This window comes from Podarcis gaigeae (assembly GCF_964106915.1).
Source record: "Podarcis gaigeae genome assembly, chromosome: 12".
Classification (NCBI taxonomy): Eukaryota; Metazoa; Chordata; class Lepidosauria; order Squamata; family Lacertidae; genus Podarcis; species Podarcis gaigeae.
Genome location: NC_139688.1, coordinates 36568980 through 36627847, shown reverse-complemented (window position 1 = coordinate 36627847; position 58868 = coordinate 36568980). Strand labels below are relative to the sequence as shown.

The 58868-nt window shown below is 42.5% G+C and overlaps 3 protein-coding genes across 17 annotated transcripts; 1 reads left to right on the top strand and 2 right to left on the bottom strand.

Moving 5' to 3' along the window:
* Positions 1–8624: 8624 nt before the first annotated feature.
* On the bottom strand, positions 8625–22913 carry CBX3 (chromobox 3). Of its 4 annotated transcripts, XM_083706123.1 has the most exons (7): positions 22779–22913; positions 21048–21098; positions 20815–20877; positions 14895–15037; positions 13370–13535; positions 12905–12999; positions 8625–11823 (listed from the first exon to the last, which is right to left on the bottom strand). In XM_083706123.1, exons 4-7 carry the CDS (start codon positions 15029–15031, stop codon positions 11697–11699), a joined length of 525 nt encoding a protein of 174 aa, XP_083562249.1. In that variant the 5' UTR covers positions 15032–15037; positions 20815–20877; positions 21048–21098; positions 22779–22913; the 3' UTR covers positions 8625–11696. The 4 variants fall into 4 exon arrangements, with proteins under 4 accessions (XP_083562249.1, XP_083562247.1, XP_083562248.1 ...); XM_083706121.1 differs by lacking the exon at positions 20815–20877; XM_083706122.1 differs by lacking the exons at positions 20815–20877; positions 22779–22913 and adding an exon at positions 22556–22706.
* A 240-nt stretch (positions 22914–23153) lies between these two features.
* HNRNPA2B1 (heterogeneous nuclear ribonucleoprotein A2/B1) lies at positions 23154–37975 on the top strand. Of its 12 annotated transcripts, none has more exons than XR_014556839.1 (13): positions 23154–23287; positions 29279–29389; positions 30818–30964; positions 31878–32088; positions 32955–33056; positions 33140–33220; positions 33434–33496; positions 34195–34314; positions 34706–34828; positions 35566–35648; positions 35807–36717; positions 36975–37079; positions 37685–37975. XR_014556839.1 is itself a non-coding variant. In XM_083706035.1 (11 exons), exons 1-10 carry the CDS (start codon positions 23258–23260, stop codon positions 35625–35627), a joined length of 1050 nt encoding a protein of 349 aa, XP_083562161.1. In that variant the 5' UTR covers positions 23154–23257; the 3' UTR covers positions 35628–35648; positions 36975–37975. The 12 variants fall into 12 exon arrangements, 4 of the variants coding, with proteins under 4 accessions (XP_083562161.1, XP_083562164.1, XP_083562163.1 ...); XR_014556842.1 differs by having other exon boundaries at positions 23163–23296; XR_014556838.1 differs by lacking the exon at positions 35807–36717.
* Positions 34418–57492, bottom strand: NFE2L3 (NFE2 like bZIP transcription factor 3; the record flags this gene model as incomplete). The annotated part of the gene is made up of 5 exons (XM_083706210.1): positions 34418–42216; positions 44106–44189; positions 45779–45922; positions 55241–55877; positions 57470–57492. The coding sequence occupies 5 exons, from the start codon at positions 57490–57492 to the stop codon at positions 41068–41070; spliced, it is 2037 nt and encodes a 678-aa protein (XP_083562336.1). The 3' UTR covers positions 34418–41067.
* Between the last annotated feature and the right edge of the window lie 1376 nt (positions 57493–58868).

The following is a 58868-nucleotide window of genomic DNA, read 5'->3' as shown; positions in this document are numbered from 1 at the left end:
GGACTACAACTCCCATCACCCCTAGCTAGCAAAACCAGGGCTCAGGGATGGAGCAAGCTTGTTTTCTCCTGCTCTGGAGGGTAGGACTTGAACCAACAGCTTCAAGTTACAAGATTCTGATTAAATATCGAAAAAAATTCTGACTGTAAGAGCTGTTCGACAGTGGAATGGTCTCCCTTGGCAGGCGATGGAGTCTCCTTCCTTGGAGATTTTAAAGCAGAGGTTAGATGGCCATCTGTCATGGATGCTTTAGCTGAGATTCTTGCAATGCAGGGGTTTCAACTAGATAACCCTTGGGGTCCCAAAGGCACTGTCCAATAGGCACTTGTCTCATTCCAGAAAGCATCCCCAAATCACAGGGATCACTGCTAGCTGTGATGGTGGTGGAATACACATGATAAACAACAATATATTGCTGTTCGACTATAACATTTCTGATATCAGGAACGTGCTGTGCTGTAAGATTTCCTGTAAAGGCCACAAGAACTTTTAAACATGATTGTAAAATAAACACATAATTTCAATATGTCTACTAAGTCTTCAACTCATTCATTAAGCATAATTATCATCTGGCATTTCTTCATAATTCCGTGTGGCCTCCATATGAATGTGGTCTGCTAGCTTGTGACATTTTCATTAAATTAAACGTGCTAGGGTTAAACTTTGAAATAATAGTTCAGAGTGAGGGTTTTTACCTCAAATTCATGTTTGGTTTGATTAATCCAACCTTTAACCAAAAAATCCACGGATTGTATGTTTAGCATTCTTGATCCAGAACATCTAGATTGATTTGACTCCCTGGTTATTTCCAATGCAACCCTAAGATTTATGTAAATGACAAGGAAGTGTCATGCTGATGGCCCCAACGAATGAGTTTCACAGAGAAAAGATAAAGTATATTTGCAGCCCCTAACATTGAAATACTTTCAGAAGCAAAGTGGGCCAGTGTAGTGTAGTGGTTATGAGCGGTAGACTCATAATCTGGTGAACCAGGTTCGCGTCTCCGCTCCTCCACATGCAGCTGCTGGGTGACCTTGGGCCAGTCACACTTCTTTTAAGTCTCTCAGCCCCACTCACCTCACAAAGTGTTTGTTGTGGGGGAGGAAGGGAAAGGAGAATGTTAGTTGCTTTGAGACTCCTTAGGGTAGTGATAAAGCGGGATATCAAATTCAAACTCCTCCTCCTCCTCCTCCTCCTCCTCTTCTTCTTCTTCTTCTTCTTCTTCTTCTTCTTCTTCTTCTTCTTCTTCTTCTTCTTCTTCTTCTTCTTCTTCTTGCAGTTCCAACTTACAATGCCATCCAGGAGATCAAAGGAGCTGCAAACATTTTTGGCCTGTTCACCAGGTAGTTGATGCAGGTAGTTATTTGTCTCGAAGGGGATTAAACTCAGTGTCCCATGCAGTCTAACTTTGCTGAGGAATGCATCTAATGACTAGGTACAGTACTGGAACAATCAGATCCAAGTTCCTCTGTTGCAATAGTAAGAAACTGTCTAACCTTTTCTTACATGCTGGTTGGAGAAAGAGCAACTAAAAGAGAGTTGAGGGTCCTGGACTCTTCAGACCTGAGGTCCTCTAGATATTGTTGGACTACAGTTCACATCATACCTAATTTAGTTGCATTGTAGACAAATGGAAGTATGATGAGAAATAATTAAAGAATTACTTTTGGAAGTATGATGAGTCTTCTGTTTCTCTGATTGTACAGGGAAAACTATTAATGGTGTATCCTCAGAACAACACTTTCCTGACTATTTACAACCAAACCCTGGCTTCTGCAATATGTAGGTCAGAGTGACGGACTATGGTGGAACCCAGGTTCAAATTCCCATGTAGTCATGATGAACCTCACTGGGTGATTGTGGACAACTCATTGTATCTCAGCTGCACCTACTTCACAGGTGTGCTGTGAACATTAAGATTATGAGGAAGAGGGGACGGTGCTCATTGCTGGAAAGGTGGGGTGTAAATGCAACATATACGCAAAGGAGGAAGCCTTCAAATGTTTCTGCCCCAAAGGTCTCTAGAACAAAAACATCAGAATAAAAGTAATAAAATATTGGCCCACCGACTGACTTTGAAAAAAGAATTTTAGAACAGTTCTGTCCAGAAGTATATCAACCCTGGGACAGGTAGCTGAACTTCTCTCCTGAAATCTCCACTGAGTCTTCCTCTTCATCAGCACAAAGTATACCTAGGCCTCTGTTGAAGAACAACTGGGGTGTCAATGGATGGCAAGACCTGACTCTAATGAAGAGTGCCACCTGCTGTCACTGCCTACCATGAATGAATCTGCTATCATGCGGCTGAATAGCTCGTTGCAAAGGATAACAAGCAAAGCGTTCCAGGCAGCTTTCCAACGTTGACAGCAAACAAGACACATCTGGATGACAATGCAGACCTCATCCTCAAAGTGTCAGGTTTTTCTGTTGAGCAAGCCTGCTTTATTGTGGATGGCGCTGTGGTCTAAACCACTGAGCCTCTTGGGCTTGCTGATCGGAAGGCTGGCAGTTCAAATCCCCGCGATAGGGTGAGCTCCTGCTGCTCTGTCCCACCTCCTGCCAACCTAGCAGTTTGAAAGCACACCAGTGCAAGTAGATAAATAGGTATCGCTGCGGCGGGAAGGTAAACAGGGTTTCTGTGCACTCTGGCTCCTATCATGGTGTCCCTTCGTGTCAGAAGCAGTTTAGTCATGCTGGCCACATGACCCAGAAAGCTGTCTGTGGACAAACGCCAGCCCCCTTGGCCTGAAAGCGAGATGAGCACCACAACCCCAGTCACCTTTGATTGGACTTGACCGTCCAGGGGTCCTTTACCTTTCTTTACCTATTGCTGCAGTAGTAAAGCTCTGAGGCTTTTGCCTATAATCAAGTGATATAGAAATTTTATGAAATAAATAAATATCCTCCACCTCTCTGGGCTCCAGTTGCTGAGTCACAATAGTCCAGCATAGATTTCTGAATTAAAATTGTAAATGGAGTTTTAGAGGATTTTGTATGAAGCATTTTGGGTCTGAACTAATGCGGTGACCATGTTGGTACTGGAAATATATTTTTTTTAAATGTCCAGTAGCACCTTAAAAAGGTAAAGGTACCCCTGCCCGTATGGGCCAGTCTTGCCAGACTCTAGGGTTGTGCGCTCATCTCACTCTATAGGCCAGGGGGCAGCGCTGTCCGCAGACACTTCTGGGTCACATGGCCAGCGTGACAAGCTGCATCTGGCGAGCTAGCGCAGCACACGGAAACGCCGTTTACCTTCCCGCTGGTAAGCGGTCCCAATTTATCTACTTGCACCCGGGGGTGCTTTCGAACTGCTAGGTTGGCAGGCGCTGGGACCGAACGATGGGAGCGCACCCCGCCGTGGGGATTCGAACCGCCGACCATGCGATCGGCAAGTCCTAGGCGCTGAGGTTTTACCCACAGCGCTACCCGCATCCCTTAGTAGCAGCTTAGAGACCAACTAAATTTGTTCTGGCTATAAGCTTTCATGTGTATGTACACTTGTTCAGATACACTGAAACAGAAGTCACCAGACCCTTATATAAAGTGGGAGGGTGGGGTGGGGTTTTTCTCAGAAGGGTAGTAGGAGATGGGTGATTGACTCAATGGGTATGGTAAACCTGTTGACGACTGGTTGGTACTGTGTAAGACTCCAGACCTCACTTTCATCTTATTGGGATCTGTAGCAATAAAAATTTTATTGTCTCTCATCCAGTGGGATACCCTGGCTGCCCACTGAGGAAAGGTGAGGGGGAGAAACACAAAACCTTCCCCTATAGGAAAGTTCGCCATGTTTCTTGGGTGTCCACACTATTCATCACTGTCCTTCAGAAGAGGACCATTCCTTATCAGCGAAACACTAAGCCAAGGCAGCTGCTCTCATAAGTGCCTGCCCTTTCAAATCCACATAAAAGTAAAACAGATATGCTCCTTGCCTGTAAGTTGCAATTAACACTGCTGAGTCAACTGTCTTTAAAACTGTCCAAAATGAAAACAAACAAATTAGAGCAAAAAAATGCTTGCATTAGCAACTAGTGTAGTGTAGACTTCTTAGCCGGCCTTTCCCTTGCTGCACTGTAAATAATTATCTGTAAACTCCAAGCTTACAGACTCTGAAAGCACAAACGTTGATTCAACAAATGGGTCACCAACCTTTTGTAGAATCGGTGGGCATATTTTCAATTTCGAGAAAGTACTATGAGCGACAGTCAGAAAATGGCTGCTGGGGGTGTGGGTGTGCGGCATGGCACAAAGAGCAGGCAGAGGGACATAGCATGATACTCTATCAGGGAGAGGGCTCTCATTGCTGTCCCCCCAGTACGAGGGAAAATATACAAAACTACGCCAATATACAAGGTGGCAACAGCACAGACACTCTCTATCACACACATAGCACACTCTCACTGGACACAAACCAACGCTTCAAGTTAAAAGAAAGGAGTTTCCCACTAAAGCTGACCCAGAAACTCCAGTGGGTGCAGAATGCCACGGCGAGGCTCCTTACGGGGTCCTTGCCGCGGGATTACATTCATCCAGTGATTTGCCAGCTGTACTGGCTCCAGGTGGAGTACAGGGTCAAGTTTAAGGTGCTGGTTTTGATCTTTAAAGCCCTATGCAGCCTAGGACCCTCATACCTATGGGACCACCTCTCCTGGTATACCCCGCGGTCCACAAATAACAACACTTTGGAGGTCCCAAGCCACAAGGTGGTTAGATTGGTCTCAACTAGGGCCAGGGCCTTTTCAGTACTGGCCCCAACTAGGTGGAACGCACTGTCACAAGAGACCAGGGCCCTGCGGGACTTGACATCTTTCCGCAGGGCCTGCAAGAGAGAGCTGTTCCTCCTGGCCTTTGGTTTGGACTCAGTCTGACCCTTATGTTTCCCTCCCCTTAAGGTTTTGATTTTTGGGCTACTATTAAAATGAGGCTGCATTTTAAATTGTATTTTAACCCGTATAAATAGGTTTTTTTTTGTTTTTTGTTTGTTTCCCCCCTATTATGTTTTATTGTAATTTTATTGGTGTTAGCCGCCCTGAACCCAGCTCAGGCTGGGGAGGGCGGGGTATAAATAAAAAATTATTATTATTATTATTAAACATAAGGAAGAATTTTCTGATAGTTATAGCTGTTCCAAACAGACTTCTTTGGGATGTTGTGGGCTCTCCTGCATTTGAGGTTTTTAAGCAGAGTTGGGATGACCATCTGTTATGGAAGCGTTAGTTGAGATTTCTGCATTACAGAGGGTTGGCCTAGATGGCCCTTCCAAGTCTTATGATTCTATGACCTTGGGTTATAAACTAAAATATGCATGTTAGGCATACCTGATCCTATAGAATACAACTTGACTCAAATGCTTAAGGTAAAGGTAAAGGTACCCCTGCCCGTACGGGCCAGTCTTGACAGACTCTGGGGTTGTGCGCCCATCTCACTCAAGAGGCCAGGGGCCAGCGCTGTCCGGAGACACTTCCGGGTCACGTGGCCAGCGTGACATTGCTGCTCTGGCGAGCCAGAGCCGCACACGGAAACGCCGTTTACCTTCCCGCTGGTAAGCGGTCCCTATTTATCTACTTGCACCCGGAGGTGCTTTCGAACTGCTAGGTTGGCAGGCGCTGGGACCGAGCAGCGGGAGCGCACCCCGCCGCGGGGATTCGAACCGCCGATCGACCTTTCGATCGGCAAGTCCTAGGCACTGAGGCTTTAACCCACAGCGCCACCTGCGTCCCAAATGCTTAACTGTGCTTAAAACCACGAATTTCACAAGAGACACATATTCATAGCGGAGCGCATGCAACTCTTCTGAATCCTTGTTTTTGACATGGAGCTACTTATGTTATTTACAAGCTTAACCAACCGAGGAATAGGCAAATGTCACACAGCCCATCTTAACCCTTTCCGGACCGGGTGGGCGGGGCTTCCCAATGCGTTAGTACCGTATTTTCTTGCTGATGTTTCTGCAGCATGAGCAAAAATAGATAAAAAGTCATTATTTCGAGTCATTGGTTTGCCAAGATTAAACTGCCGTCCCCTGAGTCCCGTTCTGCCTTTGCTTGGTGCAACATTAAAAATAAAATAAAAATCTAGCCAACTAAGGCTTCTTCTTGCTCCCCTATGTATATTTACTTGGGAGTAGGCGCCACAGACGTCGGTGTCTTTCACCGCTGAGCAAACGTGCATGGGACCGGGTTGCACGTGAATTCAGGCTCCGGCAGTAGATCTAGCAAAAGAATCCGGAGCTGGAAGGGACCTACTTCCTGTCATTGCAGGCGATCTCTTATTGGTCGGGCTTGCGATGGAGCAGCCGCAGAGGAAGGAGCGGTAAGAGTAGATCGCTCATGCGGAAATGCCGGTGCTGCAAAGAGCAATAGGAGCGGGTAGGGGGGAGGGGAGAGGTGCTGGAAATATGATCGTTGGTCCTTGAACTTGTCAGATCAACAGATCGTATCTCCATAATAAGATAACAATGCATCTTTTACAGCATGCAGTCTTTCCAGGACTGCGGGGGGGGGGGGTGCGGTCAGAAGTGAAGATTACGCTGGTTTGCCTTCAGCCTATCTCATAGTCATTATAAAATCAGCCCTTGACGTCCAGATGTCAGGATGGGAGATTATTAGTAACGTCACACAAATACCGCTCCCTGCTCCCAAATCTGAAGTGTGCAACATTTTAAAGGATTTGGGCTATCTGTAATGAAGGCGCAATAACACGAAAGGGCTATTAACAGCTTCCATTTATTTTGCATGATGAATACTGTACGTATAATGCAGTACCATGGGCAGATCCTAACTTTACAAAGAACAAAGCTGAACAAAAATGAACCATCTTAACAAGGAGGGGGCAGGGATTCAGATGCCATGAAATATTTTGGTTTAAACCAGGGTTTCCCAAACTTGGGTCTCCAGCTGTTCTTTGACTACAACTCCCATCATTCCTAGCTATCAGGACCAGTGGTCAGGGATGATGGGAACTGTAGTCCAATAACTGGAGACCCAAGTTTGGGAAACCCTGGTTTAAACCATATATATATATATATATATATATATATGCAGGTTTTGGTGTCCTCGGGTGTCTTCCCGTGTAAAAGTTGGGGTGTCTAGGCGACGTTTCGACGAGGTCTCACTCGTCATCTTCAGGCTGGTGCTTTCGGCTTCTTGTTACTGGAACAGAGCGGGATCTCAATGTTTGAGTTCCTATAAATACTGTAGAGGGGGTGTGGTGTCTAGCCTCCAATGTTCTGGGCAGAGAGGAAGTTCCCAGGCTAGTGTGCCTTTTCTTCTTTTGTTCCTTAATTACTTGAGAGATACCTTGAGTGATTTCTTGAGTGATATCCTGAGTACCACTTAGGTGGGTCATTAGGTGTGGATTAGTTGCTAAAGTCTTTGTGTCTTGACCTCTGTTCAAGACACAAAGACTTTAGCAACTAATCCACACCTAATGACCCACCTAAGTGGTACTCAGGATATCACTCAAGAAATCACTCAAGGTATCTCTCAAGTAATTAAGGAACAAAAGAAGAAAAGGCACACTAGCCTGGGAACTTCCTCTCTGCCCAGAACATTGGAGGCTAGACACCACACCCCCTCTACAGTATTTATAGGAACTCAAACATTGAGATCCCGCTCTGTTCCAGTAACAAGAAGCCGAAAGCACCAGCCTGAAGATGACGAGTGAGACCTCGTCGAAACGTCGCCTAGACACCCCAACTTTTACACGGGAAGACACCAGAGGACACCAAAACCTGCATTCCTGTACCCGTGAAAATCTACGAAAGCATATATATATATATATATATATATATATATATATGTGTGTGTGTATATTAATTATTTTATAAAAATAAAATATTGGTAATGTAATTTAACAAATAAGGCTATGTTCTTGGATCTTATTCTGCAAACCACATTCTTGTTGGTTGCCTGTTCGTATCCTACAAGGTACTATTTGATAAATCACCATAAAGTTCCCCAAACCTGCATGATCAAATGCACGTAGCAGAGTAACATGCACAAACGAGAGCTTGTCTGCATGTGCAGAAAGCAGCAACTGTGTAGCAATTACCATTTAATTCAAAGGCTGGAGGGGAAGAACTGTAAATTATCTGGTGTTGCAGAATTAAGTCTTTACCAATATGGCCCAAGCCTATCTCTGCAATAACCACTCACCTGCGTAACTTTCAGCAAAAAATGAATTATCATCCAGAGATTGAAAACTATACAGATGCCATGGCCAAGGTAGCTTTTCCTTTCCATGTTCACAAAAAGAATGTGATTTTTATTCATGCACCCTGCCATCTAGAAATGTGAAGCCTTCCCTGTCCGTCCACCCTCCCCCCCCCCCCCAACTAGCCAGGTTTGAAACTGCAGCTGCTGAAGTGGAGAAGGACTTTTGCATGACACTAAAATATGGGAGATGGTGTTTTAGGAAGCTATCCTGTCCCAAGATGGGTGGAATTAATCTTTGTGCACACAGCAAGCAGGTTACTTGCACACAACTTTCACCTACTCACTTGTAAAACCAATTCATTCATACACTCTTAAGGTTTGGGTCCCAAAGCATATGTATCTGCAACACGAACACTGTTGGGCAGCACCAAAAGACAGGGAAAAATAAGGATGGGAGCAACAACAGGAGCAAGGAAATGTTTTATTGAAATGTAGGGAGTCAATTCCACATATGAAAACCTTATTTTTTCCAATACCATATTTAGAAGACTCAATTGTCTCATAAATGAAATGTTCCATTCTAGCCATTTTATCACTTCGGAGCTACTTGAAGCATTGTAGCTCACTTTGACCAGTTTTGAGAATTTTGTTAAAACCAGCTCATGTACTGACCCGACAAGGGAAAGCACAATAATACTTAAGTCAGTAAAAAAAAGCTCACATTTACCACCTTGTATTCCAAGGGGCTTCAGACTGTTAAATTTACTACATCTCCAGTTACAGTAATCTTCCCATCAAGCAGTAACACATTGAATCAATATAAAGTTTTTCTAAAGATAAGGAACTGGGTGCATCCTTTCCTTTTCTGACTGTAGCAATGCAGATGAAAATGTCTACTAGGAAGCTGGAATTTAATGGCAGTCCAGGTATCTCAAAAGCTTTTCACTGCCCTGTGCACAACTTGTTTTAAATTTAGTTGCTATTGTAAAGTTGGCATCTTGAAATTTAAACACTCTCATTTCAGCACTAGTGGGGTTTGTTTTTGTTTACATGAATTTATTTGTTGCTTATTCTATCCTTACCAAGAAAATTCTGTGCATACTAGCAGGTAAATCCCTGACACCCTAGTATGCATTTTGGTCCTAATATGCTACAGTATTATTAAAAAAGAAAATAAAGTTGTTTTCTCAAATGATCATGTTGATTGAATATTATCAAGATTGAGACTGGAACAAGTTTTATTTCAAAACCTGCCATTTAAATACCAATCCTAAAAATAGGTGAAACCCCATTTCTATGGCTAATGGTTTTGCTGCATTTTATGGAATGCCATTTTTAAAATAGGACTAGTACAACTCCTGTAACACCAGTGCATTGGGGAACCTGCTTAGTAAAGACAGCTTATGATGAATAATCACCTGCAGAAGAGGAATACATAACAGCTTTATGATGGCGATTATCCCCATTTTAAAAAATATTTTATTACCTAAAAAATAATAATTTAGTTTTATCAGTTGCATTCATCCCATAATACAATTATAATCATGTAAAGAAAAGGACTGCAATTGTGCTGCTTCAGCACATCTCTGCCATATTCCACACTGGTGGGGTCTGAAGAGAGGTCAGTATGATTAAGAAGCATAAGAATACAGGGTTCAAAATTATACCAGAAATCCACATGTATACAACAGGTTCCCCTCTTCAGACCTTTCCCTCTGCTGTGGCCTATGTCAAAGTTTCAATACAGTTCTGCCTGCATGAGTGCAATCCAGCTCTCTTCTTCACACCATTATAATCATAATATTGGAAGAGTACCCTTATATGGACAAGACAGACTGGCAGGGGATATGATTCAGCCATGTGTGCAGCCCCTTTGTTGTGATTACAATTCAATGAATTAGAAAGCATAAAGCTACTGTATCAGTGGCTTGAATGGACAAATTATATATTTATATACATGTGTGTATACACATTGCTAGTATTTCCATGTGCGTGTAAAGGAGGGAACGATTCAAAATTGCTATTCACATATACAGACGTACCTTGGAAATCGAACGAAATCTGTTTCGGAAGTCTGTTCGACTTCCAAAACATTCAGGAACCAAGGCGCGGCTTCTGATTGGCCGCAAGAAGCTCCTGCAGCCAATCACTGCAGAAGCCCCACTGGACGTTCAGCTTCCAAAAGAACGTATGAACACCGAACAATCATTTCCGGTTTTCAATCATCGGGGAGCCAAAACGCTCAGCAACAAAGCTGTTCGAATTCCAAAGTGTGACTGTACTGTGTAAAGGCCATGTGTGAACTTAGGTATACACTTCTTCTGTAATGCAAGGCAAAAGTGCACCCAGAAATTTGCTCCACCTGCAGTTAAATCAGCAGCGAGAGACAGTGAGTTTAGCTCACTTTAGAAAAAAGTTATTTTCACAGCACTATTATACATACTGGGTAGTTTCTCATGAAGTCACTGAACAAAATCAACAATTGGTATGTTTTTAGGAACTAGCCCATATTGCATAGAATCATAGAGTTGGAAGGACCCCTGAGGGTCATCTAGTCCAACCCCCTGCAATGCAGGTACGGGGATCAAGCCTGCAACCTTGGTGTTATCAGCACCATGCTCTAACTAGCTGAGCTATGCTGTTGTGTTGCACACATCATGCCAGAGCAGTCTGTAGTATGGCCCTAGGTAAAAACATGGCTTTGTATCCTCTCACACACTTCTGCCAAACTCATCTCAATCCGGAGTATACACCTTAGAAACCAAATTGCTTTGACTGGAGAAATGGCAACCAAGTCTGGACATTGACCTCCTAGAAACTGAGAAATGTAATATTGCTCATGATCCAGTTAGGTCAAACTTAAAAGCATGCTACTGGAGATTTGTATGGCCACCTGAAACAAAAGTTAGTTTATTCTAAGACACAAGCCAAGGAAAGTTGTGGGCAAAACAGTAGGGGCCATGCAAAATCTCATTGCAGTAATTCTGCTTGGTGAAAAGCCAGTGCTTTTATTGGAGGATGCTATTTTTCTGAAGATTCTTAAGCTTATCACTGTTTGGAAAACAAGGAACAATAATATAAAACTATTTTATTGATAAGTGTTCACCAGTATTTACAATAAAGTAAATAATATACAGCCTGCACCTTCCACTTACTAAAAAGTTTTTACCTGGTCCCTTAAGAACCAAGTAGCCACAAATACTAAAGACTTGAAAGGACTAAACTGGGGGAAAGATGCATGCACAAGTCGTATAGAACTACAAAAACACTTGTGAATTTGATCAATCTGCCATTAGGGTTCACTATTAACTATCAAGTTTTATAAAACACTTTGCCTAAAATGAAGAAAGCAGTACCAAATGTTCTCCTGTAATAAAACAAAGCAAATAGCACAAACTCTTTTTTTTCTTTCTGTTTATGCAAAACACATTACTTCAAAAATAATCAAACTTGTCTCATTAAAACGTAGCTTTCAACGTTTCTGGTAAGTTATAACCATACATATATAAAAAAAGGGGGGAAGGGGGATAACTCAAACAATTATTGCGCTTCATCCTCTGGGCATGAGTGCCAGGTTAGTCGTTCTTCATAAAAAGCAATTACAATCTGAGGGCATTTAACATTTGCTTCTTTGGCGAGCACCAGGTCTGCTTCATCAGAATCTTTCCTGTTTTAAAAAAAGAACATGCATTCAGGATTTCGTGAGCCTGTCTGAAGTACCGCTACTCGACCTTTTCAGTAGTAGTTATGCACATAACCCAATCCTTGACACATTTATGCAAAAGTTTGTCTGATTTAATGCAGCAGACCTTTATTCCCAGGCAAGCACGTACATGATTATCATAGACCAGGGGTCTATGCGGCCCAATCGCCTTCTCAATCCGGCCCACGGGCGGTCCGGGAATCAACATGTTTTTACATGAGTAGAATGTGTCCTTTTATTTAAAATGCATGTCTGGGTTATTTGTGGGGCATAGGCATTCATTCACCCCCCCCAAAAAAATATAGTCCGGCCCACCACATGGTCTTAGGGACAGTGGACCGGCCCACAGCTGAAAAAGGCTGCTGACCCGTTATAGACTTATCATTAAAAGGGCCAAAGGAATTCAGAATTCCTGCTCTAATTATTCAAAGTTTGCTTAACTGAGAATCTTGGGCAGTAGCAGCTCTTCAAAGGGGGAGGGCATACTAGGTATCTCTTCCCATTTGTAACAAAACCTAAGTTGCTGTTCACTGGATATCTTATGCCATCAGTAAAGCAGTCAATAGTAACTGTTGGGGGAGATTTCTGAATGTAGCTGCTAATGCCGCAGGAGTAAGTAGGCCTTTGTTTCAAGAACACATGAATAAAACTGAGCTGCAAGTGTGTAGCTATGGTCTTTGGAGTAGAAATTCAGTCTTACGCTGTAACAATTTAAATAATCATTCATAAAAGTACAGTAAAAACTAAATACCAGCAATAGTGGTTTAAGTTTGATAGAGGTGGTAACAAAATAGGCTAGGGCTCTCTTCAGTTTAAAGCCTAGTACTAGTTTGGTACTAAACAGCAACAAGAGTGCCCTTAAGTTTTCTAAACTCCTTAAGTGGTAAAGGACCAAAATTACCAATGCTCAGAGGGAGGACCAACCCAACCACCAATAGTCTTTACATCCTATCAGTCAGTTTATAACAGGAAAATTATATTCTTTATAAAGGTCAGTCTAAGATACACTTTGCACTGCTGCTGAAATTTCCATTCTACCACTTACCATTTCATAAGAAACATAAGTTCCCCACTACTGTCTGTGGCTCCAATTATTCGCTCAGGATCAAGACCTCTTGCAAATCCCCTGGGTTTATCAACCTGTTTGATTAAATATGGAGTAACATTAAAATACGTTCCAACTATTGTAGAAAAGCTGCCATAGAACACACAAATCCCCTCAAAGGTATTCCAGAATGTCAGCAAAAAATTTTTTTAAAAAAAATTACACCAAGCTTTCAGTTCTTTTACCCATCAACTGTTTCATTTCACTTTCCATGAACATACTGATAACTTCACAGTACTAAAGAATTAATTTTCTGCAGATCAGAAGACATTTTTAGAAACTTTTCAGACTGATTGTTAAAGAGGTTAACAAGATGTAACCTAGTACAAGCAGTTTGCAAAACTGGGCTATAACAGCTCTTAGGAGATACTTTTTAGGAGAAATCCAAACACCAAACCAACTTACAGACTCTCTTTTTTTCTTTGATTTGCTGTCATCAGACTCACTATCGGAAAGAGATTTTCTTTTGGCGCCCTCTGTTTTTTCTTTACCAGCTTTCTGGGAACTCAGAAAAGCTTCTATTAACTCTGGACAATCCAAGTTTTCTTCTGGTTCCCATGTGTTATCAGCACTGAAACAAAATTCATGAAAAAAAAGAATGGAAGTAATTAGAAATCTGGATCAGATGGCGAAACTCTATAACGTCAAACCACCCACCCTAACAAAATGCTAAATTGTGGTCAGTTATTAAAGACACTGAAGTCATAGTTCTCTGCAATTTAATTTTATGTGGGCCAACTTGAGTCACAACAAATTCTGTAAAAATATTTCAAACCTACTTGTGTACAATCATTTAGACTTAAGATTATGGGGAAATGGTCATGGGTTACCCAGTGTAGACAGTAAGGTTTGTTAAATAAGCTGAATTATTATTTCGAAGTCCACAAATAGTAACATAAGGAACACTATATAAGTCAATTGAGCCCTATAATAATGTTCAGTTTGCAAACATGCAGAATTGCACACAAGGACAAAGAATTTTTTGGATGTTTCTATACTTAGGCTGAGTTTCTAGTCTTTCACAAGTGCCAGAGAAAAATGAATCAATATTCTTCTGTTCCTGGTAAACTGGATTTTACTTTTTAAAAACCTTGGAATGCTTACTTTGGTCTATGCTGCTATATTGCTATTTATAGTAAAGAAGTAGCATGTTTAGCAAGGTTCTAGAAAAACATATGCTTGTTAATTATGCATAACTGGGAGAGACTATGTTGCACTTTATAAAACCTTGCAAACTAGATGGGGTGAGAGGAGAGGTCTTGCACTCCACAAGGACCAGTACACTAAGAAACATTTTCAGCAAGATGTATAGAATTGACTGAGAAGAAAAAAGCAGATTATTTTTGTAGTTAAGATTGGTAACCTTTTCTAAAGTGACTAATGTGTGTTAACAAAGATGGCAATATGGTTCTTGATCATATTAATTCAGTTTTAATTTCTAGTTCAATCAGCAGCTTTTGGATTACAGTGGTACCTCTGGTTAAGAATTTAATTCGTTCTGGAGGTCCGCTGTTAACCTGAGGTACCACTTTAGCTAATAGGGCCTCCCACTGCCACCGTGCAATTTCTGTTCTTATCCTGAAGCAAAGTTCTTAACCCGAGGTACTATTTCTGGGTTAGTGGAATCTGTAACCAGAGGTACCACTGTAGTTACAGTCGGGTGTCAAATGACACATACTGCCAATAGTGTAAGGAGGTATTGCCATCGGTAGCATGGGCTGAAGAGGCATCCACACAGCCAGAGCTGTTTTTATTTTTTACTGCAGCCCACCACATTATTAATTTAAATCATTTCTAAACAGGTCAGTCAGAGTTTTACAGGAAGTGATTATTTTTGGCTATGTGAGTATTTCAAAATGTTTTCAGCTCTACGCCTACACCCCCAACCAACCAAGCACTGAAAATAGTAGTTCTGGATGAAGCTCCTTACTCAGTAAATCCTTTCCATTTCAAGAAGTACTCAACCTTGCCATTAACTACACGCCTGTCCAGGACTTTCTCCACAACGAATTCTTCAGGTTCTGTTTCTTCAACTTTTTTGCCTTTGCCATTCTGCTTTTTCCCCATTTTATGCTACAAAACAAAATCATTTGAAGAGATGTATTTTAACAGTTATACTGCTATTCAATTCTAGGTCTACAGGACTTAAGATTCTCATGGAAAATTTCGTATTTTGCTCAGTGAGAGAACAAATTATTGTAAAAAGAACCCTTTTGGGTCAATGAAGTTAATTCCAAATCTCTTTTGCAATGAATTCTAAATCCTTTTGTTTGAAATAATTGTTTGCTATTTTGTTCCAAATAGCTTATTGCCATTCGCTTTGTACAGATGGGTATTAAAATATATTGTATAAAAAGTAAGCTTTAAAAAGGAATTTTGGGAAGGCACACAGAAGATAGAAGGATGAGCTTCTTTAGCTTTTTTAATTACTTGCATACATGTTATACCAATAGTCTTCAACTTTTTCAGACCTGGGACCTACCTTCAACTGAAACATGCATTTGGGAACCCATTTCTTAAATTTTACTACAAATGGCAAAATTTTCACTTTATATTGTGGTAGTGCTGCTGCTGCACCTTCGATCAGTTAGCAACCCAGTAGTGGGTCCTGAGCCATTAGTTGAAGACCAGTGAGTTATATATGCCTTGTTAATAGCAATTCAACAACAGTTAATAGAAGCTTGAGCATTTTTCAGATGCTAAATCTGAAACATTTATTTAACAATTACATCCATGCATGATTTTGACTTTCATTATGGACAGCAGAACATACATGTGCAAAAACATACTTGTGCAAAAGTTTCAGAGTTGCTCTTGATAAAGCTAGGTTGAAACTTTGTTTACTGTTCACTAATACAAATGCCTATCGCATTGCTGGAACTTTATAAATCAAGCACAGCACACTTTAAGTAAGACTGAAAATCACTTTAATTTAAGCTCCACTTAACAGCCAAACATTCAGATAACAAAGTACTACATCCACATCATCCTCAAAGCATTCCAACTTCAGTAATGCACAATTTAGTGTAACAGGATTATTATTTTTTCCAAATTTTCCCTATGCATTGGCTTGAAACCAGTATATTAGTGTCATGCTAAAAGTGCTGCAGTTCAAGAGTCAAGTGTAGAATTGCAGACAGAGTTTTGGAAGCACTCCTTAGGCAGTGTTCGAAACTCACATTGTTCAGGTGCATTTTGTGACAGGTAATTTCATTAGTGCAAGCAGTTTCTGAGCTCTGGGCACAATAATGCACCTAGGACTTCACATTGAAACTACAGAGTAGAAGAAAGACCTTTTTCTGTCTTTCCACTTCCAATTACTCTCTGAAGATTGGAGAAGAGACCCTCTGAAGAGTATTAGGTGGTGGGCAGGGGAAGGACTAGATCAGGGGTGTCCAACTGGTCGACCGTGATCGACAGATCGATCCCCGGATGATTGTTGTCGATCGATCGCAGGATCCCTATTGCTCACGTTGTTTAGAATTATGTTTCCGCCCCCTCCCCCATGGTCTTTCCCTGCATCGTGTTTAGTTGTCTGCTGTAGCACTGCATTCGTCTCTTAGCAGCTGTTATTGGTGAGCAATTTATTTTAATTTTGCACTTAGAAGTCTGACCTACTCCTCTAAAAAAAGCTCTTAACAACTTTGACCTGCCCCCCTAAAATGGGTAGATCACTGCTAGCCCCTCCCCCGAGTAGATCACAGTCTCTTGGGAGTTGGACATCCCTGGTCTAGACCATTTGAAAAATGAATGTAATATTTTAGCTGCAGTTCATTCATTTCCAGCTTTGTATTCTTGTTATAAAACGCGCACAGAGATATTCTGTTGTTGTGCCAATAACTTAGGTTTAAGGTGCCCTTTAGCTCCTAGCTCTCATATCTCAGTTTCTAACACTGTCCTTAGGCATTCAAAATAGCAAACATCAGGAAATCATGTTGTATACTGATCACCAAACAATCCTTTGGAGAAAACTAGATTGAAGGCAGAAATGGCCATGATTCAGAAATCCCATGTTCTGTCAGCTCCATAATAATGTACTTGCTTTTCTTGAGTGCCAGATGGCAAATGTCTTTTGATACTCAGTTAAATATCAAAAACAGCTTGACAGAGGTATGATATAGGAAACCACCTATTCAAAATGGGTATGGCAGAAATGAAAAAAAAAAAACATATGTACAAGAACATTGCACGTAATATGCCCAAAGAGGCAATGTTAATGTCTCTTGCCCTCCAAGTGCTACCAAGATTACCAAGGGAATGTGAATATGTGGAGATAGTTTCCAGCAATTAAGACTGCCAGTGTGTGGGGATTGTTTCCTCTCTAACTATGGGAATTTCGGAGCTAATACAAAACAAGCAACCTACTTGTGCAGTTATACTGTCATATCCCTGAAAACATTTGGAATAAAGCACAAAAGAAATCAAAAGTTTACGAATATATGCATGCCATATTACTAATTAAGTCTCTGCATTGACACTCCCCGCATCCAAGTGAGTATTTCCCACCCACCATTTGAAATTCAGCTTTATGTAGCTTTATACAGCTGATCATTCATGTCCAATCTTGCAGGTGAGGAGGGGGCACACACCAGTCTGTCAAACAGACCTACAGTATTTTAAGCTCTTGGCAGAGTGGAGGGATATGCAATTCATGTTATCCCTTCCTTAGAAACCATGCACTGATACGAGTTATCAATTTTCAAATTGCACCCTCAGTTAAAAGCTCAACTGCTGATCTAGATTTATTTTTTAAAAAATATTCCCAGCGTATTTTTAAGCAACTGATGCATAATTAAAATTTATGCATACTAATAATGGCATAGCATTGTACAATGTAATAATATATTACGTAAGACCTATAATGTAGATAGATACATGAAAGCAAATGGAAAAAAGCTGAGAATTATTGAATGGGGACATTATCTGTCTCCTGTGGAGCTTCCCCCCTCCCAAAGGAAAATTTTGGGGGATCACTGAAAAAATCTATCACCTACTCTTTGAAATTAGTTAAATGCACCAATACTTTTAGAGATGCAATCCTATGTGTGAGCAGGAAGCACCATGATGAGCCAGAAAAAGCACACAAGACCCAGTGCTTACTGGGCAATAGTATGCATTGTTAGGAGTTAAGCACTCCTTTAGGAGATGCAAACACTTGCAAATTTTTAGGTTCCCCAAAAGCATTGTTCTGTGAAACTCCCAGAATTTTCTTTCTGTATGGAATACTGCTATCAGGAATGATGGGAGTATCATGCGGAGACACAGAAAGAAATTTCTGTTAAATTACAACCTTCACAGCCTGTTTAAAACTGTTGGTTTTTTTTAAAAGCTTAAGTTCACAATTCAATGTTTTGATCCAATTTTTTTACAGTTCCTGAAGGAGTTTTAAACTCTGAAATGTGAGGAGCAATAACAAAATAAATAGCGCCAGAACATGTCTCTTCCATTTCCTGTCTCCTAACCTGGGAGTAAAACCAAATGGGTGTGTTTTCTGCACACCCATTTGCCTTGGATTGATATGTAATTTAATAAATACACTAAAAAGGACAACTGATAGATCAATGATGAATTTTATGGTCTTAAAACAGTAAAATAAGCTTAGGTTTGACAGGAAAGCCAGTATTGTGTTCATATTTAACCCGTCCCCACTGAATTCCATTTTTCCAAACAAAAATGAGTATTTTTCCTCTATCGCTTCAAATTTCTAGAAATGCTACATCTCTAAATTTACTTACTGAATCTTACAGACACAACTAATTTTTACTATTGAATTGCCATTGCCACCTGTCTTACGATATCACTTTTCTCTCTCAGGAACTATTTGATAATACTCCTAGTTCAGCACCTTCTAAATTGCATGCCAAGGGCCAATACTGCTCCAGGAGAGGGGCTGAAGTGTTCCTTGAAAAATGAAGCTACTATGTTGGCTGCATCCTCTTCCATACTTGGTGGAATGAGGAGGGGCATAAGCATCACTGATTCTCTCCTCTCTTTAGTAATATATGTGCAGCAAAACATTATCCCAGGGAAAAAAGAATCATGCATCGGATTGCATGATCACAAGTCCCTAAGTGTTGGCTGGCTTGGCCTGAGTTATCTAGTAGTGCCTCATCTAAGTCAGTGGGACTTACCAGAGTAGATCTGTACAGAACTGAGCTGTTGATACCTCACCTTGCACTGTATTTCTGCTTGAGGCTAGAAATTATCCCTAGTGCTGCTTCCCCAGCTCCAAAAAGTGATGGGGACAAGATACCCGAAAGTGCTTCAATCACTCAGTGCTACTCGGGGATGCTGACTTACTTTCTTCCCTTCCACGTTTGCAGCTGGAAGGGAAGGTAAGAATTCATTTGGGTGCTAGAAAGCCAAGGTACTCAGTGTACATTTGTTACCATGTAAATCATTCTAGCTTCTTTCTCCAGCTCCAGAGGTAAAAGGGAATAATTTGTGCAGTTGGTGACACACGCTACATCTTGGAGGACCATAGGCATTCTAACGATCACCTTCAACTAGGAACTAGAGAAGCACATGGAACTTCCCTCAAGTTGTATTAAGCTTGCAAGAGGGAGGATGTCAGTGCTTCTCAAACTATCTGATGTGGTGGATGGGCAACATTTCCCAATTCCATGTGCCAGGGACCAATATCTTCCTTGGTCCCTGAAGCATCCCAACCTGGACTATGGTGGAGTTGCCTTGGACCAGCAGCTGATCAAGGACCACCACTTTGAATAGTACTGCATTATGCTACAGAGTTAACTAAAGCATGGGAATTTCCAAAAATATTCCTATTGCTTAGAAACGCAGCTTCATCCTTGACTGAGTGAACACAGGTAATAAGCGGGCAGTCCACCATCCTGTACAGTCGTACCTCTTTTTACGTTTGCTTCATGATACGTTTTTTCAAGTTGCGTCCCACGGCGATCCGGAAAGGATTATTTCTGGGTTTTGCTACTCATGAGTGCGCAGATGCGCAAAATGACATCATGCGCAGAAGCGGCGAATCATGACCCGTTCCTTTCAGGTTGCGAACGGGGCTCCAGAACGGATCCCATTCGCAACCAGAGGTACCACTGTAGTTGCAAAAAAGTGTCAAATTTTCATGGTGTGGATCCAGGAAGCATGTATATATTTATCATTTTAAGTGTGAGAATGAAGGTTGACAGTTAATTCAGAAGGAAAAATATAACTAAGCCTTATTAATGCATTAGGCACCTGCCTCTTCTGCCCTGTCCTCACTGCCCTCAACACATTGGAGGACAAAGGTCTGCAGTACTTTGTGCTCATGTGCAGGGTTCTAAATCACATTACACCTTCCAGAAGGTGTGGAGGCTGCGCACCATTGCAGGTAGGAGGGCCAGCAAGTGTCTCACTCTCCCCTTTGCATGATTCCAACCATCAAAAGGCTTTAATGCCTGAACAGGTCACTTGTGTCCCAGGCATCCAAGTGTTTAGAAAACAACCTCAATTAAACCAAGACCTCCAACTCTGACCTTATGTCAAGCGTTGACATATGCTGGAATCATGATCAGTTATATTAAATGATCACATGCAAACAAACCATGGCTTACATACCTACCACCTGTGAAGATAAGGCAAGCCCAAGAGGCTCAGTGGTTTAGACCACAGCACCACCCACGTCCATTAGGTATGTTGCTACCACAACATAATTGTTAATATAAACCGGAACTGGCACTAGATGCCACCACATGCCCTCGTAAATAGATTACAATCTACCACCCACGCAATACCATTTCCTCAAGCGGAACGTACATTATTACCTCTCTAAAACAGAGGTGAGGAATTGATTCATGTATTAGGCTTCAATAACAAAACTCATTGCTATAAAAATTTACCCCAGAGTGGTTTCCAGCAACCTTACTTGTTGATATCCAATGTAGCCATACTCAGAAGATGCACTGAAATCAATGGATGTTACTTGAGCCAAATGAGTGTCTGGTGTTTTTTGGAAAATGATGCTGGGGAGGGGAGATGTGGATGTATCTTTTTACACAGAGATGCCAACTTAATAAATCTGAAGAAATATGGTGGTAAAATCCTTACATATTTTAGGTGGTCATGAACTTACCAATGTAGATTTATTGGTGGCCATTTTTATTGCAGACTTGCTGAGCTTTTACTAGAAAAATGCATGACAAAAGGAATGTTGCATTACTCAGAGAAAGGCATCTCAGTACAAGTATGGTCCTTCTTCTATCCAGGTGATGGGGGAAAACTATTTCAAGTACATTAATAGAGTATGAAGTTAAGCCTCCATTATGCTAGGTATTATTTGGAATAACAGTTACCTACAATACATTATATGCCTTTTCACTAGTCAAATCTCACACATCCTGAGTTAGCACTAAAAAAAAGTTTGAAGGAAATTGTTATTTTGAAAATCTCTAAGACAAGTTATAATGAAATTAAATCTTCAACTGTAAGGTATATTACAGAATCCTGAATCCATTTGTATGTACTTACATCAGTGGTAGATGCAACCATTCAGGAAGATTCAGGATTAGTCTATTAACCAGCAGTACATCTACTATATAGGTGACCACTGCACCTTTTGACACATGACTTTACACATAAATTGTACAATAAAACATTTTGCCAATTCCAAAACATTAGATAAGTAAATACAAAATACTTTCTCAAATTCTGCAGTTCTGATTCATGGCGTTTCCTCTGCAGAGCTATAAAAGTAGCATCACAGCCATGAGATTCAGCAAAGCAAGGGAGAGACCAACCCCCTCCCTCCTCCCCCGCAGCTCTCTTGCACTCAGCAATCCTGAGCGCCTCCCACCACCACCTTGCAGGAGATAAGATATCATAGGACAATTTCAAGCCAGGCCAATCGTGCTTCCATTTAGGAGAAAGGAAAGAAAAGAAACCCAGAACGCGAGAGCAACAAAGGCCTGTTGCAAAGAAATGAAAGCTAAAATAGGTCTTAATAGCACGAGGTGAGCGCCGAAAGGGGGAAGGAAAGCAGACCCAAACGGGCCTCTCCCATCACCAAGAACATGAGAAGGCAAAGATGCAGGGTCGGCTGCGGTGGAAAGCGCCATATCACCGCGTCGTTCAGTACGACTTCCTGCCGCCGCCGTCGCCTCCTCTCTTCGACGAGCTTGAAAAGACACCGCCACGCTTTGACCCCCATCTGCAAACCGAACGCCACCCCCATCCAAGGCACTGAACCTTCATCTATCTCTATAGATCTATAGAAGTCCACGCTTCTGATCTCTGCTTTGTTCGCGGCCTGTGCCTCCTCCTCCCATCACCATTTGCTGATTCTTTTTTTTTTTTTTGAGGGGAGGGGGAAGCGGGAGCGGAGTGAGAAACAGCCCCCGGCTGCAATCCCCATTAAGACACCAACTAGGGAGCAAGCGATTTTTAAACTTCAGAAGTGAAGGCCCGAGGCGGGGTGGGGATGCGTGGTCATCGTCCTCTTTCCCCACCCCCCACCTACAAACAAATAGCCCCCAAAGCGGGTTCGGGGGTGGGAAAGGCCTAGCTGGTAGGAGTACTTGTGGGGTTTTGTGGTTTTTTTTAAGGCCCTCACAAGGCGCGGAAAGAAACGGCGGCGGCCCAAACCTGAGGCGGGAGGAGCGGGGTGGGGAAGGGAAAGCGGCCACGCCTGAGCCTCCCTCACAGAGTTACATAAAACATAATCCTAATAATGAGGGAAAGAAGAGAGGCGCCCTCGTTTCCCTCCCACCCCTCGCCGTCCTGCTATTCCGAACGGCCGTTAGAAGAGGGGGGGGGAGGAGATAGGAAAGTGAGCGGGGGGGGGGTGAAGAAAGCGAAAGATACGGACTTCCAATGGTGGGCACAGCGGCGCTCGGCTCCCGCGAAGTCTCCTGGCTCCCGGCGCGCACTGAGGCGGCGGCAACGGCAGCAGCTACATCTGAGGGGGCGGGGAGTGCGCGCGCGAGGCGGAAGAGGAGGGGGGCGGGGAGGGAGCCGCAGCCAAGGGCGGGAGCGCGGAGGGGGGCTGGGCAGGTTTTTTTCCCCCTCAGCGCCGCTGCGCGAGGAAGCAGAGGCTCCGCCCTCTTTCGTTCCCGCCCTTCGCTGCTGCGCCGCCGTCGACGTCGTCACCGCCGCCGCCGCCCGCGCAGTCGTTAGCCGCTTCACACACTTCCATTGCTGCCGCCGCCGCCGCCACCGCGCCTGCTTGCCTGCCTGCCTGCTGAGGGGGGCTCGCCTCAGAAAAAAAACCGCAGCGATTTTTATTTTTTTTTAAAAGACCCTTTCGCCTCCTCCCTTGCTTTTCTTTGCTTCCTCAACCGGCCGAAAATGCCTCGCGGAGACCGGGAGAGCGACTGGGTGAGTGAGGTAACGGACGGCGTGGCTCAGTAATGGCCGACCTTTTTCCACTCATTGTGTCCTTATGGGGATGGCGGGCGGGCGGGCGAGCCTCCTGGAAAGCCAAGGCGCTAGAGAGGGCGCAGGGGTGGGGTGTAAATGGCGGGTACTGGGAAAAGGTGTTCGATATGGTCCCGTGGGTTGTTTTTTGAAGGGGCTCAGGAGGCGCCTAATGGCGGGTGCCGTCAGCCGCTCGCTCACGGAAGATATTTTTGCCAGGACCTATTTAATACAGCACTGAACTTGAATATGTTGGGCTTTTATTTTCCCCAAGCGACAAAGGAAGCGCTTGAGGGGGCGGGAGGAGAAAGCGCACACTTTTATACCGTTTGCGCCGCTAGGTTACTGCTAGCTAAGCTGATAGAAGATAGAAAGCGGGGTGGATGGGGCCTTGGTTAATTATACTCCCCAATTTTTTTTTGGCGCGATTATTAGTTTTCGTGGATCTTCGGCAATTTCCGGACTACAGCAATGGGTGGGCTTTTGTTGCCTTCGGTTCTTTCCGGAAATTATCGAAGGCGCTTTTTCGAGGTTCGAGTACTCTTCGGCCAAAGCCGGACGTCGCCGGCTGCGTCCGGAAACAGTCGATAGCCTCGCTGGAGATGACGATGCGCATTTTGGGTGTCCCTTTCAAAAACATCTCTCGCCATATTAAACGGCTTTTGCGTTACCTCAGGTTAATGAGGGTTTAAGCAAAAAGCAGTACAATATGGAAGAGTGGTCGATTCGTTATTACGTCGCGCCAATTTTGTGGTTTCGCGTATTAAAAAAAACCAAAATCCTGGGGCGGCAAGGATGTGTGAATTTTTAACTACGTAAGAATGAGGTCCGCCATTACCAGAAAGACGGGATCGCATTCTCCAACCGCGTTACGCAAAGCACGTAGCTCCGTTACGTTAGCGGGAGAAACCTAAAGCTCAGTTTGCGTGGAAAGGATTGCGGTGCAATGGTGTCGACTAGTGCGGGAACTAACTGCGGCACAATACGCCAGTAGCGTAGATACTTGAGATGACGCAGAGTCCGTTAACTGGAAAACACTTGGTGGCGCAGTTGGCGGCGCTTGTTGCCTGCTAGGCTGAAGACGTTAGTGTGGAAGGTTCTGGAAGGGACGGCAGCACTTGAGGAGGCGGCGGGGGGGAGGCTGTGGCGGCTAAGTAGCTACGACAAGTTGGGGATCCCCCCACATAGGACTAGGGAGAATTATGGAGGTCAGAAGTTTTTTTCCATTTCCAGTCTGCCGGAAAAGGACTGAGCCGTATGTATAGTACGGAAAGGAGGGAGCGAAAGCGTACGAAGTGTAGGAGCGAGTAAAGACAAAAGGCGGGTTCCCTCGCCCTCCTCCCTAATCTGATGGGGAGGGGAGCGCGCGTGCGCAGCAGAGCGGAATGCTGTAGCCTTTCTTGGCCTTCTGGGAACGAGCCCCCTCCCGATGGTGCTCGGCGCCATTTTCTCTCAGCCCGCTGTGCACCTCGGGTTCTCGGAGCCGTCACATGGCGGAGCCATCCTCGCTGGAGCGGCGGAGGCGCAGCCAACCCTATGGCATTCTTAAGTTCTTGAAGGGTGAGCAAGGCTTATAAACTCGCGTCTGCCTTCATCAGGTGTTTCAGATCGTTATGTTAAAGTCGATAAATCAAAAGAGTATGCCACAGCAGACATGTTGCCGCTTACTTCCTTGAACCTTTGGGTCTTGAAGCGCGGGGCCGTATCGCACTTAACAAATAACGTTAGTATGCCTCGGGAACTTTTAAAATAGTATTTCCGGGAGTGTAGTAGAATCTTAAAAGGTAGGTGTTAGTAGTGCACACTCCCTGCCAATATCCAGTGCCATTAGTTGCAGTTATTAGGTACAGGGCTACATTTCTTATTTAAAGTAATTCCAGACTGCTATTGGTTTGAGTCAGTAGTAATGTTAAATCCCCATGGCGACCTTTCTAGGTCTGACCAGCAAACTGCTTGGACAACCCTTGTTTCTCAACCCTGTTAGACTTGAGGACAAGTCGATAAACATGCTTTTGTGGGGAATGCATAGTAGATGTGGGGAATGCATAGTAGATTCAAATTAACTCCTTTATTTTCCGATCAGTCTAGAATATTTTGTCAACTTCTATTATGTTGTAAAACCAAAGTGTGGTAAAGCTTTAAAAGTATGAAAAACACAGTTATCTTAACAGTAATAAAATTTTTCTTGCTTGTGGGGTCTTTGAAACACACCAAGAACTGAAAATGGTCCACATTTTCTGAAAAGGATATGGGGCTGACTATAATGCTGTTTTTCTGCTCAGCTGGTTATTTGGCCTACAAATTTGTTGAAATTATCATCTCTTATTTTATGGCAACTTTTCCACTATAGTTATGATTTATTTTAGTATGAATTAAACATGGTTGCTGTTTTAAACTGGCTTATGCTCAACAGTGCTCTCAGGAAGAAACATACATATAAAATATAACTTTTCCTCACATACAATCTGAAAATTTTCATTTCAAATTCTGTTTTCTGCTGAGGAATACTGTGTAGAGAATACAGTACTGTACTCTGGAAAACTGATATACAGGCAATCTTCTCCTTGTATCTTAATTCTTGGCTATGGTGTTCTTATGCACATTTCTGTGCCTTAAATTTGGGTAGTGGTGGTAAAAAGAAAAAACAGTATATTTCTCAAGCTGTGGACATGGATTATTGATGGGCCTCAGCCTCCTTTCAAGAAGCTGGACAGTGCCTTCTCATACATTCACTTTTTCTCAACAGCAGGTCCCCACGCGCACAGTAATAGGCATATGGGGAGAGTGGCATCAGGTAGAAGGGAGGAAAGGGTAAATAGATATCAATGTGGCTGGCCAACTGTGAGGGGAGGAGAAAAATTGGAAGGCAGGAGGAAAAATGGGCAGTTGTATTGGGATTGAGAGGAAAGGAAGCACCTCTGGGATGTTCCTGTGCATTCTTGGCTCCTCTAAGCATGCCCCCCCAAAGTTATGAGTTAGGAAGCCTCTCCAGAAGCTTTTAATAGAATAACACTTCACTCTATCTCAGAATAACATACAGTGGTACCTCGGGATGTGAATGGGATCCGTTCTGGAGCCCTGTTTGCATCCTGAACACAACGTAAGATGCGCCAGTTGCGTTTCGCCGCATGTGCGTGATGTCATTTTGACTTTGCACATGCCCGAGTGGCGAAACCCAGAAGTAACACGCTCTGTTACTTCTAGGTCGCCGCAGAGCACAACCCGAAAATACTTACCCTGAAGCATATTTATCGTGAGGTATGACTGTACTGGCTTTAGGAACTGGACAGCTGCCTTGTGTGCATGTACACATGTAGGTGGAGGAAGTTTATTTTAAATTTGTATATGGCCCTTCATCTGACAATCATAGGCAGTTCACAGCATAACAATACAAAACCAGAGCACAATGTACATAATCAAACAAGAATAAAAACAAATAAATAACCTTCATACGAAACACATTTAAAAAGGCCACGGAATGTTCAATCAGCCAAATGCCTGGTTACAGAGAATCGTATTTGCCTGGTGCCTAAAGATATGTAATGAGGCACCAGGCGAGCCTCATTGGGGAGAGAATACCACAAATGGGGAACCATGGTCTATTCTTGTGTTGCCGCCCTTCAAAAGATGGTTGGAAGTTTTCAAAGAATGGTTGGGTGGTCCTCTTGTCAGAGATTGTTTAGCTGTAATTTCCGGCATTGCAGGAGATTGGATGAGATGACCCCTGGGATTCCTTCCAACTATAGTTCCATCATTCTATGACCTCATGGAGGAGGCACACAAAGAAGGGCCTGAGATGTTATTGTAAGGCTTAGGTTGGTTCATAGGCAAGAGTCAGTCCTTGAGGCTGCGCCAGCAGCATATTGCTGGCAATGAACTACAAAGCTCTGGATAACCCCACTCAGCAGTTTCATGTGCTGTAGATGTTTATAAAACAGTATAGTGGATAAAATTGAACCCCAAGGAACCCCACATTGAAGCTCCATGGGGCTGAAGAGCTCTCCCCAAGCATAACCTTTTGGAAATTATCATCCAAGTACGACCAGAACCACTGGGCGCGAGCTACCCCCATCCTGGACTTTCACTCAAGGATACCGTGGTTGATGGTACTGAAAGCCACTGAGAGGTGAAGGCAAATTAACGGATGCATATCTCCTATCCTGACAGAGATCATACAGAGCAACAAAAGTAATTTCTTTGCTGAAAGTGGGCCTAAATGCTGATTGACATGAATCTGGAAAATCAGTTTCCTCCAAGAGTGCCAGGATCTGGTCTGCAACCACCAACTCAAGAACCTTGCCCAAGAAGGGGATATTTGTAGCTGACCAGTAATTACTTAGATTTTCTGATTCCAGGGAGGGCATATTAAGGAGTGGTCTTGCCACTCCTTCCTTCAAGCAGGTAGGGACCACCCCTTTCACAAGAAGGCATTAATCACCTCCCTGAATTGAGTAAAGATGGCCTGGAAATGAAAGAAGAGTGGGGTAATATTTATTAATTTGGGAACAGACAGCATGGTGATTAGAGAAGGAAGCTAGTGTTGGAGGAAGTAAAGGTTTATAGAGCAAGGAGAAGTAATGAAATAACAATACTATTCTTCTCTACAAACTGATGGATAGATGAATACTTTGAGAGGCATCTTTTTGGGGGCCAGGAGATACAAACTAATGTGGCTCTGTTTTAGAGATTCTAGATTAGCAAATTCTGCCTAAAATGGGAATGCTAGGGCATGTCACCTCCAGAGCCAGTGTTTTTGACTTGAGGAAAGCTGAACTATGGAACTCAATGCCACAAGGAAATTACTGTGTCAAAAAGTATGGCAATTATCAAGAGGGATCATATGTAAGTAAATAGTGATGTCAGTAATTGCCAGTTGATTATGGCAACCTCTTAGAATCATTGAATTGTAGAGTTGGAAGGAACCACAAGGGTCATCTAGTCCAACCCCCTGCAACTAAATCATACAGGACAGATAGCAATCAACATCTGCTTAAAAACATCTAGGGAAGAAGAGTCCACCACCTCTTGTGTGAGTCCATTATCAACTACTCTTGCTCTCAGTTCTTCCTGATGTTTAGTCAGAATCTCATTTTTTGTAACTTGAATCCATTGCTTTGGTTTCAGGTCCTAGCCTCCAGAGCTGGAAAAAAACAAGCTTGATCCATCTTGTGACTGTTTGTTTTTCACCATTTTGCCCTCTAAAGTGGGCCATAAGGATAGAAAGAACCCCTGAACTAACAGCTTGTATACTAAATATCCACATAATAATTGTTGGACTAGCATACATAGAAACACAATACCATGTGTAGAGGTTTGTAATGTGCAACTATGTTGCAGACTTTGAAAAAGAGTAGAGAAGAAACTGGCAGTGTTTTTTATTGCAGTTTGGCTTAGGAAAAAAGTTCGCAAACTGGAACACTTACTTCCCAGTTTGCAGTGTTTGGGTTCCAAGTTGTTTGAGTACCAAGGCATTTGAGAACCAAGGTACCACTGTACATTGTTAGAGTTCACCTGGTTGGTTTTGATGAGATTTTTATTTGCCACAAATGACATAGTGTGTGTGTTCCAGAGTAGAATTTCTGCTTGAAGCCATATTATCAGGATGTTAAATTGTGAGGTCTATAGGTTCACATATCTGGAAAATCTTGCACGATTCTCAGCTCAACATCCTCCCCCTGCTGTAAAGAATCAAAAAGATTAGCTACGACTATTTTCCAGTTTGTATTAAATCCTGGGTTTCTTTGGTAGACATTAAGTTCAAAAAGGCTTTTCTCAGTTGTTTCCTGACAAACATAAAACCTAGATTATGTATTTTTTATATTTTTTCCAACTGAAGTGCTTGACCCAAATAGAAAAGATAGTGCCTCAGTTATTATTGGATATATAAAATCTAGTATGTGTTTAGGAAGAAATTGTATGCTATATTACTATTTTTTCTCTCCTTTGAATTAGAGGGAAAAAGAGCAGTTCCGCAAACTATTCATTGGTGGCTTAAGCTTCGAAACCACAGAAGAAAGTTTGAGAAACTACTATGAGCAATGGGGAAAGTTAACGGATTGTGTGGTAAGTTGTGTGCATTAATCTTTGTTTGATTTTAGATAGCTTTGGGTATGGGGGGAAATTAATCTGGAAAAAATAGGCAATATATTCTGGTTCCTAGTCTGGTCCTCTTTGAACCCAGATGCACTGGAAGACAGGATGCAGGATGAAACCATGTTTGGTTCATTAGCAGCCATAACTGTCTTCAGATTTGTCTAGAAGAGCAGACTTCTGTTTCCTTTGTGCTGAAGTGTGAGATGCACTCTTCAATGGTTAATAGACATTGATCACCCATAAGAACAATTGCATCTTTTCTGAGATTAAGAAGTTTAGTTCTTCCTTGCAGCTAATGGTGCTTGTATACTATTTTTAGCTTTCAGTCTAGAATCTCTCTTAATAACACAAATAGAAAATGTTATTTTTGGGTAGTGACAGGTTAATGTCAGTAAGCTTTCCTGATTTAGCCATTGATTAACATAGATTGTGATTTTTAAAATCAGAAAATTGAAACATTCAGTCATCACTTTTTATGAAGCCTATAATTCCTCTTTCATGAAATATATTGTGTATAACTTAAAATATAGGGGTGGGATGCAAACACCTATTTTGGAGTTCCCATCGAGATGTTAACTGTATTTTCTTAGAACTTTACACTCTGTGCCACGTTGCTGTCTACTTTCTAAAAGTTTTCATGGGTGCCATGTAGTATGACAAGACATTTTATAAATATATAAATATAAACCCATGTCCACGTAGAATTAGAACTATAAAATTGTGCCATTGGGTATGTTAGTGTTTCTTTTTTGTACCTATGTTACACTTGTTTACCAATGTTACCACAATTCATATCATTATCTTTTGAGTTATTGATCAAAGATTTTCAGCAATGTCAGCTGGCCATTAATTTTATTTTAAAATGCTCTTTTAAAAAGTACGTATTCTGGAAGAGGAAATGTTTCCTCATTATTATTTTTTGCCATTTCAGATGGGTGTTGTGTGTATTGGTTGTTTTTCTGAGCCACAGCAGCCATCTTTGCCATCTTGACAAATACTTTATTTTTGCAGCACACCATGTTGTTGGTCAAGGGATGAGGAACCTGTGGCCTTCCAGATATTGTTAAACTACAATTTGCATTATCCCTGACCATTGACCATGCTAGCTGGAGTTGAAGAGAGTTTAAGTCCAGTAACATGGAGAGCTATAGATTAGCAATCCCTGTTAGCAGCAGTACTATTCATTGACAGCCTTTGATAGTTTCCAAATTCTTTCCCTCGGTTATTTGTTCAGACTTCAATTCTTAAACTACATTCTTTAGGGTACAGTTGTATTTCTTCTTAGCAACTGCTTAGAAAAGTAATTGCTAAACAGAATTATTGCTGATAGCAAAATGTGTGTGGCAATAATTGTAATTTAGAACTTAATAGTTGAAATGCACAACCTTCATCTTGTAGGTTATGAGAGACCCTGCAAGCAAACGCTCACGAGGATTTGGTTTTGTAACATTCTCTTCCATGGCTGAAGTTGATGCAGCAATGGCTGCCAGACCTCATTCCATTGATGGAAGAGTAGTTGAGCCGAAAAGAGCTGTAGCCAGGGAGGTAAGTTTTGTTCTGTTTTAAATTTGAGATATTTTTATCTCTTATCTATGTCTCTTAAAGCAGACAAGTTTATATTATTCAGAAAATGTTTTTGCTGCTGGGTGTAAAATACTGCAACTTGGAGGACATACATGCTCAATGGGCTAGACCCATTTAGCAATACTTCCTTAACCTGTGCTGAGGTATGGATTTCATGCAGTGACTTCTGTGGCAGGTCTCAAGCAGTTAATTGAATGTTGGCAGCATGCAACTGAGGAAAAAGCTCAGTTGGTTACAGCATGGTGTTCGTAATGCCAAGGTTCGCATGTTTGATCCCTGGATGGGGCAGCTGCATATTCCTGCACTGCAATGACCTGGACTAGATTATCCTCAGGGGTCCTTTCAATTCTGTGATTATGTGATCGTACAACAAAAGCCAGGGATCTAAAGTTAATATATTTGATGATAGAAACTGAGTGTTGGCATGGCATATTGCCTCAAACTGTTACAAATGGGGAAACTCCTAGTTCAAGTCTTGCCTCTGCTGTGAACTCAAGCCACTCAAACCCCAATATATGGGAATAATAAAACAATTTTACAGGATTATTCTCAGCATTGCAACATGCTAATGTACGTGAAGTGATCTGAGCATTCTTAAAGTGTTTATGAATGTTACACTTTGCCAAAATTATAGGCCATAGCGATAACAGAAAAAGACAACTGCTGAAACGTTCCTGAAATAAATACTGCTTAAGGTGTTAGTTTCCTACACGATTATTAAAGTTTTCTGATGTTTATTTAATGCAGCAGAAATGGAAATGGCCAGTTTTCACATTTTTAGTTATTCGTTAACACCAGCAACTAGAAATTCAGAGTTTTGTTTTTTGTTTGACCAACAATTAACTAGGCAGTTTTGCTAAACTTATTTTTCAAGGAATCTGGAAAACCTGGAGCTCATGTAACTGTGAAAAAATTGTTTGTTGGTGGAATTAAAGAAGATACTGAGGAACATCACCTTAGAGACTACTTCTCGGAATATGGAAAAATCGACACAATTGAAATAATTACAGACAGACAATCTGGTAAAAAGAGGGGCTTTGGATTTGTAACTTTTGATGACCATGATCCAGTGGATAAAATTGTATGTAAGTAAATATTATTAACAATCTTTGTAACTGTTACGTGTTTTATGTACCCGTGTTTGGGCCTGGTTCTATATATCACTGTATCAGCAAGCAAGTCATTTCAGGATGCAGTGCAACCACTGCAGGTTGCCATTTCTTACATGCATGTATGTAAATTGCATACCAAGTGCAAGAAAATGGTTGCCACTGTTTTAAGCTGGCCTTGGTAGCCAACTAATCAGTGTTGCTTGCCAGATTGTGATATGGCAGAGGTATTTGGATCTCTTCTGCTGAGCAGTGGCAAGAACATCTTCCACTTTCCTGCAGGAAGGTGTCATGGGGACCATGCACACCTTTCTTGTTGAAGGTATTCACTGCCTGCTGAACAACAAACTAGAACTGGGCTCTCCTACCTCTAGCAGGAAAAGGATGCATGTTGAGCAAGTAATCTCATCATTTCCCTTTAATTCTGGGCCAAGCAACCCCTAACTTTCCTTTGAACCTCAGAGATTGAGAGTGGCAAGGATCTCCACACAACTGCTAGGACGATTGTCTACATCTGCAGCTGCAACTTCTCCAGAAGGCAGTGGCTATTTCAACCTTGTTAAGCACACTGAACAAAAATGTAGAAGCCTGGCTGCAATCTTTTATTTCTGGGAGTAAGCATGAATGAAGAGTGGGATTTCTGAGTAGGCATACATAGAATTATTTCTGGGTCAGGTTTACATTTTGTACAAGTGTAGAAAGTCAGTGTATAAAATTGAATTTCACCAGTGTTGCAGTCTTCATTAATGTTTTCTCAAATTTTGAACTGAAACTGCTGTGAGGGATAAGATTGAAGGTTGTATCATTTGTTTATTTTCCCCCACCATCTTTTGTGAACACAGTGCAGAAATACCATACTATCAATGGTCATAATGCAGAAGTAAGAAAAGCTTTATCTAGACAAGAAATGCAAGAGGTTCAGAGCTCAAGGAGTGGACGAGGAGGTATGTTTGCAAATTGCATCGTATTTACATTAGATATTTTGGAAATAGTATTGTAGTTAACTTAAGCTGATGAACACTTTTAGGTAACTTTGGCTTCGGAGACTCGCGTGGAGGTGGTGGAAACTTTGGACCTGGACCTGGAAGTAACTTCAGAGGTGGATCTGGTAAGTCATTTTATCCTGTGATCTTTGCAAAGCACTAAATAAGCCCATGTAGACTAATCTGTTAAAGTTTTTATGTCCCGGAGTTCCATAAAAATAAGAACACTGTTACGGTAGTCTTCCTTTTCCTTATTTGAATATGATATGACCAGCAACCCTTAATGTTTTCATTTTTTGCACTAGGTAAACTAATAGGAAAAACTTTATTTTTAACAGATGGCTATGGAGGCGGTCGTGGATTTGGTGATGGATATAATGGATATGGCGGGGGACCAGGAGGTTAGTCTCTTTAATTTGCTTAGGAAGACATAGTATGTATGTATGCTCTAGTGGAAATGGTATAAGCAATTAAATTTTCTTTATGGTCCAATTGGGTCTAAAAATACTCAAAATCAATGTAATTGCTATCATATGCCCGTAATCCATTGTCAACCATATAAATATGCTGTAATTCAAATAGTTTTCTTTTGGAACCAAATCATTCCTCCAAATCAGTGATGGAGGACCTCTGGCCTCCAGACCTAATAAGGCCCATGAGGCTTCCACATACGTGTGTGTATTGCACCTTGGCAAGCATTGTTGATTATCAGCACTTGCAAAGCCATGTGCCTTTGTAAGCACCAGATGTGGCTTTATGGTTTGATTTCAAGACATGCGCATAATTCTATTATTGCAAAGTGCAAATACATGAGTAAAATTTTATCAAGTGGCTTGCAGGATAGCAGCATATATTGATGTTTCTATTGATTAGGTTTTTGTCAAGCAGCAGCCCCCACACTATGTGACACATTGCTTTATAGAGGAGAATCGTGTGGTATAAAAGTCTCTTTCCAAGCAAATTCATAGTCTGCTACATGCATATTATTTCTTTAAAAGGATATGGTTGTAGCCATAATACTCTATATGAAATATAAGTTCAACTCTGATATAAGCTGCATGTTTTTTCTGCATGTTTACTGAGACTTGTTTTACAATAGGTGGCAATTTTGGAGGCAGTCCTGGTTATGGCGGAGGAAGAGGAGGATATGGTGGTGGAGGACCTGGATATGGCAACCAGGGTGGGGGCTATGGAGGTGGCTATGACAACTACGGAGGAGGTAATGTTGAAAGGAATTAGAACACTGGGCCTTAGCTTTAGTCCTCTCTATTGTGGAAGGAATTCAATCGTATTTGTGGTGGCAGAGTATGTCTTTTTACTAAAAAATTATTTGGGGTGCTGTGGGGGATAATAATTGCCTGAAAGGCAAGATAAAAATACATTGCTCTTGAAACTGGAACACAAAAGGTGTTCTGAAGTTTGATAACTACAAGGTCTAAAAATGTGTTTATCACGGCTGATCTAAAGGCTGATAGTAGAGTATTAAAGAAACATTGCAGTCCATGTGATGGCCAACAGCGTTCTATATAAGTTGAAGGTATGTTTTTTGTGATATTCTATATTCAAAGCTAGCATTTTGATTATTCAGCATAAACTTTTTATTGATTCAGGCAATTATGGAGGAGGAAATTACAATGATTTTGGAAACTACAACCAACAGCCCTCAAACTATGGTCCAATGAAGAGTGGAAATTTTGGTGGAAGCAGGAACATGGGAGGACCATATGGTGGAGGTAATACGAAAAGTGAAATAGAAAAGTATCTACCCCCCCTTCCCACAAATCCTGGATTTCCCTTTAGGAGAGGAAGAGGGTCATTGCTATCTTTTCCTAATAGCACACTGGTGAGTGATAGTGGGAGGGTTTGCACCCTGCAACCCACTCCCATTGTAGTGCTTTATTTTTCCCATTAGGCGTGAAAGCTGTATATACATAGAAAGTAAAGAGGTAACTTGCAATTGAAGTGGACTGCCCCCCGGTGACCCAGCAATTAAGAATCAAACCTATTCCTACCTGCACAACCCTTTCTGGAGGCCTAGTTGTGGTCATTCCAAATTGTAGCATAATGAGGAATCTCTCACCATTTGCATACATCAGTCTTTAAACTACAACTTCCCCCATCCCCTTTAATTAGTCATACTGGCCTGGGCTACTGGGACTCCTAAACAAGTGGGAGTTGGTCAGGTTGTGAAAGCCTGGCATACATGTTGTACAGATCGATCTGTGTCTCCTTGAAAAGGGCAGCTACCACCTCCCCCTGTTGACACAGTTCTAAGACAGGAATGTTTGTAGATTTAATTAGATCTGGTGATCTACTTTGATGTCAATTTTGATTGAAAGATGTTGAGAGCACTAATTGACTGTAGAATTGAGCAATTTGGGTGATTGCAGTTTAAAAGTAAGATTTTGATGAAGCTTGAGAATTGCTGTTCATCTGTGTTAATTTTATGCTTTCCATTTTAACAATACAGGAAACTATGGTCCTGGAGGAAGTGGAGGAAGTGGGGGATATGGAGGGCGGAGCCGTTACTGATCTTCTGTAAGCTTTTCATGGGTGAGTGTACATTTTTAAAATGCTAAAATTGCAGTGTTTCTTGACTTTAGCTGCAGGGGTAAAAGCTTTTTAGGATATTATCTTTCCTTTAAAAAAGAAATTGGGTAGATGGATAACTTCATAACCTATTTTTTTACTCTTTACTTCTGTTGAAACAGGCTTCACTGTATAAATAGGAGAGGATGAGCCCAGAGGTAAAAGAACAGCTTCAGGTTTTCGAATAACATTGTTAAGGAAACTTATCTCAGTCATGCATAAATATGCAGTGATATGGCAGAAGACACCAGAGCAGATGCAGAGAGCCATTTTGTGAATGGATTGGATTATTTAATAACATACCTTACTGTGGAGGAAGGATTGTAAAAATGCCTTTGAGACAGTTTCTTAGCTTTTTAATTGTTGTTTCTTTCTAGTGGTCTTTGTAAGAGTGTAGAAGCATTCCTTTGATAATGTTAAATTTGTAAGTTTCAGGTGACATGTGAAACCTTTTTTAAAGAATTTTCTCAAAGTTTTGAAAAGCTATTAGCCAGGATCATGGTGTAATAAGACATAACGTTTTCCTTTTAAAAATTTAAGTGCGTGTGTAGAGTTAAGAAGCTGTTGTACATTTATGATTTAATAAAATAATTCTAAAGGAAATGTTGTGTAATCTTAGATTTATTTAAAATACGTTGTAAATTAAGGCAAGGAGTGGGTAGTAGAAGGTCCCACAAATACTACAAAGTCATTGTTGTACATGTAAATGTGGTCAGATAATGTTTTCTGTAAATCACCAGGTTTAAAATACCTAGATAACTTAAGGGATATCTCTGCAAGGAGAAACACCTTTTTAGATCTTTTAGATGCTGCTTCTTCAATGGCAAGGAAAGGAAATATCCCCAGCGAGGTACTCTTCCAGGGACACAGGTCTAGTGCAAGAGAACTCTTGAGAACGGCACTAAGTTCAGCCAGTCTTAAAAAGCTGTGCTGTACTTCTGCAGAGCTTTAACTACAGTAGTTTTATAAGGATGCCAACGAGAGCTGAGGGTGTAGAGCAAAATAGTTCTAAGCTTCAGTTAAACTTCTTTAGGTAAGATCTTATTTACTTTTCCTTTCTTAATATTCCAAAAACAAGAAACTAATACTATATGACAGTGTACTGTTTCAGTATAGTGGTATATTATCTAGTTTAACATAGCAATGAACCAAGTTAACAATTGTGGTTGAAAAAATTAAGATTACTGTTTTTGTTTGTTTCTTGGGATGTGGGTTTTTGTTTTTGCTATTATATTTTCATTTATTTTAACTTCAGCTGCTTAACCTATCTTTCCCCCTGCTGGAATCTAGCTTTATGCACCATGGACAAGCAATAGACCTGCTGAGCAAATGAACCAGCCAAGTGTCCATTAAAACTTTGCAAGGGTCCCATCCCTGCTATGGTTAGTTAAAATGGTATGTTGCAGCTCACTTACATGGTACAATTTCATGTTTTTATCCTTCAATTTTTTAAAAAATAAACACTTTAAAGGAAAATGGTGAACTCTTAGGTATTCAGGGCAGCTGAAATCTTATTGTTATGAAAATTGTCTACTGTGTTGTCTGAAGATACTTATAGAACTTAAAATGTAGGAATAATTTTACTCATTGGTTTATAACACTCATTCTTGCGTGATAGTTGTATACAAGAAAATAATACATGAGGTGGATTTTTTATGACTTGCTAAATGAATTGGCTAGGATGCTAATTTGTTTTTTTTGCATATTTGTTGAAGATGTGTTAAATGTCAGGTTCCTTTGCCATTGTTTGCCATGTATTGTTGCTGCAATTTAAAGAGTAGCATATTGTTTAATTCTGCCGTTGTAGTCATAGGCATACCAGCCACAGCTTTTTCAGCGCAAATATTTGTCTTTTAAAGTTTGTCTCTGGTACAATCTGTACACTAAAAGGTCTTGATTTGCCTCATCTGGATTATAGCCATTTGCTGAAGTTTTCCTGTAGGTGATACAAAGAAGCATACATGATAAACTTCTTCAGATACTTTCTTTTTCTTTGGCAGGAAGGTGCCAGCTGCAGGTAACTAATGAAGAAGTGGTGAACCACAGAAACTTCAAGAAATAAGATTTTTCTATGCTCATCACAAAATAGATGGTTTTGCTGGTTTTATAAAACCTTTTTAGGTTAAATTAATATTAGTGCAGCCTATTGTAATGCTTTTTAAAATATATAAAACTATAGTAGCACCTGTTCTTAGAATTCAGCCTGAATAGGAAATCAAAATTAATGTTTTAAGACAGCAAATACTGTGTCATATTTTTTATAAGTGATAATAAACTTTTATACAAAAATATTTCTAGTCTGATAACATTTTAACATTTCATACAGTTAAAATATAAACCTTCTAGACACTTCAGTCTAGAAGATAGGAACTCTTTGAGGGAACATACAGCATATTTTATGGTATCTCATAGACTAGATCAAATTTGGGTGCTGATTTACAATGGCCATGTAGTCAAAAAAGATAGCTGCAAGTAAGAGGAAGGTATCAATATGCTGTGGGTACAACATCAATATCTGCAGAAGTATTTGGTTAAGTGGGTCAACCGCTTTTCTGCACTCCATTCCCCAGTGTGACCTAAACATGCTCATGGGTCTACTGAACCTTGCATGCACAGCAACACCTTTGAACAAGTAGAATGTCATTTGAATGTCGTTTTAGAGAGTTCTTAAGCACTGACACAATGTTGGGAAAAATCATTAAAAAGACATTGCCTGTGTGAATCTTGTTTTTAACACTATATCTTGCAGTAAAGCCCATGGTTTTCTTTAAAGCTACGTATGATCTCTGTCTGAATATTCTTGCATATCTGAGCTAGGATTTATTCAAAAGGGCATGTCTTATTTTTGCGGTTAAGGGCAATACTCTGGCCCTCTTAAAAACAAAATCAAAGTGTACTTAAGGTGTGTTAATTTAAGAAACTTCGCATGAACATGGTGTTGGAAGAGTTAACCTACTCTACTATTTGTTACACTCATTATTTAGAAGCATATGTGCTTGTTGATTGTAAATAGGGAGCCGAATTTAACGCAGCTCTTCTTGAGTGAAAAGTTTCTATTCCAGGACTCTGCCACCAGGAGTACTGTGTAATGCATGGCTGGTTATATTGCAGAAGCTCATTGGCATGTTCCTCCAAAATAAAATAATTGCAACAGTATCAGAAATCACTAATAATGACAACGGTAAGCAAACAGAAAAACTTTATACTGCAGTACAAAGGTAAAAATATAAAATATCAATTTAAATAAGTTATAAATTTAAAGTTTATAATTTAGACCATTCAAATGCTAACAGGGTCCATTCAAAACTATATAAAGTGCAAGCTCTACTTGCATTTCAATGCATTCAATTAAGTGGTCATTTTACATTTCATGTGGCAATTAATTTGCTGTTTTGCTTGTAAAATTGCAGGAAAGCAAATCTTATTGATTACTTTCCATTTCTATGCATTGATAGGGCTGCATTTGTTTTCCACAACACTGCAAGTATAACATTTGGTACAAGACACAAATCAAGACAGCAATCCCAAATATACTTTCCTGAGCATAAACCCTTTTCAACACAGATTTCTGAGTAAAAATTAATGGGATGGTGCAGGCAGTAACACAAGAACCTAAATAAATGGTTAAGACTTTATGCAAAGATAGGCTTGGACTGACAAGACACCTTTATGATGCATACATTCAAATAGCTACCTTATCAAACCAGATTAGCAGGTTAGTAGAGAGTTTCAAAAACCTTGTTTGACAAGGTGTCAACGGGGGGGGGGGGGGGAATGTGTTATTCACGGGACTTGCCCATGATTTAGTATTTGCACGTAGCGGGTAGGATTGTATACAAGGGTGGTCCACAACCCCCGTCATGGTCAGATCCCTTTCTGGTGAAGTTTGGACTTTTGGCAGCAACCTCAACACCGCAAATGTGGGGGACCCATTTGGATGGTGCATCTGTGGAGACTAAAGGAACCAGATAGGTTCCTGACTGCTCTGGGGATTTTCCAGTGGATAGTGCCAGTGATCCTCGAGACCCTGGTCTCATTGTGGAATGGGGGTATTCATTCCCAGGGCCTGCACTGCTCCTTGGTTTGCTGAGGAGCTGCAGGCAATGAAAGAGGCTGGGACACAACTGGAGCAGAGGTTATGGAAAACACTTCAAAGCTGATCAAACACTTGTAAGGTCACAAAGTTTTGTCTACCAAGTGACAGTGAAGACTGCAAAGAACTACTTCACAGCCAACATTGTGTCCTTGAGTTGTTACTGCAGGTGATCTAGAGACTAGCTACCAGAAGTGGTGGGTGGTTCTCTGAACACTAAGCAGTTCAGCACTTCAAAGGTAACATCACTGCTCTGTAGTGCCATAGGTGTAGCAGTTTGTGTGTCCAATGCAGCACCTTCACATATTTTATGGGACTGGTTTACATTTACATGTCTTGGATGTGGGCAGCAATGGTTGTGGAACTGAATCGGCTTTGATAGCCCTGAGGGAAGATCTGTATCAGAAGTAGGTTTGTGGGAGTGGATAGCTCTGCTCCATCTCGGTCTGTCAGCAGCTATTGATACCAGTGGACACTGAAATGGCTGCCAATGTTTCCAGACCAAGCTCACAGCTCTGACAATTTACAAGCCCCTTGGCAACATAGTTGTAGGATCTCTTAAACACTATCGGATCCATTATAACCCGGCCCAATCACTGAGTTCTTTGGGAGAGTCTTTGCTGGTGGTTCTCTATTTTTTGGATGCATGGCTTGTAACTACTAGAAGTTGTATTTGGTGAAGTGGGCACAAGCCTGCGGAAATTGCAACAGATTAGGCTGGCATCTTCCTTGAGAAACGTCAGGCACGTTCAGACTTCCTTGTTGTAACAGGCATTTTTAGGAAGTGTTTGGTCTTATGGTAATTTTATTGCTTGTGGATTTCTTTATGTACACCGCTTCAGATTGTAAGTAATCAAGCAGTAGATTAAATTTAGGAATAAAAATAAATAAAAGATAACAATGCCATTTTCAGCATTTAAACTGTTGCCTGGTTCTGGCTATGAAAGAATGAAGTTTTAAGTTGCAAGAACTCCTCTGCCTCCCCGCATGATTAGCAAAGCTGAATAAATTATGTAATATGGTTTAACCAATAATTTATTCAGATGAAGAGAAATCTTCAGTTAAGAACTGATTCTATTAGGCCTGTGTTCACAGACCTAGAGCTTGGACATTTCATTTATAGTATTTTTTTGTATACAAGTCTTAAAAATATTTTGATAATGTGGATAATCAAAGTAGATCCTTACCAAACTTTATTTTTCCCTGTGTAAACTAACTGTGAATGTCACGGTATTTTAGAATAATTAAGAAACATCCCTTTCTATTTCAGTAGCTAAAGAGAAATATTTTCTATCTAGCCATTTTTTTGGTTGGATTATTTTGTTTCAGTTCCAGTTTGATGGCTTTTCCAGGTACAACCAAAACACTGCCATTTTTACAACACTGTAGAGAGTATTGGCTTGGGTTAACAGGTCTTCCTTGGTCATCTCTTAATCTACTCAAAATGTCCCAATAAAGATCATTTAGTTTTTGTTTTATATTGCTAATTGATCTATTACACTGGGCTTTTTCCTTCTTGAGCTTTTCCTTTTGTGCCTGAAGGTGACACACCTGATCTTCCAGGTTCATAATTGCATCTAGTTTACGTTTGCGGCAGTTTTGAGCAGCGACTTTATTTTTTCCTCTCCGCCTTATGTCACGTATGAGTGATAGCTGGTTATCTGTCAAGTAGTATTTTGATAACATGCTATTGAAGGAATCAACAGGCAGAGTCACAATATCATTTACAGAGAATGGAATTCTCAGGGCTTCTGCGCGGTATTCATCACGGCTTTGGGTTTTTCCTGGGTTATCTCCATTTCTACTTCTGGCTTTATTGGATTTCTCTGGCCACATGAAGTAATATTCTTCTGGCACACAGGGTGCCAGCTGTTGTGGGATTTGGCTGTACGTGTGATCATGCAACACATCTACAAACAATTCTGCACTGAGATCATAATTGCTTTGATAATCTGTGTGGTAACATTTGCTGTAGTCTACGCAGCAGCCTCCTACAACTAAATCATCGTATGTGGCAGATTCAGCATCACTGTCACAGGTAAAAGCAAGGGATGAATTGCTATGATTTAAATCCAAAGACAGTCCAGAATCAGAATCCTGTTCTTCAAAGAAACAGGAAGCTTCAAATCCATGTCCATCCAGGCTCAAGAACAAATCCTGGTTTGTTAGATTCGTACAATTATCAGATGTGAAAACCCCAAGCATGTTGACACCATTCATTAGTGATGTGTGAGAATCGGTTAATGAAAGAGTCTCCAATATCTCCAAATTCCTCCTCTCTGCATTTACTGTAGTATTGTGGTCTGATTTCATCATTGTAGCATCATGAAGGCTAACATCACGGCTAATAGCCTGAGTCAAATTAACTGTATTGTGGAAGTTTGACAGGTTCATACCTCTGCTGTTGATAACAGGCATAGTATTTCCCAACCAGTGTTCCTAAAAGAGGGAGCAAAATGGAAATATGTTTTCTGTGTTATGTTGAAACCTTGCAACGCTCCCTATGGTTAAATAGTTTCTAGCCAGTTCAACAGTAGCCCTTTGTATAATTTAAAATGTGTTATTTCCCCCTCCCCCACAATACTTTAAACACAGAGAATGCTTTCTGCAAATACCAGCTGTTACAGAAAGAGTGTGATCACTAAAAATGGCAGCCTGAAAGAGTATTGAGGAAAACATAAAAAAACTCAGTAAGATGCAGTAGCTTGTCTGCTATCTACTGCAATATTGGAAAACCACCACTACCCACCTCTGCTGAAACAGGAGCAGCTTGATTTGTTTTTCCTTAAAATTGCAACATAGAGGCACGAGTTTCACAGCCCACACCTTGTCTTCACCATTTTTAAGGCAGAATTATTATGAGCTTAGGTAGGGACGCAGGTGGCGCTGTGGGTTAAAGCCTCAGCGCCTAGGACTTGCCGATCGAAAGGTCGGCGGTTCGAATCCCTGCGGCGGGGTGCGCTCCCGCTGCTCGGTCCCAGCGCCTGCCAACCTAGCAGTTCGAAAGCACCTCCGGGTGCAAGTAGATAAATAGGGACCGCTTACCAGCTGGAAGGTAAACGGCGTTTCCGTGTGCGGCTCTGGCTCGCCAGAGCAGCGATGTCACGCTGGCCACGTGACCCGGAAGTGTCTCCGGACAGCGCTGGCCCCTGGCCTCTTGAGTGAGATGGGCGCACAACCCCAGAGTCTGGCAAGACTGGCCCGTACGGGCAGGGGTACCTTTACCTTTACCTTTATTATGAGCTTATGCAACATTGGGGTGGAGGTAATGTAGGGAAAGATATACTGAGGCATGCAAGAAGAGCTTGAAAAGGTTCAAAACAAACATCTTGAACATTGGGCCCATCATCCTGGCTCGAGTGTGGTGCTGAGAATGCAAAGGTTGCAGGTTCAATCCTCATAAGGGATAGCTGCATATTCCTTCAATGCAGGGGGTTAGACTAGATGATCCCTCAGGAACCCTTCTATGATTATAATGAAATTAAATGAAAGCATCTTCAGCTGTTTGCCCTAGCTAGGTAGTTCCTCACATACTTGCATCTATTTAGAAATATCTACACACCTTCCCCTACTATCCAAACTTTGGTTTAGAATAGATACAGCTTCTCCTGGGTGCTTACGTTAATAAAATACAGACTTGGAGGGCAGCATGTTGTTGAATGTGCTGTCCAAAGGCAGGAGAGTTATCATTTTAACAATTCCACACATAAGATTAACAACACAGGTGATTATGATGAGCCTTGTAGGACACCACAGGTATTTTCTAAATCAGGGCTGAGGAACCTCAGGACCTGGGGCAATATGAGGCCCTCCAGGGCTTTTCCATTTGACCCTCATGACTCTCAACGGGTCACACACCTTGTCTTACGCTGCTCTTGAGTGATCTTGTCTGACTGAAATGTAGTCAACAGCTGAAAGCAAAGTGTCACATTTGCTCCACCTACCACTGGCATGCACCCTTGGAAAGGTGTGCCACGTGGAACCCTTTAGTCAAATTGAGGGGTGAATGCACCCCTAAGTCAGTTGCTACACTTCCATTCACTACAGGTTCATCTTACTACTTTAGCTTCCTGCAAGCAGAGGCTTCTGTCATAACACCTAGAACGGAGCTGTAGAAATCGGGGTAATGGTTTTAAAACAATTCTTCAGATTCTACTTCGGCAAATCACTCTTTTCAGAAGCAAGTAAATGGTAAAGGAAAAAAATGCTGCAGTTGAGTTGTAGAATTTCTGACAAGAAAGAAAGTTGTTTTAACTGGGTTATTGTAGAAGCATGCTTCCAACTGTTTGCCCATAAGCTTATAAACTATCTCATATTGCAACACTTACTTCCAGTGTATTTTCAGTCAGTGATGCTGGCAGTGGAAAATAACCTTCCAGTGGGAAAGGAGAACCAGTAGTGCTTCTGTAAGTCTGTTGTAAACCCACCCACCCCCCAAAAAACCCACAATTAATAGACTTGTCTCCATTGTTAATGGAAAGTTGTAAGTAGAATTGTAAGGGGGATCAGGAAAAAGACACCACTTCAAGCCACAGGAGATGTATACAGCTGCAAAACTCAAAATTCTAAATGTGCCCAGGGGCCTCAAAGAGACTGACAACCCCTTTATCCTGTTCTCAACTGCCCTAGGAACCAATTGGCTGACAGGTGGTATATAAAATGTATTAAGTAAATATGCATGTCGCTGAGTGCAAGTAACATTTGCAAACAACAAAGCATGCTATCTTCATACCAAGTTAACTGGCTAGCAGTACATCTGTGAAGAAGCACTATAGGATAGCACATTCTGAGATGATGTTCGCTGCACACAGAGAGTGGATTCAGACAACGAGGAGCCAATTAAAAGCTTACAACAGGACCCCAGAACTGGGCTGCTGTCTTCCATCTAGCACAGGGGTTTGCAACCTAAGACTCATGGGTCAGAAGCTGTCCACGGGGGTCATTTAACCGGCCCATGAGCTGCCCGCTTGGTGAGCCCCCGTGCAATGTGCTAAACCAGCGCGGCGTGGGGACTCACTTCTGCGGCACCAGAAATCTGCATCTGTGCAGATGCTGGAAATTGCGGGTGCGCACACTCACGCGCATCTGCAATCCAGTCTACAGAGGGATCTCCGCTGGAGTGAACTAGCCCAGGCGAGGTAAACCTTGCTGACCCCTGACTAGCAGTTAAGGCTCACCATTCCATTAGAATTTCATGCAGCTACAGAGGAAGTGGTAATACTTTCCCTAATAGTTTGATAATTACAAGCTGCCGCCACTTCCATGGGTTTTGTTTTTTTAAATGCCACATTGTAAAACTTTTTAGTAAACAGCAGTTATCTGAACATGCTTGCTTTCATAACTTCATTGTTTATAATGGTCAGAACTGAGAGTCTTTTGATACTAAAGCTGTTTTATGATTTAAAGCAAAACAACATCAACTTTTAAAAATAATAATTCAGAGATGTTAAAGAGAAAAGAGTGGACCACAAATTTGGGGTTGGGGAAAATAATAACCATGTAACTGGTGCAGCAAGAAGTTAATATCTTTTAAGACATGACAGGTTATTCCCACAATGGTATTTGCGAATATATACATTTCAAAAATGTTCATAAAGACTTGCCATGAATAAATCAATATCTGAACCAGTTTTCAAAAACACTAATACTGATGGCTAGGGTTCTAATTTTCCTTCTGTGAATGGAACAGAAGTCTTGTTTATGGAAAGAGACCTTCCGTCCTCCCCCTTCTTTCTGCAGCCCCCTAAAAATCTACGCCAGTGAGTTTGAGGACCCTTGGGATATGAGGCAGGGGACTTGGTGAGAATCTCCGCCATCATATATGAATGGAAGAGCAACTTAGGATGCCAGGCAATGGACTGAATTCAATGTGAATTCTATACTCAGTATAGAACCATTGACCTTAATGGGCAAGACTACCAAAAGACTTAATTTCAATGGGTCTATGCTGAGTAGAACTTAACCATATATGGCCCAATACAACTTCTTTTATGACTCTCACCGAAGAGCTGGAAACTGGACTCAGCTTCTCTTTCCAATCCACTTGGTCGCTTTTACTCTCTTCCTCCTCTTGAGATTCTGAGTTTTCATCTTCTATAAGGTAACAGTGTTCCAAACATTCCTGGCTCACTTTTAAGTCTACTTCCTGTAAATATAAGGAGAAACAGGAAGCAATAATAATTTTCAGCACTGTAATGTGTCAGCAACCAGCATACTAGGAAATGATATACGTCAGAATAGTATTTTGTTTCTCTAATAGTAGTTCATCAGTTGCAGTCCATCAACCCCATACCCTTTTCCTGGTAAGTCAATGACACACACACTGTCCAATAAGCTCTTTTGCATGTGGCCATCAAACCTCAAATGTACATTTTTCAGGCAATGCTGTAACACCAGACAGCAACAAAAGATTGGGGAAAAAATATATTCACTCAGTCTTATAAATAAAGCATTTAAACTAGAAAGATCTGGTTCCATCTGTGATCCATTATATTAGGCATACGTTTGTATTATGGGGGGGGGGAATAGTAAGTGAAACCCCATCTCACTGTTCTTTATGCACCTGTTTCCATGGTTAGACCACAAGGGTGTATGTCAGTTGCAGTTTTAAAACACTTTTGAAACCATGGTTTATCGTACAAACCACACTTAAGCTGATGGACATTCTGCATATGATCACAGTAACTATGGTATGTTTGGTCATAGTCTGCTTCCCTCCATCACGTCTGTCTCTCCTGCTTGACATCCCTTAAGACAGAGGTCAGCAAGGTTTACCTCACCTGGGCCAGTTCACTCCAGCGGAGATCCCTCCGTGGACTGGATCACGCACACACCTGCGATTTCTGGCATCTGTTTTTGTGCAGACACGATTTCTGGTGTCAGTGCAGACGAGATTTCCGGCGCCGTGGAAGTGAGTCCCTGCACTGCACTGGTTTAGCGCAGCGCGCAGGGACTCGCCGAGCGGGTGGCTCAGTTTGGGGGCGGCTTGTGGGCCACTTGTGGCTCATGGGCCTTAGGTTGCTGATCCCTGCCTTAAGGCTTTGCAGAAGCCAAATGCTGGCATTGCCTCATTGGGCCAACTTTCCCTTTCCACTGACTGACAGCAAGAGCAAGGGTGTGGAAATCTTGGCATTCTTCAGCAGTTATTGTCAAACCCATTCCCATGCCGCTAAAGAACAATCCACTCCCTTTTGCAGCTTGTAGGAGGTCTTCCTCTCAGCTCTGCAATCAGTGTTTTTTTCTTTTTTAAAAAAAATCATTCTTTCCAGCATGTGAATTTATGCTTTGAGTTCAGTAGGCATTCCTCCTCCCTCTCCCCAAGCCCTCTGCTGTTAGCAGGGATTTGAAAGGACTGCTTTTAGAAGTGCACACTTAAGTAGCTTCATCAATTAATTGCAATGACTGTAAGGAACAGAACCTCGTTTTGAACTGCCTCCTGCCCTACCTCGACACCCACTCTCCTCTTCCTGTCTTTTATTCCTGTGCTTCATTGTTTAAGTGCAAAGTTGCTGCTGCTGTGAGTCCTACCTAATTGGAGAAAGTATGTTTGCTTCAAAACAACACTTCACCACCCACATCTCCTCCTCCCCTATATACGCCACAACCCTTAATGTTTCTATTTATGTTAAAACACAAAACCTTTTGCAGCGGTGCAAGCTGGTCTGGTACATCCCCAAGCCCTTCTCAGCTACATGTTTTTCCAAAAACTGTAAAATGAACATCACATAAGGGAGATGTTGATTAAAAGAAATCAATCAGGAATGGATATTGCATCAAATATGAGCAGAGGAGAAAATGTATGTGTGTCTGGTTTGCATGTCACACTAAGGCAAACCTTGGTCTCCCATTCTTGGTTACAGCTTGTGATTAGAAGTGAATCCCAGTTCAAATGGCACCCGAAGCCAAGCCATGGCTAAGCTTTGCAAGGTGCAGCAGCAAAGTAGCAGCAAAGTACCCGTATTTTTTGCTCTATAACACGCACCCGGCCATAACACACATGTAGTTTTTAGAGGAGGAAAATCCGTAGGCATGCCACCCGTAGGCATTCCCTCCATAACACGCACAGACATTTCCCCTTTTTAGGAGGAAAAAAGTGAGTGTTATGGTGCAAAAAATACGGTAGCAGCAAAGAGCAACATAGATGCAAGTGCAATCTGCTTTGCATAGCAATGGCTTGGCTTAGTGCGCTGGGTGAACCAACGCCTCTCAAGCAAGTGTGCTTCTGGATGAGCAGTGCTGTCTGCTTCAGGAACACACACCAGTGAGAGACCTCACTTTCCACCAGTTCTCACTTTGCATGACTTTCAGCATTTTGGCATTGCGCACCTCAACAAAACACCAATATCAGAATCACTGACAGCATGCCTTGAACCAGGTGGTTCTTCTGGCCTAAATTGCACTGGTGGCCAGCAAACTTAAGTTTTGGGTGAAACAGGATGGCCAAATCTACAATCGCAGAGTCCAGATGAGAATGCAAACAGCTTCTAAATAGGCGTTTTGTTTTCTCCAAATGTAAAATAGGGTCACGCAAAAGCGCACACCACAGGTGAGAAGGAGTCATAAGGGCTGTGGCAAAGGAATTCTGCCCGTACTTATGTTAAAAAAATGCCCTACTCATCCATCCTACCACTGTGCCTAGCACTGGTCCAGGGCCTGCACAGCCTCTCCTGATTCAGATGTGATGGAGAAACAGAGCTGAAAGTCATCAACACACTGATGGCACCTTGCCCCCAAATGCCCAACCACCACTCCCAGGGACTTCATATGGATATTAAAGACCAGCACCCCATAGCATAACTTCCAGGGAGCCAAACAACACTTTCCCAATACTGCTTTCTGGACCTGGTCCTGTAGGTAGTACTGAAATCACTGTACCACAGTGACTCCAATTCCCATTCCCTGGAGCCGGTTGAGGACAATGCAGTAGCGAATGGTACAGTGAGGTGCAGTGAGGTCAAAAACCAGGAGCAAACTCACACATACCCTGTCCCTCTATCTGTAATGTCATTCATTGGGGTAGCCAAGGCAGACTTAGTCCCATGGCCATGCCTGAACCCAGGGAATCAATCAAAATAATCTGTGTTAACCACAAATGCTTGCAGGTTCCCCATCACAATTCTCTGCACCCACTTCCCCAGCAAGCGGGTATTTGCAACTGGTTGATAGTTATTGCTAATGCAATGAAGCATTGACCATGCTCTAGGCCAGATAATTAAACTCCCTCTGCTAGATTTAATAAGCCCAGAAGGGTTAAGGGTCAAGAGAATGCATGGTCAGCATACAGCCTTGCCTACGTTAGCCACCTGCATAAACTGAAACCAATCTCACCAACTCTGGCACTGGGTACTTCATCTGGAACTGCAACGACCACTGAATCAAGGCCACTCCAAAGTCAAGCAACTTTATCCACAAAATGTGTAGCCAGCTGGTCACAGCAGGTCCTTGAATTTTCCAAAGGCCCCTCCCCGTTGCAGGGGACAGCAACCTCTCCAACCAGCTACTAGACTAGAGGATACAATGAAAGCTGCAAAATGAGCCTTCTTCGCAGCTCACACTGCCACATGGTAGACACAATTATGTGTCCTGGTCAGTACTTGGTCAGATTCAGAATGAAATCAGGAGAGCACTACTTATGCTCTAGTCTGAATCTAGCTTGTATAGCCTGGAGCTCCCCAGATTACCAAGGAGGCAGGCAGGCTCCGCAATGCTGGAGAAGCCATTCTGGAAGTATTGTGCCAACTGCACATCCGATCTCACCATTCCATAGTGAGAGCTTCAACAGGATCATCAGCTTTTTCCACTGGAAAATTCCTCCATTCAGGAAGACACCAGGATCCATTAGACTCTGATGGCTGGCCATCTAAACAGGCCCACCGCCTCCCTTACACCCTGTGTATCTTTTAGACACTCCAGCTGAAGTTCTCAAGAGAAGTTTGGTGTTAACTAGAATTAAAAATTAGTCATCTCTTGCTTCAGTGCTCAGATCCCTCTAGGTTAGGGTGGAGAAACTAGTTTTACAACTACCTACAGAAGTAACAGATCTCAAAATTTCATTACAAATGGGGGGAACGTATATCAAAACAGAAACAGTAGGCATTTTAAGTAGTGTGGCAATGAACTGAAAGTAGGGATTAGAATTTTTATTGTATCTCAAAACCTACTTTTTGCAAAGGCATTGGTATTTGCACACACTTCTCTTAAGAGTTCCTAAACCGAAAAGCTAAGACAATTATTATGCTCCTAAGAGTCCTAAGAGCCTAAAACCAAATATTTGTCAAGGGCAAGCTGGATAAAATGGTCTAATACACTTATCTCATGGTCAATTCTTCACAAGCTGCTTTTAATGAAAGAATCCCCACCTCTTTTCCTATGGCTACAATTGTATGCTCTTCTACCTGTCAGTAAGTGTCACTGTGAACAAGCAAGTACATGTTTGAAACCTAAGTCTAAGGCTGAATAATTAAACCTGTTTGCAAATGTCTCGCTGAAGTCTACTGGATCTTGAAGCATGCAAGCACATGGCATGGGATTGCTGCTTATATTGCAGTGCTGTTGAAACCCTTAGCAACTATGGGTTGCATTCAGCTTGAGTAAGAACAAAGCTTTGCTGATCAAGTATACCTTCTTGCAAGTTTCAGCCAGGCATCTGAAGTACTATCTGCAGCATGTTGGGGACCCTCTAGTCTAGACCATCATTAAACCTCTTTGATCAATGCCTATTCATGTATGTAACCTCCAAGTTCAGAGGGGCAGGAGGCCACTAAATCCCACTTGCTGAGGAGAAGACAGCTGTAGCCTTCAAGCCCTCCTTGTGGGTTTTGTGGAAGCACCTCTGCTGCTGGCTATTGTCACAAGTAAGGATTCTCATCTGTGGTCTAGCAGAGCTCTCCTTACGCACCTCTTGTGTACTAGATGTGCCCCAACGATTATTCAGGACAGAACGTGGAAGAGAAATCAGGTGTGTATTCCTGCTGACAGAGGTTTTTACATTTGCAGTACAGGCTAATATAACAAAATTCAAAGTAGTTGCAGCATGCACATTTAGGTTATGTGTCCTGGACAGTAGTATCAATTTTACTGCCCACTAGACATAACATAAATTTGCATTACTAAAAGGTGAATAACACAACACAACACAACACAACACAACAACGAAAAGTCTTAAGCACCAGAGGATTATCCATAAACCATATACTGGAACCACAATGTCAAGGAACTTGGACTACAAGCCTATACCTTCTTACCTGGGAGGAAATCTTGTTGAACTCAATGGGACTTACTTCTGAGGAGACTAGCATAAGAATGCATTGTGAGAATCTACCACACTCTAAGTCTGAATACTTCAACAATAATTTTTGGTGGAAAGTATAAGAAGGGATATTACATACATACCATGACCACCATCAATTATATAGTAAAGCAAGCTTAATTCCACTGATTTAAATGAACTAAAATGTGCCTCTTTCTGTGAGGGGGAAAGCTATCTTTATCTTCACACTTATTTTAGCATTGTTTGCTCTTCTAGTTTTCTAATTTTTAAATGGTCTCTAAAGCTATGGTTTTCCCAGTAGTGATGTATGGAAGTGAAAGCTGGACCATAAAGAAGGCTGATCGCCGAAGAATTGATGCTTTTGAATTATGGTGCTGGAGGAGACTCTTGAGAGTCCCATGGACTGCAAGAAGATCAAACGTATCCATTCTTAAGGAAATCAGCCCTGAGTGCTCACTGGAAGGACAGATCGTGAAGCTGAGGCTCCAATACTTTGGCCAACTCATGAGAAGAGAAGACTCCCTGGAAAAGACCCTGATGTTGAGAAAGATGGAGGGCACAAGGAGAAGGGGACAACAGAAGATGAGATGGTTGGATAGTGTTCTCGAAGCTACCAGCATGAGTTTGACCAAACTGGGGGAGGCAGTGGAAGACAGAAGTGCCTGGAGTGCTCTGGTCCATGGGGTCACGAAGAGTCGGACATGACTAAACGACTAAACAACAACAAACTTTGTCTTGTGAAATACAGCTGAAAGACTAGTTGGATAAACTAAAAGATACTGTGCTTCTGCATCAACTTTAAATATACTTTGCTCTTAGCAGGATTAGGACCAATGTGTAAACCTGACACTTCTTTCCAGTAGCTACATTTGATTACACAGCAGCAGAGCTGATCTGCAAGCTCTTAAGGTATTACATTCTCTTTAATCAAGCCATTATTAAAAAGCAAAAACCAGTACTCATTAGTGTCAATGGGGAAACTCCCCTTTCAGTGAGAGTTGGAATAATGACTAAAGGTATATTGCCTGTCAGAAAGCAACATGCAACTTTCAGAACAAAAAAGAAAAAAGAAACTCCTGTTGATGTTCGCATAACCAAATAAAGATGGAACTGATTGTGCAAGCAGGTAAGCTGAAAAACACTTTTGGAAGAAAAATATGTGCAGAAACAACTGTCTCCTCACCCTACAAACTGTTCTGTTAAAGAAAGGCCGCTTGTGTGAGTGTGAACCAGCAATCTGAAAAGGTAACCATTGTTATTTCCTAGGAGTGCGTACTGCTGGAAGCTCCAACTTTTTTTTATATGGTAGTGAGATGCCCTCACATTTAAAAGTTGATGTATATTCTAAAGCATCATAGCTTTATAGAAAGACCCCTCTTATTTCTGAATTTCAGCTCCCATCAAATTCCCAAACCCACAGTGCAGTGCACACTTTTATTTTGGACATAAGACTAAGACTGTTTTGGACATCATCTCCAAGTCATCACTGGGAGCAAGAACCACTGAGAGTTTGCAGAGTTTGTAAGAGAGAAGAAAAGAAGAGTTTGCATTTGATATCCCGCTTTATCACTACCCAAAGGAGTCTCAAAGCGGCCAACATTCTCCTTTCCCTTCCTCCCCCACAACAAACACTCTGTGAGGTGAGTGGGGCTGAAAGACTTCAAAGAAGCGTGACTAGCCCAAGGTCACCCAGCAGCTGCATGTGGAGGAGCAGAGACGCGAACCCGGTTCCCCAGATTACGAGACTACCGCTCTTAACCACTACACCACACTGGCTCTCTGACAGCTTTGGATCCACATTTTCCCCAAAGTAACAGTAGTATGGGGGATGGAAGAGGTAATAAAAAGGTGTAAAGAAAATATGGAAATAGTCTAACACATAGCTGTCAACTTTTCCCTTTTCTTCCAAGGAATCCTATTCGGAATAAGGGAATTTCCCTTACAAAAAAGGGAAACGTTGACAGCTATGGTCTAAGATGCCTGAAGGATCAGAACCTGAACAACTCTCTCCCTTCCCAACCCTACAACTTCCAGCACAGAGACAATTCTGTTCAATGCCCAGGACCTCTCCAGCAGTTTTGGCAACACCCTGATATATTTCATAGCAACTGGAAAAGCAGCTGGGAGTTGCCTCACCACAGGCACTGCTGTTATCATAAACAGAATCTGAGCTTACACCTTGGGATCTGTCTACACTGCTAGGCTGCAGCCCCAAATCCTGTGAAGCAAGAGAAAAAGAGAGCATCGCTGAACATGTGCAGGCTAACTAAACGGTCTCACCCGTCTCCACACATGCAGGAACAGGGATAAGTTGTGACACAGAGGATAAGGCAATCCATGGCTTCTTGTTGCAATGGCTATAGCTCAGAAGATGTCACATGACAAAGGTCTTTGAGAGCAGAAGCTGTACAGTAAAGTGCGGAAAGTGTTGGAAAATGCTGAAAAGTGCAGACTCATTCAGGTAGATGACTCATTCCTTGTACAAATATTGTATCAATTGCAGGAAGACACACGGAAAGCTCTCTAGTCTAATCTTCTGTTTTTTTACCAGGCACTCCCAAACTCTGCCCTCCAGATGTTTTGGGACCACAATTCCCATCATCCCTGACCACTGGTCCTCTTAGCTAGGGATGATGGGAGTTGTAGTCCCAAAACATCTGAAGGGCCAAGTTTGGGGGTGCCTGGTTTTTACTTTGCTCTCCTCCATTATGTGTTTGTAAAGAAATACAGTGGTACCTCAGGTTACATACGCTTCAGGTTACAGACTCCGCTAACCCAGAAATAGTACCTCAGGTTAAGAACTTTGCTTCAGGATGAGAACAGAAATCGTGCTCCGGCGGGGCGGCGGCAGTAGGAGGCCCCATTAGCTAAAGTGGTGCTTCAGGTTAAGAACAGTTTCAGGTTAAGTACAGACCTCCGGAATGAATTAAGTACTTAACCTGAGGTACCACTGTAAAGTTTTATTCATTTACTGTGAATACTCTGGGTTTTGATTTCGCTGTGCGACAGAAGATGAAGCTTCCAGACAGGCTGGTACTTTACATGTCTCTCTGCCAGGTTTTGTACAAGGCTACGAGGTGCACTTGGTCCACCAAGTGCAGTGCAATCCCCCTGCCAGACCACTATGCTCTAGGCTAGGGTGCTGGGCATTTCCTAATTAGCCTTTCCCATCAGCCAAAGGAACAAGGGCAGGTGGGTTAGTTGCAGCACTTCCATCCCTTGCAAGACTACCCGGCCCAACGGACCATAAATGCACCACTTTATTCTGGCAATGTCAAACTGATCTCCCACATCTACCAAACTAAGAGAAAAGTCTTGTGCTTTTCTCTTACTTTGTAAGCCCCCACACAATATACTGTACATTTCTCTCTCTTCAACTGATGAGAGATAATACATGAAAACTGGAATTTTTTTTTAAATGATCCTCAGTATCCTTTTGCTCATGTCGAACCTGCATTTAAAGCCAGGTCCTTCATTACTGGCCAGCAAGGGGTAATGATTAGGATTGTCAAACTAGGACTCGAGGAAGACACCAGGGTTCAAATCCCCACTTGGCCACAAAACTTACTGGGTGACTTTGGGCCAGTCACTAACCCACCTCACAGGGTTGCTGTGTGAATAAAACGGGGTGCCCAAGAACTACGGTATATATACACCACTTTCGAGCTCCCGGGAGGCAGGGGAAAGCACTTTGTTAACTACGAATTCGCAGCAAAACTTTGGCATGGGGTTGGAGGGGATTTGGGGCGTTCTTCGTTAAAAAAAACAAAGCTAGGAAAAGTAAATGCAACAAATAAGCAAATAAATGCAAACATGCAAAGGAGGAGGAGCTCTGCAATGACCCTCCGAAGTGGTGCAGATATTTCCCTTCTCAGGCTGGTAAAAAGGAAAGGCAGCTCTAAGCGTATTGTCTCTTTGGGCTGCTTTACACGGGTGCCAACTTGAATAAAATATTGGTTTATCGATCCCCAGCCGCGGGGCACGCACGCCATTTGAATGGCAATGCCCATCAACTGGGGTGGGGGGGCTCGAATATTTTAGGGAGGGAGGCCATGTCACATTCCTGCAAAAGGCAGTTTTTTTAAACAGTGGATTTGCTTTAATCCACCTTAATGGCGCAAACTTAAATTTCCAGTATGCACTTGAAACCTTCCCGCAAAATATGTGAAGAGGAGAGGGGTTCCTAGCCCTTACCTCTTCTCGACTGGGGCGCTTGTTTCCGACTCCTGCAGAGGAGGCGGCAGCAGCAGCAGCAGCAGCCACCGCTTCGAGTCCCTCGCCGTCGCCTTGCCGCTGCAGCCATGGCGGCCGGCCGGGGCAGGGGGAGCCGCCGCCGAGCGCTGCCTCCTGGCGGCTGCGCTTCCCGCCTCCTGCGAGGTCTGCGCGGGGCGGCGGCGGCGGCGGCGGCGCCACTTGCTGCTGAGGCGCCTCGCGCTCGCCCTCCCGCGCTATCCAAGCGGCCACCCTGGTGGCGGGAAAGCGACGCGGCGGCGTCCCCAGCGCTCGCCCAGGAGTTGCTCGGGGGCGGCCTCCTCCTCGCTTGTTGTTCAGCACCCCGGGCAGGGGGCGAACTCCCGGCCTCGCCGGGCAACGCCTCCCCGGCGCTTTCAGGCCGCCTCTTCTTCCAGCGCTGCGCGGGAACCGGGACTGGAGGGACCCGGACTCCGTCGCCTCCGCCCCGCCTCTTCTCGGCTCCTCGCGGCGAGCGCACCCGGAGAACCGCTGCGCCGGGTCTCGGGCGGAGGAGCAGCAACCAACCGCCCGCCGCTTGAGCCAGCCCCGCTTGGAGGCCGCCAATGAAGGCTGAGGCGGGGCGGGAGAAGAGGAGAAACTGAGCACGTGTGTTTAGGCCTGTGTGGGAATTGCCGGCGAGGCGGGTGGCGGAGGAGGAGTCGCAGAAGGGACCCCCCAGGGTCATCTAGTCCGACCGGCTGCAATGCAGGAACGTCAACACCAGTTTGAAACCACAGCTTAGTTGCTGCTGCAGCGCCTGAGGAAGAGAGCGTCATGAAGCAGGTTGAGGCTGCAGCAGGGCTCATCTCTAGGCTCCGGGAGGATTTGGGGAACACGCCCCTCTAAAAAAAGGCATTGTTCAGAATAGTGGTTTGCAGGACCCGCGAAGGAAGTTAAGAACACAAGGCAATCCAAAACAGTAACAGTTAATTGCACGTTTGTTCCAAGTCCAATTAAAAACTTTTAGTATAATTAATCCAACAACATCGATGAACTTGATCCAGCGAGACCAGCTTGTCAAAGTCTGATAGTCATTTGCACTTCCAGAAGTCCCATAGTAGTAGTAATAATAATGATAATAATAATAATGATAATGATAATAATAATATTTTTTTTTATACGCGGCCCATCTGGCTGGGTTTCCCCAGCCACGGCAGCTCCCAACAGAATATTAAAAACACGACAGAACATCAAACATTAAAAACTTCCCTGAACAGGGTTGCCTTCAGAGTTCTTCTAAAAGTCAGATAGTTGTTTATTCCCTAGGTTTGCCCACTGCCCCACCAGGGGGTGGTACCACCCACTTTGGGAACCAGTGGCTTAGGGGGTGAAACTAGGCTTTATTTCACCCCAGTGAAAGTTCTATGTAGTTTGGCAAGCCTCCCCCCCCCCGCAGGCTGGGAGCCTCAATGGCACCCCTCTGGAGGCCTCACACCCAGCTAGCTACTCCATAGCTTCAGCATTGCCTTCACTTCCTTCTTTTAGAGTCCTCCAGCTGAATCCATGGGACCTAAAGGTTTTCTTTACTTTCTAAACACCCTTCACGAAACTGGTATCCTCCAAATGTTTTGAGCACTGGCACCCATCAGCACAGCCTTCTTTTCAGCACCACAACTCCCAGGCTTCACCCACCAGATGTTTGGGCTGGTATGGGCTAAGGACAGTTCTTATCCAAAACTCCTGGAGGGCACCAGGTTGCAGAAGGCAGCCTAAACGTAGCCTTCTCGGTAGTCGTCAGTGGTTCTTCCTGTGACTACTCACCTCCACAGGAAGAAAGGCCTAATGTTACAAATGGTAACTATTGTTTGGATGCTGTTGCTAAGGCTTCTCAAGCTTTCTCATAGTCAGCCTCCCGGTTTTAAAATTATTATTATTAGTATTAAACTTACTTTTGTGTTACTAAAGAAACATAATGGCAGATAATTCACCTGCTAGTGCTGTCTCTGCATGGGGCAAAGCTAGTCAGATGAGGCTTGGGGAAATTGCTCAACCGATGGCAGCCTGGGAGTTCCTTACTTGGAAACTTTCCAAGGTGTTTTTGGGTGTGTGGCTCTGACATCTTTTGTCAAGATCTTCCTTTTCTGTGCTTGTCATTGGCATATAGAACACGGTGACATTTGTTTCGAAAAGAGATTGGTAGTTGCAGGAAGGGGGGGGGCACCATAATCGTTTTGATGTGGCTATTCCTACTGTTGCCCGTAAGCCTGACTCATCATGTCATTGTGTGAAACAGGTGGAGCCGAACAAAAAGAGAGCTGGGCTGCCACTAGCATTTACCTTCTCAGGTTAAAGTCTCCTGACAAAGAGGCCTAGCTCAGTGGCAGAGCATCTCTTTAATGTGCAGAATGTTCCAGGTTCCATCCCCGGCATCTCCAGGTAGGGCCGAGAGAGATCCTAGTCTGACATCCTGTACAGCTGCTGCCAGTCAGTGTAGACATTATTGAACTAGATCAGGAGTCAGTAAACTTTTTCAGCAGGGGGCTGGTCCACTGTTCCTCAGACCTTGTGGGAGGCCGGACTATATTTTGAAGGGAAAAAAAGAATGAATTCCTATGTCCCACAAATAACCCAGAGATGCATTCTAAATAAAAGCACACATTCTACTCATAAAAAAACACCAGGCAGGCCCCACAAATAACTCAGAGATGCATTTTAAATAAAAGGACACATTCTACTCATTTAAAAACACGCTGATTCCCGGACTGTCCAGGGCCAGGTTTAGAAGGCAATTGGGCTGAATCCGGCCCCAGGGCCTTACTTTGCCTACCCATGAACTAGATGGACGCATGGTCTGACTCAGAAAATGAGGGTTGCAATGTGTCCTCTTTTTCCAGGACATGGCTTCTTTTTTCCAGGGGTAAAATTTGAGACAAATTGCATTTATCTGCTTTGAATGGTCATAATAGCATCCTCTTTTTCTGCTCTTCAAAATATGGCAACCCAGTCTCCTGGGTTTGTGCTATCGTATAGAGGTGATTAGATGCAGTCTTATGGCAACTCAATGCACATTCTGGGGATTGCGCTAGCATGTTGGAAAACTGCATGCTGAAGTCTGCATGTGCTGCTGGTGTTCATTCACCCACACCTCTGAGGCTGCCAGGAAACTAGAACGTGTTAAGATCTGACCAAATTCTGGCTGAAATACTGTTTTCCTGCTTAATATTTAAATTGCAAGTTATGGATTTTCTCAAATCTCTTTCTAGACTGAGAGACAGACAGACGGGGGGGGGGGGGGGAGGAATCACCCAAATTCACCATGCTACCTTAACTCATAGGTAAAGGTAAAGGGACCCCTGACAGTTAAGTCCAGTCACGAACGACTCTTGGGTTGTGACGCTCATCCGCTTTACTGGCCGAGGGAGCCAGCGTTTGTCTGTAGACAGTTTCCGGGTCATGTGGCCAGTATGACTAAGCCACTTCTGGCAAAACCAGAGCAGCGCATGGAAACGCTGTTTAGCTTCCTACTGCAGCGGTACCTATTTATCTACTTGCAATGGCATGCTTTCGAACTGCTAGGTTGGCAGGAGCTGGGACAGAGCAACGGGAGCTCACCTTGTCGCAGGGATTCGAACTGCCGACCTTCCAATCA

Coding starts and splice junctions, on each gene's coding strand:
- CBX3 (XM_083706121.1), bottom strand. CDS start 21,071: ATGGCCACCAATAAATCTACATTG. Junction 13,000..13,369: donor CAAAGAAAAAAAGAGAGTCT/GTAAGTTGGTTT, acceptor TTAATCAAACAG/GTTGATAAACCCAGGGGATT. Junction 11,824..12,904: donor CTTATGTTTCTTATGAAATG/GTAAGTGGTAGA, acceptor TTTTTAAAACAG/GAAAGATTCTGATGAAGCAG.
- HNRNPA2B1 (XM_083706037.1), top strand. CDS start 23,258: ATGCCTCGCGGAGACCGGGAGAGCGACTGGGTGAGTGAG. Junction 30,965..31,877: donor AAAGAGCTGTAGCCAGGGAG/GTAAGTTTTGTT, acceptor TTATTTTTCAAG/GAATCTGGAAAACCTGGAGC. Junction 34,315..34,705: donor CTATGACAACTACGGAGGAG/GTAATGTTGAAA, acceptor TTATTGATTCAG/GCAATTATGGAGGAGGAAAT.